The 72089-nt window shown below is 36.0% G+C and overlaps 4 protein-coding genes and 2 long non-coding RNA genes across 9 annotated transcripts in view; 4 read left to right on the top strand and 2 right to left on the bottom strand.

The window, feature by feature from the left end:
• The first annotated feature begins 6347 nt into the window (after positions 1-6347).
• Positions 6348-7959, top strand: LOC110916075. Its single transcript, XR_004884671.1, has 4 exons — positions 6348-6580; positions 6880-7017; positions 7317-7347; positions 7704-7959. It is a non-coding gene; the product is annotated as an uncharacterized LOC110916075 (long non-coding RNA).
• Positions 7960-36467: 28508 nt separating this feature from the next.
• Positions 36468-37984, bottom strand: LOC110916441. The gene is made up of 3 exons (XR_002579757.2): positions 37848-37984; positions 37127-37214; positions 36468-36654 (listed from the first exon to the last, which is right to left on the bottom strand). It is a non-coding gene; the product is annotated as an uncharacterized LOC110916441 (long non-coding RNA).
• A 2615-nt stretch (positions 37985-40599) lies between these two features.
• Positions 40600-44598, top strand: LOC110915589 (60S ribosomal protein L7-1). Its single transcript, XM_022160315.2, has 5 exons — positions 40600-40816; positions 40896-40993; positions 42314-42451; positions 43099-43201; positions 44187-44598. Exons 1-5 carry the CDS (start codon positions 40634-40636, stop codon positions 44400-44402), a joined length of 738 nt encoding a protein of 245 aa, XP_022016007.1. The 5' UTR covers positions 40600-40633; the 3' UTR covers positions 44403-44598.
• Positions 44599-46822: 2224 nt separating this feature from the next.
• LOC110915587 (probable CCR4-associated factor 1 homolog 6) lies at positions 46823-49510 on the bottom strand. Of its 2 annotated transcripts, none has more exons than XM_022160313.2 (3): positions 49392-49510; positions 49156-49287; positions 46823-47797 (listed from the first exon to the last, which is right to left on the bottom strand). In XM_022160313.2, exon 3 carries the CDS (start codon positions 47739-47741, stop codon positions 46932-46934), a length of 810 nt encoding a protein of 269 aa, XP_022016005.1. In that variant the 5' UTR covers positions 47742-47797; positions 49156-49287; positions 49392-49510; the 3' UTR covers positions 46823-46931. The 2 variants fall into 2 exon arrangements, with proteins under 2 accessions (XP_022016005.1, XP_022016006.1); XM_022160314.2 differs by having other exon boundaries at positions 49156-49316; positions 49392-49429.
• A 4987-nt stretch (positions 49511-54497) lies between these two features.
• LOC110915317 lies at positions 54498-63053 on the top strand. Of its 3 annotated transcripts, XM_035985989.1 has the most exons (14): positions 54498-54732; positions 56691-56894; positions 56992-57173; positions 57257-57383; positions 57825-57992; positions 59462-59860; positions 60351-60421; positions 60513-60564; positions 60666-60749; positions 61368-61417; positions 61517-61579; positions 61678-61710; positions 61994-62283; positions 62320-63053. In XM_035985989.1, exons 1-14 carry the CDS (start codon positions 54625-54627, stop codon positions 62814-62816), a joined length of 2328 nt encoding a protein of 775 aa, XP_035841882.1. In that variant the 5' UTR covers positions 54498-54624; the 3' UTR covers positions 62817-63053. The 3 variants fall into 3 exon arrangements, with proteins under 3 accessions (XP_035841882.1, XP_022015686.1, XP_022015685.1); XM_022159994.2 differs by having other exon boundaries at positions 61374-61417; positions 61994-63053; XM_022159993.2 differs by having other exon boundaries at positions 61994-63053.
• A 5718-nt stretch (positions 63054-68771) lies between these two features.
• Positions 68772-72089, top strand: part of LOC110918543 (cinnamoyl-CoA reductase 1) — a 4351-nt gene continuing 1033 nt past the window's right edge. Inside the window, exons 1-4 of the mRNA XM_022162849.2 lie at positions 68772-68987; positions 69218-69372; positions 69460-69645; positions 71764-72089. The exon at positions 71764-72089 is cut by the window's right edge and continues 27 nt beyond it. Of these exons, the coding sequence (XP_022018541.1) occupies positions 68867-68987; positions 69218-69372; positions 69460-69645; positions 71764-72089 (788 nt within the window). The 5' untranslated portion in view covers positions 68772-68866. The remainder of the gene's footprint in view (positions 68988-69217; positions 69373-69459; positions 69646-71763) is intronic.

Here is a 72089-nt window from a genome sequence, read left to right as displayed (position 1 = left end):
GCCATTGCTCACTTTTTTAGTGTTGACATCCATTGATATTGACCATCAACGGTTTTCCTAAAATTAAAATGAAATTACCATTTTACCTAATTGTTATATTGCAATGTGATAAGAGTTCCTCCAACATTATTTTCGTCATGAAATTTAATGTTAAATTAAAAAATAAAATAAAAACTTTTTGACTATATGAATGCAAATCTAATCAATAATTAATGGTAATTTCTTGAGCTTTGGACTTTTAAAATATGCAAAATATGAAAAGTCATCATGACAATTTCTTTCAAATCAGATCACTGATAATATCAGTAATTTTGAAAATTTTAAATAAAAAATATGTAATATGGTAATTTAAAATTGACGTTCTCTTTTTTTTTTCCTACTTTGCATATCAGTTCCCAAAAAACATCATCACAATTGCTTTCAAATCAAATCAGTAATTACTAATTAATATCAGTAATTTTTAAATTCAAATTTCAAACCATATATATTTTTATCCTATAAATAAGATACAATTATTTGATTTCACGTTCAAATCTCGCTCGCTCATATATGTGAGCGTATCTTTCTCTCTCAAATGCATCTTTCTTGTGATTTAGCAGCTAATTTCCCATTACACTTCTTTGTTCGAATGTTTGTTAATAATGTTTACATGTTATCGTTCCTGTATCATTGTTCCAACATCGTTGTTTCAATGTAAATTCGCATCCCACATCAACCTTTCGATATCGATGCTGCAGTATCATTGTTGCAACATCGTGAAAAGTTGCATGTGTTACCTTTTTTGATGGCAGAGATGCAACTTTAAAGTTACATGTGCCATTTTTTTATTTCCGTTAAATCCAAAGTCACCTTTTCTTGCGCCAGGAAGATTTTCTTTCTTTTAAAGAAAGTATAGATTTGTCCAATATCGTGAAAACTCAGATGTGCAATACAAATGAAAAAGAGACGTTTGCATTTTAGGTTGCTTTCTTATTCTTAGTTGTGTTGTCAGTAATATGGAATGGGGTGATAGACACGTGCAGTTTATGGCGATGCTGAAGGACATACATCAAGAGGTTCAGCAATCGATGTAGTGGAAACTAAAGTTTATTGATTCTTGTTGTATTATTAGATTTGAACTTTATTATTGTTCAGTATGTCATGTAATTATTGGACTTTTAATTTTAAGGTCCTGAATAAATTTAATTTTATGAATCTTTGTTGTGTTTTATTTTTATTTATTATTTATTGTTTCAGTAATATTTAGATTATGTTGATGTTGATTTGTGTCTGAAGATCTGTTTGGTAAGTTAACAGAGGATTAATAGTGTCAAGGATTTGTTTAATGGTCAACCTCTCAAAGTGTTATGGTTTGGTTATAACAGCTGATCATGCTAAGGACTGTTGTAATTAACTCCTGCTCCATATAAAGACTGATGGACTTATTGTCTCATGAGGCCTATGCACTGTTGAAGGCAAAGTCCTGTTAAAGACTAGCACTGTTGGTGTATTTATAACAGCTTGTACAGCGGATTCAACTTTAGTATTTATGTATCAATACTTCTTATGTAACAGTGTTTAGTGTAGCAGTGGTTCTCTATACTTTATTTCTCGAGACAAACCTATACAAACTCAAAGATGAACCATTGCCCAACAACAAAAGTGGTTCATCATCAACAGTAGATATTCTATCTTTGTTTTTGTTAACGGTATTTATATGTCCAAACTGTAGATATTATATCTCTGTTTATGTTAACAATATTTATTTTCAAACATCTGTTTATGTTCAAACAGATGTTTGAGGTCAAATATTTATTTAATTTCAAACATTTGTTTATGTCCAGATTAGATGTTTAACAGTATTTAATCTAAAACATTGTTTTAATGATAAAATTTAAAGTTAAATTACAAAATTAAAAAAAATCCTTGATGACTATTTGTTGCAAATTAAATCAATAATTAATGCTATTAGAAAACTCATCATGACAATAGCTTTCAAATCAGATCAGCAAACTACTGCCCATAACCAAGAAAGTATAACTTAGCAGATATTTCCTTTGGCAAACATATAGCATAGCAGTGGTTTTGAAATTGCCGGTAAATTCAAATTCAAAATGCCTTGGGATATATACTTTGCAATTAATGCACGTTAAGCAATCACTTCTGTCTTATGCTAAAGGCGTGTTATAGGTAAATGAATAGCTTAATTGTAATTATAATAACGTGTTTAATTTTATATTTTTCCCATGTAAATGCATTAAAAGCATAATGAGCGTCGCTTGATATTCTTTCGTCTGACGATGTATTTAGTCATAGCCTTCTTCATTGGGTATATAAAATACATTTGGCAGAGGTTTTGATCATTACCATTTTCATCTATCTACTAAATCATCTTCAAAAATTTTGTTGACGAGATTTTCACAAGGCTCTCTGCAGGATGGAAAAATTTGGGTTTCAAGTGATTGTTGATGAGGTTTTCTCAAGGCTCTCTGCAGAAGATATTTGCCGTTTCAAATCTCTTTCCAAGAATTTTTATACGGAATTGTCAAGTCATGCATTTCAGATGATGCATACTCTCCGAAGTGGAGATTCAGTAGAAAAGAAACTATTATCCTTTAAAGACACGTCAATTGTCATTGACGACGTAGTTGGTGGTAAGTTGGATGTTGTTAATAGTAAAACCTTAAGTTTTCATAACAATGTCCACTCTAGCTTCTTACGTGTTCTATCTTCATCTAATGGGTTGTTGTTAGTTTCCAATGAAGGGATTTGCTGTCAGTTGATTCTTTGGAATCCTACTATTAGGCAGTATAAGGTTTTGTGTGATGACTACTTTAATTACAATCATCATCGAAACTCTGATACCGGTGGAATTTATTTTGATCAGTTCAATGATCTGAAAGTGCTCAACATCAGATGTTACCGTAATGTAACTGCTTCTCGTGTTTACTCACGACGTCGTGAGTCATGGACAACAATAAATTCCGGTATTGTAAACAATTATAGTTCAAGTCGTTATTCATGGTCTACAGGAGTTTGTGCTGATAAAACCATATATTTTATGGTTTCAAATTATTGGTATCCACTAGGTGAGAGGAACATCGTTTGTTTTGATGTTGTTAGTGAGACTTTCAGAATGCTTCACTTTCCTGAGAGTATTGTAGTCAATCCTTGCCAAGGGCATTTTTTGACCATTGCAAAGAGGTTGCATTTGATTGTTATTGGAAAGTCTGCTGAGCTAACTGCTGATTTGCTCAGATATGAAGAAGAAGGCTGGAAGAAGATGTTTGTTTTCAATAATCCTCGTGTTGTTGATTATGTTGATGCACGCCGAAGTACTAATATAATTGAAGACAACAAGTGGCTCATAACAAGCATCTGGGGGGATATGATTGAAGTTGATCTGACCAATGAACTTCTGAAATACGTCCAACATGTTGACAACTACAATGGTCCGAAAGGAGCTTTACTTATCGAAACTACTGTTTCACCAATAGATTAGGAATTAGGATCCTGTATTTTATTGAATGCTATTATCTGCAATTGTATTTTTTTATATAATTAGTTGTGTTAAAATTATTAATAATGTTTGTTATTAAAATTAAGTAAATGAATATTGATGTTTGAGAGTGTAAATTCTTGTAATATTGGCAAAGCTCTGTTTAAATGATCAAAGCTCTGTTATTGAGAACAGATGTTTCAAAATTAAACAGTGGTTGATACATCTGTTGAATTGGGTCAACTGATGGATGAACTTTGTATGCTGTTTAACACTTGTACTTTTTATAAATATTTAGGTTTGATAGTGTAAAAGCTTGTAATATTGGCAAAGGTATGTTTAAATGATCAAAGCTCTGTTATTGGGAACAGATGTTTGAAAATAAAACAGTGGTTGATAAATCTGTTGACTTTGGTCAACAGATTGATGTCCACAGAGGTTTGGAACTACTGTTCAGAAAACTGTTGTTGAAACCGTTGTTTGGTTAAAATGGTGGTTTAAAACCACTGTTGGGTTAAAACTGTGGTTTTAAACCGGTGTTTGGTTAAAACGCTGATTTGAAGACAGTGTTTTTAAATAACTTTCCATGTTAGGTTCAACAGTGTTTTGAAGAGGAAAACTGTGTGAGAAGACAGTAGATCTTAACAAGTTAACTTTCCATGTTAGGTTAAACAGATGTTTTGCCTTAAACAGATGTTCTCCTTATATATCAGATATTTGGACTTAAACAGATGTTTGGCCATAAACAGATGTTTGGCCTTAAACCAAACATCTGTTTAAGCTAAACATTTGTTTGACTATTTGTGAATATCTTATTGACTTTTGGTCAACATCTGTTTTAAATTTGGTGAACATCTTATTTTGTAAAAGAGGTAAAAAACAAAGATTTTTTCAAAATTCCAAATCACCCTATCATGTAAGTGAATTGAAGTAAAAGTGGAAATGATATTATTCATATGGTCCTATTGTGCTTTTGTTTGTCCTCTAATATGAGTTCATGATCTAATCCGGTGATTTGAAAACATTGTTGTTTAATCGAATTAGATGGTTGATGTAATGTGATCGTATTACAAACAAATAGTAATTAATTAATCTAAATAACTTTCCTGAGCCCGGGAAGCAATCCCGAGTAAAAACCTAGTTATATATAAAGTTTATGCTTAAATACTTTAATTTTATTCAATATATACTATTTATGTTTTAAAAGACATTTAGACATTTTTGAACAAATTTTAATTTTACACCTTGTGAGACTTGAATATATGATTTCCCTAACTAAGGAGTTCCTAGAAGCTTTGCTTTATCCCAGGGCCGTTTTAACGTTTTTGAAGGCTCTAAGCGAACTATAAAGTCGGGGCCATATTAAATTGGTATAAAGAAAATTAGCAATTGAGATTAAGATTTGAGACATTTAATAACCACATCGACGATTTTTCCTAATGTCGGCCCTAATTTCGCCTAATTCGCTATCAATTTCACATTGGTTGCTAAAAAAGCCACAAGTAACGAGGGTTGATGTGTTGCGGCGCTGCTTTTGGATTCTGAAATGAAGCGTGCACGGACAATGTGTAAAATCCTAAAAAAAAAATTTTGAACGGCATAAAATCCTAAATCATGGGCCTAGAAATGTTGTTTAAATGGGCCAAAAAACAAGTATAACATTTGAAAAGAAAAAAATTTTGGATGCCTTTGTTTTTGGTAGCCCTATACCTTAGTCTAGGTTAATAAGCCTAACGGGCCGGCCCTGGCCCTGCTTTATCCATTGGGCTACCAACCCTATGATGTAAAAGATATTTCCATACTATCAATTAGCAACTTAATGTATTGTATCATATGCTTAGTGAGTTTTTCAAAAAAAATTGTTGTGAGTCCATAAACATTATATTTTATTGTTATGTTTATTTCTATTATTATTTATTTTATGATTTCTTTGTTTTAATTTTGTTACTTACTTAAATCATGTATGTATTTTTGTAATACACACTGGTTTATCTTTTTGAAATTTTATTCATTTCCATACACGGCGCAACGTGTGTATGTGGTTCAATGTTTTCCCGTTTAACAGGTTCGTCGCAACTCGCACGTACTATATCGACTTAGGGGCTGTTTGGCAACATCTGAATGGTCAAGTGCTGAATCAGTAAGAGGTCTGAACCATTAAGTGCTGAACCAGTAAGAGGTCTGAACCATTAAGAGCCAGTATAATGTTAACTGTTTAGAGGCAAATGTCTGACCAATTCAGATTAGAGGTCTTAACCATTTAGACTTTGTATAAATCTTAACCATTCAGAGGCAAATGTCTGAACCATTCAGACATCTGCTCATGAAAAAAACAGTCTGAATCATTAAGTGCTGAACCAGTAAGACGTCTGAACCATTAAGAGCCTCATTAAGAGGTAAACAAACAACCCCTTATTTATTCTTTTCTTTGTTTTACGTTTCGGTCTAATCTCTTCGCATGTGTGGTTTAATAATTTTACGTCTACGTTTCACCCGGTGTTACTTTTCATTTTTTATTTATTTTGTTTTACGATTTTTTCCGATGTTGGTGGTCGTTAGCAGGAGTATAGCATTGATGCAACTTGGCACAGTTTTATGTCCCCACTGCAACACGATGGTTAAATACTAGTTTAAACATTTTTATATAATTATATATTATAATTTTGCAACATGTTTGTGTATTAGGGAGTTGTGTTGTGTGCATTCAAGGTTTTCCTTGCTAGATGTGTTTGTACTCTTGGTTGTGATGGTTGTTATCTTCACCAATCTCTTCCACGTATCACTTTGTTTTAACCCTTGCTGCCACGTTTGTTTCACTTTACACAGCTTCATCATCTGAGTGAATGAGCAGATACAAGTGGGAGAATGACAGAGAGAGAGAGAGAGAGAAAGATGGAGCGCCGACTGCTTTCCGGTGAGCCCTCCGTCAAACCCAATTAGCCTCCGCGGCAGCAACACCACGACCACATGATGCTTCCTTCAAAAGAGATAAAGAGAGAAACATAGAGTGTGGTATAAGAGAGAGATAGAGACGGTGACTTTGACAGTTCGGCTTAGGGTTCCGACGAACTCCTTTTGATGGTAAATCTGTGCATATGTAAGGTAATCATGATCTCTTACCACATCTATACGTACGACTTTTGTGAATAATGTTTTGACATTGATAACTGTTTCCTTTTCCCACAAAATTTAGGTTTGAATGTCTAGAATTACTATTTAAGATTGATTTCTAGGAGTGAGACAGTTGATCAGTTATATGTATGCACGAATATTACTTGGTAATTCTAAAAACATTAGGGTAAATCACCAAATTCGTTGTATTTTGAAGCTAGCAAACACTATGTTTTGATCAATTAAAAAAAATAGACCTATAACCCTAGGTGAGTGTTTGTGCTTTTCAGCTGGAGAAGTTGGAGGGTGAATCCAGTGATGGCAGATTAGAAGAAGAGGAGAAGTCAGGAGCAACTTCTGCCTTCCATCAACAAAAAACGGAAATTGCCGTCCTGCACACCAGTTGTTTGACTTAATGCTCAGTTGAGGTACAAAACTTGTAACTAGAAAAGAGGAGATTTATATATATTGTTATAGAGCTTTCTGATCTAATCAAGTATGTTACAAGTTTGTATTACTTAGTGCTTTGAATTAATATCCTATTTTTATTTGGCTTACTATGATGTCAAATCTATCATTCTTTGCAATTTGTTACGTTTGAGCATATACACGCACACATCAATATTTGAATTTACTCATCCTTCTATGTTCATTGTATACTTAATCAATGGTATCAAAATCGTGTTTACAATGCTAACTTTGGTTTTATGCTAAATGGTCCATCCAGGTTGCTAAATCCAAGGCATTCTCAATAAAAGGTAAGTTATTCATTGTTTTTATACTTCTGATTAATATACACAACTTATCTATTCTATATAACATAACAATGAAGTTGCTTACAAATAATGGAAAGTATGTTGAAGGTACTAAAGAAGCTGTTATATGGTCAACAGATCCATTTGATGTATGCTTTTTGACTTTATTTTTTAGCTTGAATTGATCATATGAGTTAAGGGTGTTTTGAAAGTGATTATATGAGGTTGTATAATCCAGCCAGATAGTTATGGGTCATGGGACATAATGTTTGGGCGTTCAAATTTTTTGTATTTTATTCATCTCAACCAGTTGTATAAATATTTTTTTTAACAACAGATTTTGTTTCATATTTGTGAAGTTTGGTTCCTTGATTCGTGTGTCAAGATAACTCCAGCAAGAATCGAGCATATACAAATGCCCAGCCTGTACCAACAAGCGAGCGCGCCCTTGATTGAATTGTAAGACCGGTAAGCCAAGGAAGAATGTTTTTATGTCATTTCATTCAACTAATTGTAGTCGTCATGGGACAAAAAAAATCGTATTTCTAGGGTTTAAATGTGCATTCTTTGTTATAATGGAAGTTTGCATTCTATCAGTTTGTTAAATAACTTAAATTTGGTACCATTCGTGTTGATTTGTTTCATCAGTGTTGCTAGAATCGATCATAGACATTGATTTGCTTGAAGGGTGGCTGCAGTAGTGAAAGATGGTGTGCTGGCTCCAATTGCTGCTGTGAACCCTGAAGTGCATTTCGAACCAGGAGCCTTTTGTTTATGAGCTGGTTCTGGACATTATAACTATCTCACAAGGTTTTATTGAGTCATTCTTTCTTTTCTTTTTATTTTGTTTTTTTTTTTTTTTTTGCTGTTTTTCCTTTTTCGTTTCCAATGCCCGTTACGGTATGTTTTGATATCCGCATCAAGTACATGGGTGCTTTTTTATTAGATAAATAGAAAAATACAAAATTGTCGTGTTGAAGAGTTGAGCGCAAAAGCGAAACATGATGGGTGTGTTTGGGTTAAACTACATGGTGATCGTGGTGGAATCCGCAGCGCAACGCGCGCGGGGCTTAAATCTAGTATAATATTAATTTGTAACATATGTTGGCATGAAGGATTGTACCATAAGTTTGATGAGTTGTACTCATTTTTTGTTCTTTTATCTTTAATTTGTTTTACTTTAATCATAAATCACTTTTACGCACATACAAGTTAACATTTGTAGGAATAAGGGGTTGTACTCATATGTTTGGTGGGTTGTACTCACTTTTGATTTTTTTTTTCTTTCTTTTTTTACTCTTAACCCCATACATTTATATGTTTTACATTTTTACCAATCACTTTTAACCTCATGCAGATTTTTTGTATTACGTTTTCGTCAAATTTAATTTTGCGAGTTAACATGCTACAACGTGCGTGTATGATTCAATGTTTTATGCGTAGTTCTCCTGTTTAACACCCCGTCGCAACGCGCGGTTCTAGAACAACTTAGTTGTTGGTTTCTATGTTTTACATTTAGAGTTTGTGGTTCAACATTGTTTCATCGTCTACTTTTCGTTCGGTTTTATATTTCGTTTTTTATTTCTTTTTTAACACGAACCTTTTTGGTGTTGATGGTTGTTCACGGTGATATAATATTGGAGCTACTTAGCACGGTTTTACACCCCTACCCTAACATGGGGGTATATAATTTGCAACATATCTATGCATTATGATTTGTCACATAATGCTTAGTGGGTTGTATCCACTAAAGACAAATTTGTATTTCATTTAAATACTATAAATAATTTTGCGAGTTAACACGGCGCAACGTGCGTGTGTGGTTAAACGATTTTACGTCATCTATTTTTTCCGTTTGACAGGTTAATCGTAACGTTCGGGTCCTAGATCGACTTAGTTGTTTTTTTTATATGTTTTACGTTTCGGTTTAATTTCTTCGTATTAACACGCTGCAACTTCATTGTTGGTGGTCGCTGATAGTGGTGTGGCATTGGTGTTCGTTCCCGCCGCAACGCGGGGATTGTTAATACTAGTTACAAAATAATATAACCAAATGTGTATTTTATTATTTTAAATAAAAGTAAATTATTATGTGTAGTGGGAGAAGTGTGTTATTAATCATGGCAAGGTGGAGCTAAGTGGACATGATTAGTAAGAGAGTATGTTATCATAATCTGTGATTTAGTTTGATTTTATATCTTTTTTAAATGTAATTAAAAAATTAAAAAGTTGATTAACATGTCAGTTTTATTAATATGAGGTATATGTTAAGGAACGAAATTTCAGTTTTATAAAATTTAGGACTTCAAAAAATATATATTTAATTCTTAAAATTACCAAGAAAATAAATTTTCACTGTTATATTTGTTAAAACTTAAAGGTTTACTTTAGTGACCATACGATAAGTCAAAAATCAAGACGGCTAAAGAATTAAGGGGCCATTCAGTCCATGTAATCTAATGAAATTTGTGTTGAAACTGAAACTTTTTAGCGGATTTATGTTTGATTGGTTAGGCTATACGATATATCATTATCATGATATTATCCTTCACCTAAGTTTTACTTCAACCTTCTCTTCTTCTACCTTTCCCCTCTATTCCCGTCAAGGAAGATGGTGTTCCCCTTCATCTCCTTCCATTTTTACTAATTAAATTAAGAGGGGGGGGGGGGGGGGGGAGAAGAGAGAGAGCGTGTGTGATAGTATTTGAGGGAGATGAGAAATTCCGCATGATTGCACCGAAGGAGAAAGGAGAAGTGAGGGTGTTCCCCTTTCTCACCAATGTCACATCACCCTTCTCGACCCCCTTCTAATACCATAAATTTCAACCTTAATGGTGATATTGAAATTGCAATTATATTATATTATACTATACTAGTTTTGTTACATTTGAACAGTAGTTTTTCACATTGGCATAGGTTGGCGGTCAAATGAGGGCTTATCAAATTGCATCCACTTGGTTTTTTTAAAGTGTTGTACGATAAAATTATTTACTTCCGGAACAAAAACTTACTTGAGTAGAGTGTAGAGTACGTATGTTGCCAGGATACCCAAGTTTGAATCTCGACTCTGACCCTCAACCCATGGTATAGGGTAGAGATTCTAAAATAACCAAGTGGATTTTGAGAACTTTGAGAACCAATGTGGACCACTTATGCTTAGCTCTTAGAGATCTTTTTACTGATTTTTACGCCGGAGTCCAAACTCGGGAGGCCACCTCTCACATTAAGGTTAACAGTGTTCTTTGCATGTAGATTCCAATTAAGAAGCTATCTGCTAGAGTGGATCTTGGACCTTCCCACTGCCATACTCTTGTTGTTTTAACAATAGTAAAGTCTTATTTTTTATCTTTCCAATTAAAAGTTTAAATACATTATCTATCTCCTTTTTTTCTCAAGTTAAATAACTTCTACATATATGACATTATCAAACTCATATTCAAAACAAGAGTAAATTGCCTCCTGTGGTTTGCCATATTTCACATTTTGTTCCTAGCTTTCTAGAATTACATGTTTGTTTCTTGTGGTATTCTCACTTGTTACTTAAATAGTTACTGGATGACTGTTAGTTTGTCCACTTAAGTACGTGTGAAATGACTGAACTACCCTTACTATAAAAAAATAATTAAAAAATAATTTTATGGAATTACCAACATATTATGATGTTGGATCTTGATTCTATTTCTCTTTGATGAGCATCTGAACATGAAAGCTATTTGAAAATTGTAAACCAAGTGTTCTTCATTTGCACCACCGTCATTCATATGCACAGCATGAAAGATCAGTCTCGTCCAAATTCACACAATTCGACACCAAATTCGCCAGCCCAACATGTGTAAATAACCCAAACCTAGAAAGAACGATATGGATTTCCACTTGTTTATTTATTTATATTAAAAGAAAGGGTAGTTCAGTCATTTTACACATGTTTAACCAGATAAACTAACGGTCATCTAGTCATAGGACTATCCGAGTGGCAAGTAAGAATACCACAAGGAACAGACATGTAATTTTAGAAAGTTAGTGAGTAAAGTTAAAAAATGTAAACCACAAGGACCATCCGAGCAATTTACTCTCAAATCAATTACGTAAATTATCAAACAGTCCTCATAACAATAATTTTCTTCAATGTACATTTCAAAACAAATCAAAATTCTTTAATGTACATATATATACATTATCAAAAATTCCTTAACGTACATGTATGTACATTATCAAACAAATTTCAAAACTATAGTGATTTTTTTTTTCTTTTTGAATATGTATTTGATAATTTGTGTGTTATGAAGAATATAAACAAAACTATATTAAAATTATAATGTTATTATTTATTTAAGATAAAACTTATATGCATGTAATGTTGGGATTGCTATCGTCCAATAAGTTGAAAGTTGGGAATTGTATGGTACAAATTGAAAGTTGTGAGTGCTATCGACCACAATTGGTGAAGGTTGGGTTATTTAAATCCAATATCTCAATATCACTATAAATAAAAATTATCCAATAATTCTAATAGTAAAAGAGAAACGTATTTGAAAATCTCGATCACTATCTTTTAACAAATTAACGGGTATATCTAATACCCGACGGGTATTGGGTCAGATATGGGACACGATTTACAATCAGGTATGGGTATTGGATTACCAATACCCAGCCCATTGTCATCCCTACTTCGATTTAATCCAAAATCAATTCTTTTTTCAAATATTTAAACCTTGGTAATAGTACATAGTTCTGATGTAACTAATGAATAGAATCAAATTTCTTGTCACTTATTAAATAACTCTAACAATAATCAGAATTATGATCTTAACTCAGAAAATGTACAACATCAATGGGAAGGGTAAGTAGCTCATCAAATCAGGTTTTCATAAACCCATTTTACAATTAGGTCATGGGTTCGATTCCCACAAAGGGGGTTTTCCCAGATTTATTGGGTTTCCTCCTGAATTGGTGTATAAGCATTATTGCCTAGTGGAGATGGATATGATCGGGTGGTTCTGCTGGTGGCACGATGATACTCCAGTGGTCCGTTAGTGATCCAAATTTGCCGTTCAAAAAAAAAAAAAAAAACTCAGAAAATGTACAACATCAATGGGAAGGGTAAGTAGCTCATCAAATCAGGTTTTCATAAACCCATTTTACAATAGAAAATGGACTAAAGACTTTCTTGCAACCAATATAATTGGCAATCCTGAAAAAAAATTCAAACAAGACTAGCTTTTACACATGAATGCCTTTATGCAGGTTTTCTAAGCACGATAGAACCTAAAATTGTACAAGAGGCACTCAAATATTTAAATTGGGTAAAAGCAATCCAAGAAGAACTAGACTAGTTTGATAAGAGTAAAGTATGGACACTTGTTCCAAAACCTCAGAACAAATTTGTAATAAGTACAAAATGGGTTTTCAGGAACAAATCTGAAATCCCAAAAAAGGAGTTTAAATAAGACTAGCTTCTGCAATTGAATGCCTTTATGTAGGTTTTCTAATCATGATAGAACCTAAAATTGTACAAGAGGCACTCAAAGATTCAATTTAGGTACAAGCAATGCAATAAGAACTAGACCAGTTTGACAAGAGTAAAGCATGAACACTTGTTCCAAAACCTTATAACAAATTGGTAATAGGTATAAAATGGGTTTTCAGGAACATATCTAATGAACTAGGAATAATTACAAGAAATAAGGCTAGACTGGTAGTTAAAGGGTATAGTCATCAGGAGGGGATTGATTATGATGAAACATTTGCTCATGTGGCTAGACTAGAAGTAGTAAGAATATTTCTAGCCAGTGCAACATCTGTGAAATTCAAATTTATCAGATGGATGTCAAGTCGACATTTCTCAATAGCAAAATTGAATAAGATGTCTATATAAACCAACCAAAAGTCTTTATTAATCCTAAATTTTCGAAATATGTTTTGAAATTAGATAAAACTTTATATGGTCTAAAATAAGCACAAAAGCCTGGTAAAAAACCCTATTAAAATTCATAATTACGCCCGGTTTCACAAATGGCACAATTGATACAATATTATTTCTTCAAACTCACAACGGTCATACCCTTTTGGTCCAATTCTATGTAAATGACATCAATTGAGGCAACAAAACTTGAGTTTCACAAAATTGTTGGAAAGCTTATGACCAGTTATTTTGAAATGAGTATGATGAGGAATTCAACTTTTTCTTAGGACTTCAAGTAAAACAAATCTCTGATGGGATATTTTTAACCCAATATAAATAAATCAGAACAATTTAAAAAAACATATATATATATATATATTATTGGAAACTACTCAACATCAAGAACTCCAGTGGCAATAGGAACCAAACTTGATTCTGATCCTGATGGTAAGCCTGCGGATATTAGAACATAAAGAGGAATGATATGATCTCTATTATATCTGATTGCAAACAGACCAGATATAATGTTTGCAACATGTTCTCTAGCAATTAATCAATACAATCCTAAGGAGTCACATAAAAAAGTTGTCAAAAGAGTGTTTAAGTATCTAAAAGGAACACAAGATATTGATCTATGGTATCCAAGGAATATAAATTTTGATCTGATTGTATATACAAATGCAGAAAATGTAGGTTGCTAGCTTGATATTATAAACACATTTGGTGCATGTCAAATGTTGGGTGAAAAACTAGTGTGTTGGGCAAGCAAGAAACAAGATTGTGTTTCAACATCAACAACAGAGGTATAATATATATAGCAGCAGCAAGGTGTTGTTCATAAGCCTTGTGAATGCAAACTTAGCTGAGAGATTATAAGGTGATTTTAACAAAGACATTGATATTGTGTGATTCGAAGAGTGCAATAGTCATTACTTCAAATCCAGATCCAGTCCATAATTCAAGAACAAAACATATTGATGCCACGTATCACTTTTATAAAATGTTATGTTGAAATGTATTTTGTGCCAACTAGTAAATAATTTGATGATATTTCTACAAACCATTGGATGAAAAACGACATAATTTTCTAATAGCAAATTGGGAATGATAAACATGAGAAGTGATCATAGTTTGTCGAGTTTTTTTAAATATATGTTTACCTTTCATTGGAAAGTGTGTCGGGTTTTCAAAATATATGTATTATGTCTTTCATTGGTTAGTATGTCGGGTTTTCAAAGATATATGTATTATATCTTTCATTGGCAAGTATGCCGGGTTTTCAAAGATATGAGTATTATATCATTCATTGGAAAGTATGTCGGGCTCTCATAAATATGTGTATTATATCTTTCAACGACAAGTGTGTTGGGTTTTCAAAGGTAAATTTATATCGACAAGTATGCCAGGATTAAAAAAATATGTATATCTTTCAACGACAAGTATGTCGGGTTTTCAAAGGTATATTTATTCGACCAGAATGTCAAGATTTCAAAGATATGTTTATCTTCAACAACAAGTATGTCGGGTTTACAAATGTATATTTATATTAACAAGCATGTCAGGATTTCAAAGATATGTGTATCTTTCGACGACAAGTATGTTGAGTTTTCAATAGTATATTTATATTGATAAGTATGTCAGATTTTCAAAGATATATTTATTAAATACTAACATATAAACTTGTGTATCACACGGATTAAATATAAAAAACTTAGATTGAATAATATTTTAATTTATAAGTGTTACAAACCCATGTATTACACACGATAAATATAAAAAAAATATGTAAATTATACTTTTATATAATCCCGATCACATAGTTAAAAAGTGTAATAATAGTATAATATAATTATTGTGTTATTCTGATTAGTACTAAAATAAGGACGGTTTAGTAAAAAAGATCTAATTATTGTATTTTTATTTTACGATAATATTTAATAAAATACATTGTATTTATCTAATAATATTAATTAAATAGTGCATCCTAATCTGGCTATTAACATATTTAAATTAAATTTATTATATTAGTATGGTTAAGGATTAAAAAATATTTTAAAATAAAAATGTAAGTCTAAATTGTAAGGTTGAAGGAGAGAGTCACACATGACAATAATCCTATATTAAAAGTTAAATTAGATTTGATCTTTGGTTTGTAACTTTACCATTTTTTTTATCAATAATTAATATTTTAAATCAGTTGGTTTTAAAAATACAGATGGTTAATATTAATGAAGTGTTATATAAACAAATAAAGTTATCATAATAATTCATAAATAATTAAATTGGAGATAATAATAATAATAATAATATAATAGTTTTGTTATAGATAAAAATAAACTAATGATTAAAAAGGCTTTTGATTTTTAAAGGATATTCATATTAAACATAAACATATTAAAAAATATAATAATTCTTTATCGTATCTCATAGAGGCGAAGATAATCTTGATCTCTAATTTGTAAAATCGGTATATTCAAGAGGTAAAACATTTCTTATATTTTATCTCTTTATTGTCTACTATAATTTATCAACCCAATCATTATGGTATATCAATTTCTTTTGAGGGAGATAAGATTTATTTAGGTGTACAATGGTTCTTATTATTATTATTATTATTATTGTTATTATTATTATTATTAGCATAATAAATTGCCACATGACATTTTGATGACACTGTTGTTACTAAATGATGGAGAGAATGCCACGTGACATTAAATGGATTCTTTTATTAGTATTAGATTTCAAAAGACAAGTATGTCAGGTTCTAAAGACGTGTCTATTATGTCTTTTCATGACAACCATATCGGTACCTGTATGGAAAATTATTTCCATCTGGTAGAACAAACATGTGAACTCACCAAGTTTAAGTTAACGTTTTTAAGCATGTTTTTTCAGATATTATTTAACTGTAGCACGGTTGGAAATAGGCGAAACATTTGGTTTGGAACCCTAGAAGCCCAAGACCTTGTGACGTTCAAGATAGGCAAATTGGACAACTACCTAGAAGGCGCATAGATGCCTTGACGTTCAACATTCCCCAAGGGTCTGTTTGGTATGGGGTAATGGAATGGACGAAGGAATGGAATGAACGAGGTAATGGAATGGATGAGGGAATGCAATGGATCATTACCATTTCATGTCTTGTTTGGTTACCATGTGAATGGAATGAATTATTATTGTGTATTGTTCGGTAGGTAAGAAAAACGGAGTAATAAAATTAGCGGTGAGTGGTGGTGGTGGTCGGTGGTAGTGATTGTGGGTGGTTATAGGTGGCGGTGGTGGGTGTCGGCGGCGGCGATGGGTGGTGGTGGTGGCGGCGAGTGGCGGTGCGGCGGTAACGACGAGTGGTGGTGGCGACAAGGTAGCCGTTGGTGGTGGGTGGCAGCAAAGGTGGCGGTTGGTGGCGTCGGTGGCGCTTGGTGGTGGCAGTGGCGGTGGTGGTGGCGTCGACGATGGTGGTGGGCGGCGGCGGCGAGTGGCGTTGGCGGTTGGTCGCAGCTGTGGGTGATAACATTGGCGAGTGGGTGGCGGCGGCGGCGGCGGTGGCTGTCGGGGTGAGGTGGTGGCGGGTGGCGGTGATGGCGTCGGTGGTGGGTGGTGATGGTGGTGGGTTGTAGTGAAGGTCGTGGGTTATGGTATTGTTGATGAATGGTGCAAGAGGGGATGGAATGGAAAAAAAACATGGGGGTGGAAGGAATGATTTTGAGGGAATAGAATGCCTTTTGGAATGGGTGATTCCATTCCATTGACCAACCAAACACTCTTTTCTTCATTCCCTCGTAATCACACATTCCATTCCACCTCTCATTCCTGCATACCAAACACTACACAAGTCTTAGTTACATTTTCCGTTGCTTATGTTGATACCAATAGTTATTGCCCAATCCCATTTGTGCGAGTGTGACACGCGGGTGCCAAAAACTAGTTTTGTAATAATGGTTTAACTTTTAAAAAATGAGTAGGCTAATGTATTATATATATATATATATATATATATATATATATATAGGGGACCGCTAAAATGAGAACCACCTCCAGTTGTAAGAACTGAAGGAACCACTTTCTAGTCTTTAGATCAAGGAAATGGATGGATGAGATTTAAAGTAACTAAAATTAATATTAAATAGATTTTGTCTTATTATGTCTTTAATATTATAATCCAAAAGGGTAGTATAGTAAAATTACACTATTTTGTCTTTATATATATATTAGTATTTAATTGCCTTTTTGTCTTATTTATTAATTACTTTATATTAAAAAAACAGAATTTTATGTTAAACAATAATTTAAATTCAGATTTGTATAATAATTTTTTATTAAAAAGAATTTTTTTATTAAAATCTTTCTTTAAATTAAGATTTTTTTAACAAACCGTTTTTTTAATGCCGTTTTTTTTAACGCGCCGTTTTTTACGAGCGTTTTTTTACGAGCTTTTTTTTACGAAACGTAAAAAAGTTTTACGTTAACGTTTTTTACGTTTTACGCGCCGGTTTTTTACGTTTTACGCGACGATTTTTTTCATTTTACGCGCCGGTTTTTTACGTTTTACGCGCCGGTTTTTTTCATTTTACGCGCCGGCTTTTTACGTTTTACGCGCCGGTTTTTTTACGTTAACGTTTTTTTACCTTTTTTACGGAACGTAAAAAAGTTTTGCGTTAACGTTTTTACGTTTTACGCGCCGGTTTTTTACGTTTTACGCGCCGGTTTTTTACATTTTACGCGCCGGTTTTTTACGTAAAACTTTTTACGTTTTACTAAAAAAAATTACGTTTTACGTAAAGCTTTTTACGCTTCACGTTTTTACGTTTTACGTTAAAAAAGTTTACGGTTTGCGTTAAAAAATTTACGGTTTAATTTTTTACGTTAACGTTTTTTTACGTTTTACGCGCCGGTTTTTTTACGTTTTACGCACCGGTTTTTTTACGTTTTACACGCCGGTTTTTTTACGTTTAACACGCCGGTTTTTTTACGTTTTACGCAACGGTTTTTTACGTTTTACGCGCGGTTTTTTTTTACGTTTTACGCACCGGTTTTTTACGTCAACATTTTTTTACTTTTTATGTTTTTAAATTTTACATTTTATGTAAAACTTTTTACTATTTAAGTTTTACGTTAAACTTTTTACGTTTTACGTTTTTTAAGTTTTACGATAAACTTTTTACGTTATACGTAAAAGTTTACGGTTGAACTTTTTTTCCACAAAAACTTTTTTACACGAAAACTTGTTTACGCAAAGACGAAGGTACCCATAAATCGCAAAGTCGGTAGGTTTCTCGGATATATTTCTATCGTCATCGAAGAGGGAAAAGAATATAAAAACCAACAACACCAAAAAAACAAAAGTGTATCTCGAAAAAAAAGAAGGGTTTGGCTCAGATTAACGGATAATCAAAAGGCTGCAAAAGAGAGGTTGCAGGTTTAAAAAACCTACCCTCCGCCGTCCTTGCCGCGCCATCGTCCGTTTTTTCTTATCATCACCGCCGATTCAAAAAGGCACCAGATTCAACCCAGATTCAACCGATTTAAACAAATCCGAAAATGGCAGTAGCAACAAAAATGGCAGTAACAACATATTCAACATGAACATCATTCAAACCCAGATTCAATATGAACATCATTCAAACCCAGATTCAACATGAACATCATTAAAAAACAGAACATTATTCAAACCCAGATTCAACAGAATCAAAAAGTTCCCAAAAACATCATTCAAATTCAACATGAACATCATTCAAACCCAGATTCACCCATCGGAATCAAAGAAACCCCAAACCCAATCAACCCCAAACCCAATCAAACCCAAACAACATAAAGAAGCAGCACCCCCAAAAAACCCTCTGCCTTCACCCCCCAAAACCGGCACCACTTCTAGCCATCACTCAATCACCGGCACCACCTCTAGCCACCACTCAAACTCCGGCACCACCGACGTCGCTGGCACCACCGGCACCACCAACATCGATGGCACCACCGACATCAACATCGTCGTTAATCTCTCAGATGAAAAACAAGGCTCATGTGTGGGTTTCCACATCATCATCGCCATTAAAATCTCTCAGATGAAGAACAACCAGAAGAACAACAAAAAAAACACACATTATGACTACCTGGCTGGCGTCGGACGATGGCGGAGGAGACGGCGGCGGCGGCGACCAAGGCTTAATCTCCGATAAACGAGGGCAGTGACGTTGGCGGTGATGATGGCGGCGGTGGTCACTACCCCCAAATCGGAGCGGTGATGATGGCGGCGGTGGTCGCCGGAGTAGGAGTGGGATCGCCAGAGTATGAGGGTTCGTCGGAGGAGCCTGAGGGTTTCATCAGTGAAGATGATGAAGATTTCTTCATTAGTTTGGAGAGAGATGAAAATGGGTTTCAAAAATGAAGTCTGCTATTTGAATAAAGGATGAGAGAAGAGAGAGACAATAAAAAAGAAGACTAGACATCTCTGGTGAAAAATAAATGAAGAGAGAGAGAGTGTTAGAGATTAGACATTTGGGGTAAAAGACCAAAACACCCTTTTAGTTGGCATGCTCTGATTGGTTGAAAGTGGTTCTCGTGGTTCTTACAACTGGAGGTGGTTCCTATTTTAGCGGCTCCCTATATATATATATATATATATATATATATATATATATATATATATATAGTGGAAGGTTCAAATGAGAAGAAATTTTTTATAGGGTAAATTACACCTTTCGTCCTTTATGTTTGTAGCGGGTTACAATGGATGACCTTTAACTTCAATAATTACAGTCACAGTCCTTTATTTAGAAAACTCATTACACTCTACGTTCTTTGGCCCTAACCTGATTATAATTTTCAGTCACATAAGGGTAGGTTTGTAATTTTACCCATTTCAACCACAAAACCCAACCCATGGGCAGCCACCACTGAACCACCACCACTCTCATCTTATAAAGGCACCACTGCCGATCACCATCTCCGACCCACCACCACCATCTCCGACCCACCACCATCATCATCGTTAACCCTCCATTTCTGATTGAAGTCGAACCCCCACTCTACAGCTCCTCAACCATCTCTACACTACCGCCACTCCCACCCAATTCTAGTCTCATGATAATAGAAAGATACATAGATACACCTAATTTTAATAAATTTTGTTATGAAATGTAAAAACTGTAGTTTTGAATATCTGATGTTATTAAAGAAAAAAAAAACAAATTGAGATCAGAAAGAAACGAACTAGAATTCAAAGCAGATTAATTCTAATATCCTAAATAATTTGAAATGACAAAACCATGTGGAGAGCTATTTATTTCATACCATATTTTTCAAAAAACTTATGGAGCTAAAAGTTTTGTGCCAAACACCCAACCAGATATTCAAAACTACAGTGTGATAATAAAAAATATATCTTTTTCTAATTTTCCAAACACCAAGCCAGAAATCCAGCAATCGCTAGCCGGATCTGAATCGTTTCAGGGTGAAACCGGATCTAAATCCACTGGCCGGTCTGAATCCAGCAAGGTGAAACTGGATCTGAATCGCTTCAAGGCCGCAACCTCGCAGGTGGATTTGAAGCCGGATCTGAGTCGTTTGTGCCAGAGTATTGACGGAACCGAAAAATGGGTTGGGGGTTGTTCACCGGAGTTGATGACGGATGAAGATAGGCGTGATTATTTTTTTTCTTCAACTTCAAAATGAAATATATGAGGAACTCAAATTGATGATGACAAAGTTTGAGTAATTGCAGAACCAGAAAGTGTTGAGAGAGGAGATAGAGAGGAGAGAGTATATGTTATTTTATTGTTTTTTCATTTGTTTATAAAGATATTTATCAAATAAATAAGTACATTTACAAAATTACCCTTTTGTGATTAGAATTAACTGAAAAATTTAACCTGGTTAGTTCTAAAGGACGTAGAGTGTTATGATTTTTACAAATAAAGGACTGTGACTGTAATTATTGAAGTTAAAGGTCATCCATTGCAACTCGCTACAAACATAAAGGACGAAAAGTGTAATTTACCCTTTTTTGTAAGAAGAAAAAAGAATAAGTTTCAACCAATAAGAATGTCACACCCCGATTTCCACGTGTCTCACCGGTGGGCCCGGTGGGGGATTACCGTGACGATGTTGGCAACAATATAGTCAAACCACACAATTATATAATGCACAGCGGAAGCATAAGATAAATATATAAATTTCAACCTCTGGTGATAATATCAATGTATTACAGAAGTTGAATATCCACAGTGGATCGAAAATAAAGTTAAAGTATTGTTCCATTAGATACTGCAATCAAGCTTGCGAGGCTTATCCCGACGCTAGGGAGCTAATACCAGCCAATTACGTTTAGGTACCTGCACTTAATCTTTTTGGGGAAAATACGTCAGTTTACACTGGTAAATACATTCAACTGACACATTTGAAAATGTTTATTAAAAATTGATTTGAATGCACAAGGCACAAACTCTTTTATAACTTGGGAAAATTCATAATGAAATCTTGTGAACGTTTTACATGTTCTTTTATGCGTTCAGTAGCCCGGGTCGTGCCGGGTTAAAGATTTATAGACACACCACGTTCGCGTAAAACCGTAGTACAGAAACCAACGGCTACGTCTTTTAGTTTTAATGTCGACACTTTATACCGGGTGTACGCCTACACCGGGATGTCGATGGTCGTGGCCATTTCGTAAAATGATGCCGAGGATATCCGGGACAACGGTCATTAAACCCCCCAAAGGCTTATAAGCAACAAAACTGTTTAAATGAGCCGATCATATTATTTAGTTATCCACCTAAGCGATGGATGAATATAGTGCTCAATCAAGCGGTATTAATATACCGTAACCCAAGCCCATATAGGGGAAACAAGTCAAAAGTATTTACCTTTGCAAGTATTAATCCTTAATTTAGATCAAGTCACCGATAGCTTTTACTGGGGCTCCTAATCTGGAACGAAGGTTTTAATTAACCTCTTAGAATCCTAACGGTCCTTGTATTAGCCGTAGCTTAAACCGGTTGATTCCGATATATAGATATGGTTAATTCGCACGAAAAGGCGAAAACCGAGAATGGAGTATGATTTGGACCCAACAAGTTCAGAGACTTGTGTTATATGGGTTTATAGTTCATACTCTGGATTTAGGGGTTCAAATAGTGTAATTTGACCCATATCGGCTATTGCACGAAAACTAGTTCCGTGGGCCGTACCGTGTGCGCAAATAGGCGAAACGGTTAACTATAAGTGTCCTACGCTTATTTCCTAAGTCAATATGCCTTAAAAGTATTTTGGTATCAGTAGGATACCTTCCGTGACGCCCGTAACGAGTTTAAGTTTATATTATGCCCCGTAGGGGCTTTTCGGTCATTTTAAAGGCTTTAAAAGGGATTTTCGAGTTCTACAGGAAATCTGAGTTTCCCGAACAGCTTATAAAGCTTAAAATTCTTTATTTATTATTTAAAACCAGTGGCAACTGGAATCGGGTCAAAAGACCTTGTAGAACTCCTGTTTTGGCCAAAAAGGGCATATTCGGTATTTGCCGAACCGTAGCCATAACCGCAGGTTATGAGCAAGGTAAAAATTATTAAAAATCTTTAAAATTCCCAAAATATTATTTTACCACAGTGGGTAAAAGTTTTGGTGACGAAAAACTTGGGTTAGATGGGCGTTATGCTAATTGCGCCGTTAATTACTAAACTTTCTTAAAAGTGCGCCTTTTAGCATAACTCTCATTCTAGACCTCGGATTGACGTGAAACTTCAGGGACATGCTTATAATTTAACAAGCAAGGTTTTGGTCCGTTCACGTGTCCGAAATACTCGTTTTAATTTTAAAAGGCCGTTACGGTCAACTTTTAGGCGAATGACGGAAATGCGCTAAAGACTCGGATAACTCATGAACCGACCACAGAGGCTTATACCAACATGTGACCTGGTCCTAAGAGAGTCCTAAGGTATATTTATACCTCACTAAAACGGGTCAGAACTGAAGTCAAAGCAAAAGTCAAACTTTTGCGACATTCGGCTCCGAACCGGTTCTATACAGTAAATGATCGATTCAAACGAGCGCAAACATGTTTATATACTTATTATCATGTTTTATGATTGTCAAAACAGGTTCCATAATATATACATTACAGATTATGCTTAAATCGCTAAAATAGCTTTCTGTTGACTTTTTAACCGCACGTTTGACTCGATAATTGACATAGTTAGAGTGGTGATCAGGGGGAACCATTTTAGAGGTTTAATACCCACATAAATACCAACTCAAAACTACTTTTGGTTCGTCATAAGACTGAACCATCACTGAGTTATTTTAAAGTCAAACCGTAGTTACGACGGTTTGGTTCTTAGCCATTTACTAAGCATAAACTGAATCACAAAGGATCTAAACGACTTACAGTAGTTGGTTCTTGCTTAGGGAACTTCAGAGAAGTCTTGAGAGCTTGAGAGATGTTTAGTAGAAGTGTTTTTGAGTGTGTGAATGTTTTGAGCCAAAGAGGCCTATTTATAGTCACACAAGACCCTCAAGATCTTTACACAACATACTATAATTGATCATGGATCATGGGCAGGTGTCCCTAAGGGTAATGGGTCGTGTAGGGGTCACCCATGCTGCCATAATTGATCAAATGATCGTTCACAAGCTCCAAAAGCCAAGTAGTTACCATATTTCTGCATCTGGGCACTTTACGCGGCCCGCATGGACATTCCATGCTTCTTTTACGCGGGTCGCCTAATGTTCATAAAACAGACGCGTTTTTGAGGAGGCTCGCGGCCCGCCTCAACTTATGTTGAAACTTCACGCGGGTCGCCTAAGGTTATATTTTCTGAATTTTTAAATCTTTTTGTAATTATTACAGAATCTGGCCATTAATAACGAAATCTTTCGTAATGATTCGCCTGACCTTTCGGTTTTGAAGGGGTAACTTTGCGGTTTGGCCCTCGGTTATTTACCGATAGGGGCCTCGTGTTAATTACCCGCATTATTAAGTCCCCGGTTTATTTATTAATTATATTGGAAAGCCTTGACTTTCACTGTTGACGCTTTTAACCCTTCTTCTACGAATTCGATCGTAACTTTCTCGTTTCATATCGAAACTTCGCGAAATTCATATATATTATTTTAGTGAGGGTATAATACCGTTACAAAGTCTTTGGGACGTTAAAGGGTCACTCAGAGGTATTATTAAACATGTTGACACAGTTAACCCCTGTAGTTTGTAATCTCTCACTTTCTTCCGCGTTTTGTTTTTGTACGATCTATAATTTATTCGTTTGAAGGTTTAAGCATTATTTAGGGATACTATACAGTATATTTACCCTTGTTGACATTTATAACCCTCGAATTTATATACTTTCAAGGTTTGTCAAAATTAGTCCTTTATTTATTATAGATGCCACGTGTAAACAAATGACACGTGTTAACACATCATTGGACACAAAAATTCGAGGTGTTACATCCTCACCCCCTTAAAATAAATCTCGACCCGAGATTTACTCAAATAAATAGGGGTATTTTTCTTTCATTGTAGCTTCGACTTCCCACGTATATTCTGGACCTCTACGAGCATCCCATTTGACTTTTACAATCGGCACGTGTTTTCTGCGAAGCTTCTTTACCTGTCGATCTTCAATCGACAAGGGTTTTTCTATAAACTTTAAGCTCTCATCTATATGCACATCTGTGTGTGGAATCACCAACGATTCGTCGGCGAAGCACTTCTTGAGATTGCAGATGTGGAACACATTGTGAATTCCATTGAGCTCTTCAGGCAAGTTCAACTTATAGGCAACTGATCCGACCCGTTCAATGACCTCAAAAGGCCCTATGTATCTCGGACTCAGCTTGCCCCTCTTGCCGAAACGCATCACCCCCTTCCAGGGCGATACCTTAAGTAATACCTTTTCACCCACTTCGAAGTGAAAATCCTTACGCTTTGGATCAGCGTAGCTCTTCTGCCTATCGCGGGCAGCCTTGAGACGCTCCCGGATCTGGACAATCTTGTCAGTCGTCTGGAATACAATCTCTGGTCCTGATAATTGGACCTCTCCTACTTCCGCCCAACAAACAGGCGATCTGCATTTCCTACCATATAATGCCTCAAAAGGCGCAGCCTTTATGCTGGTGTGGTAGCTATTATTGTAGGAGAATTCGATCAGGGGTAGGTTTTTATCCCAGTTACCACCTAAATCGATCGCACATGCACGAAGCATGTCTTCTAGCGTTTGGATAGTACGCTCACTTTGACCGTCCGTCTGTGGATGGTAAGCCGTACTAAAGTTTAAACGCGTGCCCAAAGATTGCTGGAAACTTTTCCAGAAGTGAGATGTGTATCTAGTATCCCTGTCGGAGATAATAGACACAGGTATGCCGTGTAAGGCTACAATCTTATCAACATAAAGTTGGGCTAACATATCGGAGCTATACGTCTCCTTGATGGGTAGAAAGTGAGCTGATTTAGTCAGCCTATCGACTATGACCCATATTGTATCGTTTCCTTTCTTGGTTTTGGGTAACTTGGTTATGAAGTCCATAGTTACACATTCCCATTTCCACTCGGGAAGTTCAGGCTGTTGTAGCAAGCCAGACGGCTTTTGGTGCTCGGCTTTGACTTGAGCACAAGTCAAGCACTTTGCTACGTGGGCGGCTACAGACTTTTTCAAGCCTATCCACCAATAATTTGCCTTTAAGTCTTGGTACATTTTATCTGCACCCGGATGGACTGAGTATTTGGAACTATGGGCTTCCTGGAGAACAACATCTCGTAGTCCTCCATAAATCGGAACCCATATACGTCCGTTCAGTCTAAGAATTCCATCCTTGCTAAGAGTCAACTGCTCCTCAGTTACTCCCAGCTTTTCATTAGGATAATTAGCTTCCAACACAGCCTCACGCTGCGCAGCTAATATCCTTTCCATTAAATTATTTTTAACTTCAATGCTCTTGGCATTGATTCGAATGGGTTTTACCCTTTCTTTCCTGCTCAATGCATCGGCGACTACATTCGCCTTGCCGGGATGGTACCTGATTTCACAGTCATAATCATTCAGGGTTTCCATCCAACGGCGTTGTCTCATGTTCAACTCCTTCTGGTTGAACAGGTGCTGGAGGCTTTTGTGATCAGAATAAATCACAAATTTAATACCATAAAGGTAATGTCTCCACAACTTTAGTGCAAATACAACGGCACCCAACTCCAAGTCATGGGTGGTGTAATTCTTTTCATGCACCTTTAATTGCCTTGAAGCATAGGCAATCACCTTGCCCTTCTGCATAAGCACACACCCCATGCCTGTGTGTGATGCATCGCAGTAAACTACGAATTCATCTGTACCCTCAGGTAAGGTCAACACAGGTGCGTTGCTTAGCTTCTGCTTCAGTATTTCGAAGGACTCTTGCTGCTTCGGGCCCCAAATGTACTTTTCTTTCTTCTTGGTCAAGGAAGTCAAGGGCGCAGCAATCCTCGAAAAATTTTCAATAAATCTCCGGTAGTATCCTGCTAACCCCAGGAAGCTACGGATTTCGGTAGGCGTCTTTGGCTCTTGCCAGTTCATGACTGCCTCTACCTTAGCGGGATCCACTTGGATACCACGCTCACTCACAACGTGTCCTAGAAACTGAACTTCTCGTAGCCAGAATTCACATTTCGAGAATTTGGCGTAGAGTTTCTCACGTTGTAGTAATTCGAGAATGCAACGGAGGTGCTTCTCGTGGTCATCTTGATTCTTGGAATAGATAAGGATATCGTCGATGAAGACTATGACGAATTTATCTAGATACGGCTTGCAAACGCGATTCATGAGATCCATGAACGCAGCCGGTGCATTTGTGAGCCCAAAAGGCATCACTAGGAACTCGTAATGACCATAGCGAGTCCTGAATGCAGTCTTGTGTACATCTTCATCTCTGACCCTTAATTGATGATAACCTGACCTTAAGTCGATCTTTGAGAAGTAGCTTGCTCCTTGCAGCTGGTCGAATAGATCATCGATCCTTGGTAAAGGATATCTATTCTTTATGGTAACTTTATTCAGTTCTCTATAGTCGATGCACAACCGCATCGATCCGTCCTTCTTCTTTACAAATAGGACAGGAGCTCCCCAGGGAGATGAACTAGGTCTGATAAAACCTTTCGCCAGTAGTTCATCCAACTGGGTCCTCAGTTCTTTCATTTCCGTTGGCGCTAATCTGTAAGGTGCTCTTGCTATCGGAGCTGCTCCAGGAATGATGTCGATTCTGAACTCCACTTGTCTATCTGGTGGCAAACCAGGTAGTTCTTCAGGAAAAACCTCGGGGTATTCAGAAATGACAGGAAGACCCTCGATCTTCGGCTTTGGTTCTTCAATTATCACTTGAGCCATGTAAATTACACAGCCTCTGTTCAAACACCTTGAAGCTTTCAGCATAGATACGTCTTCGGGCAATCCGTAATGCGTATCCCCTCGAATGGTAAGAGATCCACCACTCGGAGTCTTTAAAACTATCTGTCTTTTGCCGCAAATGATTTGGGCCTGATTACGAGATAACCAGTCCATGCCTAGCACAACGTCAAAACCCGCCAGTTTGAAAGGAAGTAGAGATAAAGGAAAAGAATGGTTCCTAATGGATATTTCACATCCTTCTAGAACAGTGGAGACGGTTTCTATCGTGCCGTCTGCTAACTCTACTTCGTATTTCACGTCAAGGGTTTTGATTGGCACATTTAGTAGTTGGCAAAATTTCTGGTCTACAAAGGATTTATCAGCGCCAGAATCGAACAGTACTCTTGCAAATATATTATTTACGAGAAAAGTACCTGTAAGCACATTGTCGTCCTTGACCGCTTCCTTTGCATCCAAGCGAAAAACTCTCGCATTTGTCTTTTTAGTCTCTTCTGCCTTCTTGGCATACTTCGGGCAATTACTCTTTATGTGCCCCTTTTCATTACAATTATAGCAGGTTGCGTCCTTTATCTTTTTACACTCCACTGTCTTATGCTCCTTGGACTTGCATAGCCCACAGGGTGGAGTCCTTTGTTGCGACTGCGAACCAGACGCAAACCTACACTTCCCGGAGTGAGGTTTCTTGCAGACCTTGCAGTAAGGTCTCCCATCAGATTGCCCCTCCTTCTTTGCCTCTGACCCTCTCTTGCCCTCACCGTTTCCACGGTGCTTTTTACCGGACTTTCGTGAGGTATCATCCTCACGCTTTCGCTTTTCAGCCTCCTTGCTCCTCTGTGCCCTCAGACGGACAGCATCAAGTGTAAGAGACAAGGAGAGGTCAGTAACTGACCTGAAGGTCGTTGGCCTAGAGGCCTTTACGCTGGCCTTGATCGCCGGCTCTAAGCCCCCAATGAATCGGGCAATTCTTCTTGGTTCTGGTGTCACAAGATATGGCACCAGGCGTGACATAGTGTTAAAGCTTGTTAGATAAGCTTGACAATCCAGGTTTGTCATCACTAGTGAGACAAAATCAGCCTCAATCTTCTCAACCTCGTGCTGAGGGCAGTAGTTCTCTTTTATGAGGGTAATAAACTCCCCCCATGACATTTTGTACAAGGCAGACTTACCTGAAGCCTGCACCAGAGCTCTCCACCATGCCAGGGCCTCGCCCTTGAATGACTGGGACACAAACTTAACCACATCCCTCTCAGCGCACCCGCTGATGTCCACAATCGTGTCCATCTCATCCAGCCAGGTGATACAATCAACCGCACCCTTCTCCCCCGTAAATTCACGGGGCTTACATGATACAAAGTATTTGTAGGTGCAACCCTTAGCACTAGACGCATCCGTATATTCTCTCTCGCGATGAACGCTGTGCTCAGTAGACGAGTGTTTGTCGTCATCTTTCTTGGGTTCAGAGGGTGGTTTAGAGTGTGTCTTTGGTTTAGAGAGTGGTTTTGACACAGATCTGCCTTGAGACTCAGTATGTTGACGATCAATAGCTGCCTGGACAGCATTGTTGATCAGAGCCTTTAGCTGTGCGCCTGTCAAATGTACTGACGCGTTGTCATAGTCATCTTCGTTTGTGTGGCTGTTCTCTCCATCGGGATCCGCCATTTGTAACTTGAATCTGTTACAGAAGATAACAAAATTTTAATTTAGGAGATTATTATATGATTGTCTTTTATGACAATTTGTCAACCATGGTACAGAGACCATATTCGGTTAACTTTTTATTTCATTAAATATTAGGATTTGAATATATCCTATTTCAACTATATAAATAGTATTGGCGGCATAAAGCCTAATCATGATGATGTTTTATAATGTTAGCCGAGATTTCATAGCATCAAAGGCATAGAGAGTTGAACCGTAGTTCTTTTTATTTCTATCTGACAGAGAGTCATAGACTACCACTGCCTTTTGTCTTAATAAGACAATTATTATGGCCCATAGGCACTACACCTCTAATGGGTGTCTTAATATGGTTGGCCCGTAGGCACTACATCACTAATGGATGTTTTGATAATATTGGCCCGTAGGCACTACATCACTAATGGATGTTTTAATAATACTGGCCCGTAGGCACTGCATCACTAATGGATGTTTTAATAATACTGGCCCGTAGGCACTGCATCACTAATGGATGTTTTTATAGTACTGGCCCGTAGGCATTGCATCACTAAATGGATGTCTTTATAGTACTGGCCCGTAGGCATTGCATCGCTAAATGGATGTCTTTATAATACTGGCCCGTAGGCATTGCATCGCTAAATGGATGTCTTTATAATATTGCCCACCTTCATTGGTGATTTAACCCACGATCTATATATCCTTTAGTTGGGTTTTGAAATCCTCAAAGGATTATTGTATAAGAATGACGTGCGTGATTATAACGAATCACATCTGCCATGAATGTTAACATGCGTACAGAGGTTAACAGGGAATCAGAATCCTTTCAGCTAGGTCGTACCATCTTGACTGATCTTAAAAGACCCCAAGCTAGGTTTCACCCCCTTAAGATTCTTTACTAGGCAGATCAATATAAAAGGAATGGTTTTGATTTATTTATATATATATTAAAACAAAACTCACCACATACATTCCAAATCTCAAATATAAGTACATATTGCCCTAAACGGGTCCTTTAAATAATACATACCTCCATAGAGGTTTTAAAATAAGTGACAAGTCCTCGCAGGGACTAATATATGATAGGTGTCCATACAAGGACTAAATATAAGTCCACGTAGGGACTGAAATACGATAAGTTGTCCACGCAGGGACTTATTTCAAAGTAGAAGTTACAGTAGCACTTCTATTAAGGGCTAGTGGTCACGTTTCTTCTTTTTGCCCTTTAGTAGGTTCGCCAAGCCCTTGAGAAATCCTCGGTGGCTTTTCTTTTCTTCCTCGAACTCTCTCTCCACACGATCTAGTCGATGGAGTATTTCTTCCTGTTCAGGAGGAGAAAATCTTGGTTGTGGCGCTTGATGCGGAACTGGAGGTCTGGGAGGTATTGGATACCCATGAGCTGAGTAGTCCGGTGGTCCCATGCTCCCATGTGCTCCGTCAGGGTAGCGCGCATTATATCTTGCCGACACCACATATGGGTCGCGCTCATAGCCGTAGTTGTATTGGGGTTGTGATGGTTCAAACGGGTTGTAAGCCGTTGGACCTGTGTAAGCTGGTATGGGTTGGTCATACCCAAATGGTGGCGAATTTCGTGCAGTAGGTGCGGAGTTCGCCTCCTGTATAGGACTTGAAGGTCCTTCTTCTTGTAGCGGCGGATAGTGGCTGCTACTTGAATGTCGAGGAGTACTGAAATGCATACCCCCTCCTCCTCGGGTAGACATACGAGCATTTGTCCTCCTTCGCCTCGGCGGATCAGGTATAACTGGTTGTGCCGGTGGCGGAGGTGGTGGCGTAACTGCCTCAAAGCGTGAATCCTCAGAGGGATCCTGTGGATGTCTCGGTTGCGATGTCTGATGAGATGGTGTGTTGTACCACTCATGTCGGTCAAACAAGGCCATAAAGCTATCTGGACCTTGATATTGTGGACCATGATATGAAGATCCATCAGATACTTCTATCGGATGCGTGGGCGTACCACGAGCTGGTTCAGTTGGATCCTCATCTTCCTCCATGGGATCTTCAGAAAAGTGGTCTTGTGGACCTAGCGGAACAAATCCTGGAGGTTCCTGTATGTAGTCAGCCGGATTGAACTGAGCTACGTAGTATGGACTAGGGTCGTCGTAGTTTCGGTGCGATACCGAACGTTGCAGAGGTATGAAGGAAGGTTGTGGGTTGTTGGGATTATTTTCTGAATCTGGCCCAAAGGAGTGCCGGTAGGATGGCGTTGAGCTGTGCGAAGTGGAATGCCTCGCTGGTTCGTAAAGATCTCTTCGTCGTTGTGGCTCTTCGCTCCTTGTCATCGAAGGATGTCTTGTACCAGATGGTCCAGCTTCTTGATCGTGATGTGTCACGATTTCTCCTCGGCCTCTTCGTCCCCTTCCTCTTCCTCGGAATATAACAGGTGGCATTTTCCTGCTCCAAAACTTATTAAAAATCAAATCGAAAAGTAAAGACAAAAAGGAGTATTAATCCGAATTTGTCCTAAGTTCTTGTCTAGACTCAAGTATGTGCAATTGTGTCACTGAGATTAAACACAATGCCTAATGTGTTTAATTCACTCAATGTTGGCTCTGATACCAACCTGTCACACCCCGATTTCCACGTGTCTCACCGGTGGGCCCGGTGGGGGATTACCGTGACGATGTTGGCAACAATATAGTCAAACCACACAATTATATAATGCACAGCGGAAGCATAAGATAAATATATAAATTTCAACCTCTGGTGATAATATCAATGTATTACAGAAGTTGAATATCCACAGTGGATCGAAAATAAAGTTAAAGTATTGTTCCATTAGATACTGCAATCAAGCTTGCGAGGCTTATCCCGACGCTAGGGAGCTAATACCAGCCAATTACGTTTAGGTACCTGCACTTAATCTTTTTGGGGAAAATACGTCAGTTTACACTGGTAAATACATTCAACTGACACATTTGAAAATGTTTATTAAAAATTGATTTGAATGCACAAGGCACAAACTCTTTTATAACTTAGGAAAATTCATAATGAAATCTTGTGAACGTTTTACATGTTCTTTTATGCGTTCAGTAGCCCGGGTCGTGCCGGGTTAAAGATTTATAGACACACCACGTTCGCGTAAAACCGTAGTACAGAAACCAACGGCTACGTCTTTTAGTTTTAATGTCGACACTTTATACCGGGTGTACGCCTACACCGGGATGTCGATGGTCGTGGCCATTTCGTAAAATGATGCCGAGGATATCCGGGACAACGGTCATTAAACCCCCCAAAGGCTTATAAGCAACAAAACTGTTTAAATGAGCCGATCATATTATTTAGTTATCCACCTAAGCGATGGATGAATATAGTGCTCAATCAAGCGGTATTAATATACCGTAACCCAAGCCCATATAGGGGAAACAAGTCAAAAGTATTTACCTTTGCAAGTATTAATCCTTAATTTAGATCAAGTCACCGATAGCTTTTACTGGGGCTCCTAATCTGGAACGAAGGTTTTAATTAACCTCTTAGAATCCTAACGGTCCTTGTATTAGCTGTAGCTTAAACCGGTTGATTCCGATATATAGATATGGTTAATTCGCACGAAAAGGCGAAAACCGAGAATGGAGTATGATTTGGACCCAACAAGTTCAGAGACTTGTGTTATATGGGTTTATAGTTCATACTCTGGATTTAGGGGTTCAAATAGTGTAATTTGACCCATATCGGCTATTGCACGAAAACTAGTTCCGTGGGCCGTACCGTGTGCGCAAATAGGCGAAACGGTTAACCATAAGTGTCCTACGCTTATTTCCTAAGTCAATATGCCTTAAAAGTATTTTGGTATCAGTAGGATACCTTCCGTGACGCCCGTAACGAGTTTAAGTTTATATTATGCCCCGTAGGGGCTTTTCGGTCATTTTAAAGGCTTTAAAAGGGATTTTCGAGTTCTACAGGAAATCTGAGTTTCCCGAACAGCTTATAAAGCTTAAAATTCTTTATTTATTATTTAAAACCAGTGGCAACTGGAATCGGGTCAAAAGACCTTGTAGAACTCCTGTTTTGGCCAAAAAGGGCATATTCGGTATTTGCCGAACCGTAGCCATAACCGCAGGTTATGAGCAAGGTAAAAATTATTAAAAATCTTTAAAATTCCCAAAATATTATTTTACCACAGTGGGTAAAAGTTTTGGTGACGAAAAACTTGGGTTAGATGGGCGTTATGCTAATTGCGCCGTTAATTACTAAACTTTCTTAAAAGTGCGCCTTTTAGCATAACTCTCATTCTAGACCTCGGATTGACGTGAAACTTCAGGGACATGCTTATAATTTAACAAGCAAGGTTTTGGTCCGTTCACGTGTCCGAAATACTCGTTTTAATTTTAAAAGGCCGTTACGGTCAACTTTTAGGCGAATGACGGAAATGCGCTAAAGACTCGGATAACTCATGAACCGACCACAGAGGCTTATACCAACATGTGACCTGGTCCTAAGAGAGTCCTAAGGTATATTTATACCTCACTAAAACGGGTCAGAACTGAAGTCAAAGCAAAAGTCAAACTTTTGCGACATTCGGCTCCGAACCGGTTCTATACAGTAAATGATCGATTCAAACGAGCGCAAACATGTTTATATACTTATTATCATGTTTTATGATTGTCAAAACATGTTCCATAATATATACATTACAGATTATGCTTAAATCGCTAAAATAGCTTTCTGTTGACTTTTTAACCGCACGTTTGACTCGATAATTGACATAGTTAGAGTGGTGATCAGGGGGAACCATTTTAGAGGTTTAATACCCACATAAATACCAACTCAAAACTACTTTTGGTTCGTCATAAGACTGAACCATCACTGAGTTATTTTAAAGTCAAACCGTAGTTACGACGGTTTGGTTCTTAGCCATTTACTAAGCATAAACTGAATCACAAAGGATCTAAACGACTTACAGTAGTTGGTTCTTGCTTAGGGAACTTCAGAGAAGTCTTGAGAGCTTGAGAGATGTTTAGTAGAAGTGTTTTTGAGTGTGTGAATGTTATGAGCCAAAGAGGCCTATTTATAGTCACACAAGACCCTCAAGATCTTTACACAACATACTATAATTGATCATGGATCATGGGCAGGTGTCCCTAAGGGTAATGGGTCGTGTAGGGGTCACCCATGCTGCCATAATTGATCAAATGATCGTTCACAAGCTCCAAAAGCCAAGTAGTTACCATATTTCTGCATCTGGGCACTTTACGCGGCCCGCATGGACATTCCATGCTTCTTTTACGCGGGTCGCCTAATGTTCATAAAACAGACGCGTTTTTGAGGAGGCTCGCGGCCCGCCTCAACTTATGTTGAAACTTCACGCGGGTCGCCTAAGGTCATATTTTCTGAATTTTTAAATCTTTTTGTAATTATTACAGAATCTGGCCATTAATAACGAAATCTTTCGTAATGATTCGCCTGACCTTTCGGTTTTGAAGGGGTAACTTTGCGGTTTGGCCCTCGGTTATTTACCGATAGGGGCCTCGTGTTAATTACCCGCATTATTAAGTCCCCGGTTTATTTATTAATTATATTGGAAAGCCTTGACTTTCACTGTTGACGCTTTTAACCCTTCTTCTACGAATTCGATCGTAACTTTCTCGTTTCATATCGAAACTTCGCGAAATTCATATATATTATTTTAGTGAGGGTATAATACCATTACAAAGTCTTTGGGACGTTAAAGGGTCACTCAGAGGTATTATTAAACATGTTGACACAGTTAACCCCTGTAGTTTGTAATCTCTCACTTTCTTCCGCGTTTTGTTTTTGTACGATCTATAATTTATTCGTTTGAAGGTTTAAGCATTATTTAGGGATACTATACAGTATATTTACCCTTGTTGACATTTATAACCCTCGAATTTATATACTTTCAAGGTTTGTCAAAATTAGTCCTTTATTTATTATAGATGCCACGTGTAAACAAATGACACGTGTTAACACATCATTGGACACAAAAATTCGAGGTGTTACAAAGAATGTTTCATTTTACTTCATTTAATATTTGCATTTAATTTTAATGTAAGGGTATATTTGTAAACTTACACAAATCATTAATATCTACTCTTCCCTTTTAATAGTTAACTACATTAAATTTGTAACTTATTTTCAAAATATATATATTTCTCAAAAAAAAAAAATTTAGAGTGTAGGACAAATTACTAGGTGTATAGGATAAATTACGAGTTGTGTAGGATAAATTTAAGTATGTGTAGGATAATTTTCGAAATGTGTAGGATAATTTTTTATGTGTGTAGACAATGAAAATTAGTGTAGAGAATAATAGTCTTTATGAGTAATTAATTATTTAAAGATTGTAATAAATGAGATGAAAAAATAACTACTTAATATTTTACAATTGTACCTTTTGTTTTTTTTCTTCTCAATAAAATTTTCTTCTCAAATGAACCTCCCCATATATATATATATATATATTTGTTCTTATATCACTAAAGAAAAATCATACGCCTATAAAAATGTAGTTTGATTTTTAACTTCATATTTGAAACTTGATTATGCATTATGGTTTGTACTTCAAGCTTTATTGTTTTTTTCTTTTACTTTTAACCCTAATAGTTTTCATCTTTTACATTTAATCAATACATTTTTTTTTTCAATTTCAGTTTTGGTTCATATACTTTTAATCATTTATAATTTTTTATTAAAATGTTTCGCTCTGAATTTCCAAGTTAACACGCCGCAACATACGTATGTGATTCAACCTTTTTACCTCTATTTTCCCATATAACAACCTCGTCGTGTTTTACGTTTCGATATAATTTTTTCACATTAACACGCCGTAACAGGCGTGCATAGTTCAGTGTTTAGTGGTCGCTATCGTCAATGTGGTATTGATGATGCTTGACACGATTTTACACCCCTGCCACAACGCAAGAAGCTTGATACTAATAAATATTTAATTATTAACACTACATAATAATATGCATTCAGGGGATGGTTCAAATGAAAACCACTTTTATTGTGAAAACTCAAAAACTAACTAAAAAAGCCTAAAAAACACACCAATTTTTTTTTCAATTTTTTTATATAAAACGCAGGTTTTTATATATATAAAAAAACTTTTTTTCAAAAAAAAAAAAAAATTTGTAGTACACATGTGTAATAATACACATTGTAACGCCCTAAAACGCTTTAACCTAAGATTCGCAGCGGACACTACATAACTAGAAATTTCCTTCATGATATTCTTTCTTTCATTTAAATACATTAATCTCTTTTATAATTTAATGCAAAAACTAACATACATGACTCAATTAAGTGACTACGTATACACCCACATACAATCCGTGTCTTGACTCGATCTTCAACCGCGTACGCTTCTAGATGAAACATCCAAACATGTATAGCCTGCAGTCACCACATTCAAACACATTATTAGCAACCGGTGACATAATACAAAAAATCTTAGCACAAGCATAATAGCGCGTCAACATTTCATGCTTTTTCCTATACTAGCCCCTTCATCCATCCACTCGATTACTCGCATCAGATTGTGGAGTCAACCTTCACATCCTTTGTTACCATGCCTATACTACACATTAATTCTCAAGAGAAAAACGATTAGTACATTAGCTTCCATTTACATGATCATGTCCTCAAATATACATAACTCATCTTATTCATTCAAGCATAATTTCATTATGTAAGTTCCCTTTCTTACCCAAACCAAATCGAACCTTTTTCTTAACCACTTCTAACCCATTCCATTAAAACTTAACTTACTACTTGCATCAATCCCTATCTTCTTACATTGCATTCAACAATAATCACATATCATAAATACATTAACAACTAAAGAGTAAGTTCGGAGTGCACTTACCTTGCGCGTCCGTATTCTCGTTCGCTTACTTGATTGAGTCCTCTTAGCCCGTTAGCCTTCAAAGCTCCCATCCATCTTGACATGATTCCTATACACTCATGTCATTACATTCACATTCTTATTAGCATATATGCTCATACATATGAACAACCATATCAAATTCACATCTAACATACGACCCACTTGAAGCATACTCCACATCATTAATTCATTTAAACAAGCATAAGGTATACTCGACATCATCCCTAGATAATCTTCACATGAATTATATCTATTTACCCATTACTTGCATACAATTTCACTTGTTATTGTCTTTTAGACATTTCATCAAACACTTGGTGTGCGTACTACTTCCTAAGCATAATGTACAAGTATTTCATGTTCTTCTTCCTAGTTATCACTTCCATTCATCAATATAAGTAAACATCATACAATTATATACCATACTCAATCTATATGCATGTACACATCACATACTACACATTTTCACAATCAATTTCATACCCTTTCATGAATTAGACATAAACCCACTTAGCTAGGTGTAGTAAATCATCAAAATACTCAATTTATAGCAATTTACTCAAAATCTTCACTTAGGGTTCGTTCCTAAGCAAGCATACATTGTCAATTTGGCCATAACCTAAACAATTCATACATAAATCACTACTTGTGATGTTCATCAAGATTTCTCAACTTCATTAAACATCAAAATTCAACATACCTTATGATCCCCTAACTTGGGTGATCGTTAATTCATGTTCCTTCTTGAATTTGAGCCTCGATTCATGCTTCAATTGGTTGATATATGATGAACTAGAGTTTGGCTCTCTAGAGCCTTCCCTGATCACGTACAGAACACACACGAAAATGTGTGTGTGTGTGTGTGTTATTTTCATTTAACATAACAACTTTCAAGTTAGCCCACTTTGGTCCCTCATGTTTCGTTTAAATCAAATAAGGCTACAACTCTCCGCTTACTACTAACGAGACCAATACTCAACTAGGTTAATTATTCCTAGCTAATCCTCATTTTTCAGGTTAACTTTTCTCATTAACGGTACGTTACCCATTTCTTAATAGTAACCGGGTCTAAATTACCAAACCCGTTTTTTGGGGTGTTACACACATGTGTAGTACAGATACACATGTGCACTACAATTTTTTTTTTTTTGATTTTTTTTATATACATAAACTTGCGAAAATTGGTATGCAAAAAAAAAAAAAGAATTTGGTATATTTTTTTTGGCTTTTTTAATTAGTTTTTGAGTTTTCATAATAACTAGTGGTTTTTATTTGAACCGTCCTCTATTCATATATATATATATATAATTTTATTTTGGTGCTCCTAGTGGCTAGTCTAGTACATTATAGAAGGGTGTGGGCCAAATTCAATCAATAATCCTGGTTAAGACCCATTAAGGGTGAAGACCCAAATCCAACAACCAATAATGGGCCGATTTTTCAAAGATTGGCTTTATCAATCATACACATATTGGAAAACCTAAAACATTTTCCCTCTTGGTCTTCTTCTACCTCTCACACAGTCGGCTTCAACTTCTTCGTTTCTTACGGTACGTTTCACAAAAAGTTCTTTTTAGGTTAAATAAGCTTAGCCAAACATGCCCGAAATACATTGAAAATTTGGAATCTTTATCACCAAATAACAAATATTGATAGAATTGATAGTTATTTACATGTTGTTTGACATCCATGTGAACTAAATCTTTGATTCTTTTGCATTTTAAGTCAGAGCTACTCATGTTTTAGGTGTATGCAAAAGAGGGTTATGGGTCTTGAAGGATTTATAGGCAAATTTATGTGTTTATTGCTGTGTGTGAATTTGCGTATGTGAGGTATTGAGTATATGACCTTTACATCTAAACTAAAGTTTGAATTTTTCAAGATATTTTAAGCTTTGCAAGAGTTTTAAAATATGTATGTTTTTTTTTTTTTTTTTTTTTTTTTGAGTTTTACATCTAAACTAAAGTTTGATTTTTTAAAGATATTTTAGGCTTTGCAAGAGTTATAAAATTTGTATGATTTTTTGAGTTTTACATCCTTTAAACTAAAGTTTGAATTTTTTAAAGATATTTTAGGCTTTGCAAGAGTTATAAAATTTGTATGGTTTTTTGAGTTTTACATCTAAACTAAAGTTTGAATTTTTAAAGATATTTTAGGCTTTGCAAGAGTTTTAAAATTTCTGTACGGTTATACGAGTTTTACATTTAAACTAAAGTTTGATTTTTTTAAAGATATTTTAGACTTTCAGTTTTTATTTTTATCTTGAAGCTCACATTAGAATTAGTTTAATTGATGCTGCATCAAATCTGGCTAACTCAGTGAGATGTTTGCCGATTTATTTCGAGTCGTAGTAGTATGCAGAAAAAATGTGTTTCTAATAGTAGTAGTGGCTAACACGCGAATAAGTTGTTTGTGTGGTCGGCCCGTTTGAATATCTGTGTTGGTTATAGGTTCATTTAAAAATTTATGGGTATGTACGGGTTAGGAACTTAACCCGTATAACAACTCAGTTTTATCAATGAAAAGTATTTAGTGTTCAATGTAGTTAATATTGGTAGTATGATCAGGCTAGATATACACATTGACAAGTCAAATTTGTATGTTTATGAATCGTGCAAACGAGCCGAGCCCGAGCTCGGCCAGGCTCGAGCTCGAGCTCGATTAACTTATGAGAGCTCGGGCTCGAGCTCGGCTCGATTCAAGCTTTGTTTTCAAGGCTCGAGTTCGGCTCGTTTATTATCTATTAATTAGTATATTAAATAAAAATAATATAAATAATAGACTTTTTAGGCTTGCGAGCTCGATAAGTAATGCTCGGGCTCATTTACTAAATAAGCTTCTTTTTAGGTTCGAGGTCGGCTTGTAAACAAGTTTAAATAAGCTCGGCTCGACTCGGCTCGTTTACACTAAGGCTTGATAAGGCTCGACGAGCCTAACGAGCTTCACATGTGAGGCTCGAGCTCGATAAATAAACGAGCTTTGTTTTGAGGCTCAAGCTCGGCTCGTTTCAAGCTTTTTCTCGAGCCAATCTCGAGTAGTTCGCGAGCCGCTCGGCTCGTTTGCACCCTTATCATGAAGTAGAATCTACACGCGATGTTATGATAGCGAATAGCGTAGCGTAGCGTAGCGCTGGATCATCACTATCTAATGTTTATCGCTCAATAGCGACTATTAGGTTTTTTTTTAATCTTTTTTCTAATATTAAAAACCGAATTTTTAGGCATTTTAATCGACTAAACAGTCGTAATCTTCACTAATTGCATTAAAAAACCTTAAATTCGTGAATAAAACTCTATTTTTTTAATTTTTTTTAATATGTTATTGCTAAACATCAAATAGCGGTCATTATCTCATCGCTATTGTTACGTAGCGTATAGGTAGCTTGTCTCTATTTACTGCTATTCGCTATTAACAACTATGGTCATAATTAAAGTAACCAAATGTACTAATAATACATATATTTTTTCTTAGGTGATATCAACCATCATGGCCGATGAGGAACCGAAGCAGCTCGATTACGTATCCGAGATTGTGTTGAAGAAAAGAAAAAACAATGAGGACTGGGCCATTAGAAGGAGAGAGCAATTGGAGCAACGGGTCAAGAAATCCAAAAGTGATAATTTCGTTATCAAAAAGCCCGAACAGTTTATCAGAGAATACCGCGATAGAGTAATGGACCACCCCTCGCTGTTTGTGTTAACCAACTTATATTTGGTGCTTAACTGTTTTTTTTTTATCTTTTATTCAGGAGGCTGATCTAATCAAAATGAAACATCGGTCAAAACGACCAAGAAAAGCATCTGACTTATCTCAGGCGAAGCTTCTTTTCATCATACGTATACAAGGGTATGTCACGGGCATAGTTTTGAAAAACGGCTGAGGCGTGCGCCTCGAGGCGAAACGCCCAAAAAACGATTCTGAGACGCGCCTCAGGGGGGTTATGTTGTATGTGCGCCTCAAAGGGGCTGAGGCGCTAAAAAGGCTGCGCTTGTGCCTCAGGGGTTTTTGATACTTGTTTTTGATGTTTTTGAATTTTTGTGTCAATTTCAAGCAATTTATGTCTTTTTTATGTGTGTTTTTGATCATTTTGATGAATTTGATGATGAATTTAGTTAGTATTATTATTTTTATAAGATATACAATTTTATATTTATTTTTTAATTCCGCCCCGGGCTTACGCCTTGGTTTGCCTCGAAGCTTACGCCTCGTGCCTCAAAACTCGTTTCCGTTCTTTTAAACCTTGGTCACGGGTGATAGTTTTTATAGGGGTGTAATTGTGTAAACGAGCTGAGCCTGACTAGGCTCGAGCTCGAGCTCGGGTCGAAAATAAAACCCAAGAGCTCGAGTTCGGCTCGGCTCGGCTCGAGGTAACTTGAGAACAATTTTAAGCGAGCTAAAAGTTTGGCTCGAGCTCGCTTCAATAGCTTAAAGCAGCCAAAGCTCGGCTACAGTCCGGCTCGCCATTATTATTAGTTAAAGTTGAACCTGTTTAAATGGACAAAATTGCATACATAAAACAGATAAGAGTGAATTTCAAGAATTGTCCTTTATCTTTATACCCATTTTCAGGCGTTGTCCTTTATGTTCAAAATTGACGAGTTTTGTCCTTTATGTTTTCATATCATACACGTTTTGTCCTTTAGGCCTAACTCGGTTAGTTTTTTCAGTTAAATTTGGTCATGTGCTTTGCACATGAGGGTATTTTTGTCAATTCAAAGGTAAGTTCAACGGCAGATTTATAGCTCAAAGCTTCTGCAACCTTTGAATTGACAAAAATGCCCCAATGTGCAAAGCACATGACCAAATTTAACTGAAAAAACTAACTGAGTTAGGCCTAAAGGACAAAACATGTATGATATGAAAACATAAAGGACAAAACTCGTCAATTTTGAACATAAAGGACAGCGCCTGAAAATGAGTATAAAGATAAAGGACAATGAATCCTTGAAATTCAGTTAGTTTGCGAGCTTAAACGAGCTCTGTATATAAAATTCGAGCTTGATAACTAAAACGGGGCATATTTCAGGCACGGGCTCGTTAAGGCTCGGCTTGTTCTAGCTTTTTACCGATACAATCCCGAGTAGCTCTCGAGCCACTACGCCTTGTTTTTTCCGCTTTATTTTATATGTTTCTGCTCACCTTTATTTATTTATTTTTGTTTTTTAGTAAAAGTGACATGCACCCTCAGACACGGAAACTTTTATACTCTTTGAGACTAAGGAGGATGTTCACCGGTGTTTTTGTCAAGGCAAACGACAGAATATTGGATGTTCTACAAAAAGTTGAACCATATGTGACTTATGGGTGAGTCCATAATTCTTTTTAGAGTTAACTTACATTTTGCTCCCTGTGATTTGGTCATTTTAACGGTTTTACCCCAATAGTTTAAAAATAGCCATTTTCCTCCCTGATCTTTCTAACTTATCGTCATTTTGCTCCCCGCCTTTAACTCCATCCAAAAAATCCATTAACTAGAAGGGTATTTTGGTAATTTTATAGATAAAAGCAAGGGCATGTAAGTCTTTTCACCTAATTAAACTTGTAACTTATTTATTTACATGTATATAAGTAATTCTTTTCTGATCCCTCATCTTTCCAACCACTCTTTCTACCGGCCACCACCTGCAACTACCACCTGCCGACCACGAATACCGCGATTTTTAACTAAACGTTTTAATTGAGTTTGAGCCAGGGAGTAAACTACCGAAATACCCCTACCTTTAATCGAACGTTTTAACTGAGTTAGAGCCAGGGAGCAAACTAGCGACAAACTCGAAAGATCAGGGAGGAAAATGGCTATTTTTAAACTATTGGAGCAAAACCGTTAAAATGACCAAACCATAGGGAGCAAAACGAAAGTTAACTCTTCTTTTTAACATCGTGTTCATTTTTTATTTATTTTTAGTTTGGTTTCTTAAGGAAGTTTTGCTTATTCTTTTGACAATTTAAAGGTATCCTAACCTCAAGAGCGTGAACGAGCTTATATACAAGAAGGGTTTGGCGAAAATTAACAAGCAGTTATATCCTTTGACGGACAATAACATTATTGAACAGGTATATGATATATTCTTATTAGAGTTGACTTGAAACACATTTTGTTTAATTTTATACGTCTATAAATAACCTGTGACGTTTAGGGGTGTCAATCTTGTTGGGTTGGCCAGGCGTGGGCCCGGTTAAGACAACATAGTCTTGGTAATGAGTGGTGGCGGGCCTGCTTCTTGCGGGTGTGAATTAGCCGTCTGTTGTGAAGTTCACCTGTCAAAAAAAAAAAGAATCTTGTTGGGTTGGCGGGTAGAAATGTGCAACCGTTATCCGACCCATATTATTATTCATGTCAAAGCTTTCAACCCTGACCCACACACATAAATTCGGGTCAAACCGAACATGACCCTGTTTGACCCATTTTTTTACATGAGTCATACATGTTGACGAATTATAGGCGGATTATTAGTAACGTGTTATGTAGTATGAGTGTGACAAGAAGGTAATATGGTGTGTGATAAAACTAACATTATTATTATTACTAACCATCTAACATGAAAAATACAATTTTTTTTTTCTTTTCTAAATACTTTAATGGGTCAACCTGAACCCGGCCCGTTTTTAAACAGATTGTGTTACTCGACCCAAAACCTGTTTTTTTTTGTGTTGGGTTTGGGTCGTGTCAAATATTCTCGCCCCTAGTGCCGTTAACGATTTTAACATATTTGTTGTTCAATAATAATAATAAGAGTTAATTACTGTTTTCGTCCCTGTGGTTTGTCAAAAATCACTATTTCAGTTCATTAGTTTAAAATTTGCGATTTTAGTCCTTGTGGTTTCACTTTCGTAACCATTTCAATCCATTATTCTGTTAAGTACAGGGACTAAAATGGTTACGAGGTGAAACCACAGGGACTGAAATCGCAATTTTTAAACTAATGGACTGAAATAGTGATTTTTGACAAACCACAGGGACGAAAACAGTAATTAACTCTTGTTTTTTTTATATTTTTGAAGATTATTTAAATATACACTTTACTTGATGGTTTTTCAGGCGCTTGGGGAGCACAAAATCATATGCATAGAAGACATTGTTAACGAAATAGCGAACGTGGGCCCACATTTCAAGGACGTTTGCAACTTTTTGTGTCCGTTTAATCTAAACAAGCCCGAAAAGGCGTTGCAGGGTAAGAAAAAGCCTTTCAGAGACGGAGGTGATTCGGGAAACCGTGAAGATCAAATCAATGAGTTGATTAGCAAGATGAACTAACTATATACATCCCGATCTATATCTCTATCTTTTTGAAGTTGAGTTTAAGCGAGTGTGAACGTAGAGGTGTTTTGAACCTTTTATCGAACGGTAAAATTAGTGTTTTTTTGTTCTGGGCTTTATCTGTCTTGTTATTGTACCTTTGAATGGTAAAAGTCTTGTATTATCTCCACTCCTTGCAGTTTTTGGGATGCAATTAGGGTTGTTTAAAAAAGTTAAAACCGATTCCATCGTTCAAACCGAAACAAGTCAGAATTCGAATGGTTCGGTTTTCACAGGTTGGTGGGTTAACAGTTTGGTTCGGCTTGATACCTGGAATCGGCTGTATAAATAGACGGTTTTTTTTTTTTTTTTTTTTTTTTTTTTTTAAACCTGTTAAAGACGATCAGCCGGAAATTGTTGGCTTAAGTGGTGGTACATGATACCATTTGGAGATTTACGAAGAAGCTCCCTACAAGGTATCATTGTAAACTCGGATCCGGTATGGATTTTATATTCATTATGGGTCGCGGTCATGACGTCCACATCGTTTGAACCGATTACTCGTGTACGATTGTTTGAAATGCAGTTATAAATGTTATTGAAGTTGAAGATTTTGGTTCTCATTGTGGTCCATTTGCCCGGTTGCCCGGGAACGAATCGGGTGTAGGGTATTCACCGCAGTCCGTAGCGGTGAATTTTCTCTCGGATACACCTCCAAAGCATGACTTGGTCTTGGTCATTCCCTAGTAAAAAATATTATAAAATTTGTTGACAAAAAAAATATTATTCGACCAAAAATATTATACGCTGCTTTACAAAAAAAAAAAGTAATAATATATATAATAGTTGACAAAAAAAAAAAAAAAAACTTGGTTGAGAAAAAAAAATTACATATTGACAAAAAATATATAAATTTAGTTGAGAAAAAAAATATTACCAACAATCGGGACTTTCGAAATGTTGAGCCCCGCCCGTGACAAAGCTAGGTTTTCGGTGGGTGTCCACCTCTTGACTAACTCGGAGCACGTTCTTAATCCGGACCTTCTTACGGTGTCTACGACTTTTGGATGAAGTCGTTTGGGTTTCAGGTACGGAATGTGCCGATTGTGGCAGAAACGGGGATCATGGAGAATTTTGCACCAATTCTGGCATTTGAGTGGAATAGTAGATGAAACCAGGTATGGGTAGTGGTGATGACGGATGTGGGGATTGTGGAGATGACATGATCGGTTGGTACTCTACGTCACCCATTTGTGGGTTTATTTTATACGGGTTGTCAAGGTCCATCGGTTGACAATTTGCAAAAAAAAAAAAAAAAAAAAAAAAAAAAGATGATTTGGGCTAAAAGTGTGTATATTGTTGTTGTTGGGAAACTGTAGAGTGGATTAATTTTGTAGTATAAAGTGACAAGAAATGTGGTACAAAATTGTAGGTTTATATATTGTATATTTTAAAAAAAAAATATATATATTTTTTGAGTTCCTATCGTTTTCGAACGGTCAAATCATTAAAGGCCCCATCATACATATCGATATCGTTAGCTCTCATTATTGTTCTCGCAAGCCTCTCCATAACGCCCCCTATGACGGCATCCCCAAAACGGTGTTAGGAGAGCTATAGTGCATACGTGGCCAAGGACGCTAGCCCACACCATCCAATCTAAAGACAATTATGCATCAAAATTCACGACGTGAATTTTATTCATAAAACTACAAAAACTTGTATAATATACATTTTCAACATATCAATGTCGTATAGAATTTAACATAAGACTTCATTATGAACTATTGGTATTGTCGTTTTATTCTTTTATAGTCCTTCAAAATTTGATTTCGTCACCATTTGGATCTGGTTAGAACATTGTAAAGTGTAAACGAGCCAAAAAACAAGTTGGTTAGAAAAAAGATCGAAACAAGCTAGGCCTTAAACAAGTTCGAGCCCGAGCCAAAAAACAATCTCGTTTAGTAAACGAGCCCAAGTCCGAGCTTCCCTTATCAAGCTCAAACAGACTCGCAAGCCTAAACGAGCCTACTGTTTACACAAATTTAATTAATTTTATATATCAAATATATATTTAAATAGTAATAATTATGATTTATAAAATTATGAAAAAGTAACAAAATTATATAAAAAGTAATAATAATAATAATAATTATAATTAATTAATACAAACAATTAATTTATAAAATAATAACGAGACAAGCTAAGCTCAAGCTTGATAAACTACTTATGAGCCTAGCTCGATCTTTAGAAACAAAACTTGAATCGAGTATCGAGCCTATCTCGATCGTTAAAAACAAAGCTTGAATCGAGACGAGCTTGAGCCTAGTCGAACTCAGGCTCTTCATTACTGCAGCACCCCAGTTTGATTCCCTTTGGTTATGCAGAACAACACATTGTATATAACTTAAACACAGAAGTAACATTCTTTATGGAGATGAAGAACAGAAATAAAATATTTACCTTAATTTATCCTCAAGCTGTGGTGCCATTACAACACATTGTATAACTTAAACATAGAACTAACATTCTTTTCACAAATCTGTTTTAATTCTCAACACCCAAACCATACAACACACCAGCATACTTCTCCATCGAACCGCTAAAGAAATTCTCTTTCAACTTCCTAAACGTACACGACGTAAGCAAACTGTCCGAACCCGCTTGATGACAAATCCCTATTCTTTCCACTTCCAACAGTTCCGCAAGCTTGTTCAATCCTCCATGAAGACTGTTACAGAACTTCATCAAATGCTTTATGTCGTAAATGGTCGGAAAATATATGTTGATCAAGTTAAAGAATCCGGTTTGTGTATCGGGCAGATTCTTGCAAGTCAATACCTTCAACAGATAACCGAAATCGTACCCGCTGTGAAAAGTCACCCAATACACATTGTCATTCAACACAATCCCTGATGACATCAACAGCTCCCCGAACCTCCGTGCATCGATTCCTTTTTCGTTGTTTTTCTTAAAGTCTATACCGCTCTCTTTCAAAAGCTCTACCGAATCATTCGCGAAAACGTCGTCGTTTACGTTGAATTCTCGGAAATTGAATTGCCATATGCAGGGTTTATCTGTTCCGCATGTTGGTAAATTCCCCTGGTCATCGGAGAAAGTTAACCCTAATTGAATCAATTTCAACATATCGACGTTGTCTTTTAACGTCTGGTAATGATAATCGTTGTTGTTTTTAAAATTACCAACGGGGCGAAGAACAATCCCTGGAAACTCGGTGTCCATTGCTACGTACGGAAAATCATCAACGATACCTCGAATCAACGTGAATTCTTCTTCCAGATTGTCATTCCATACCTCGCGAATCTGAATAGAATCGCCTTTTGGCAAAAGCGACATTTCTCAATACGATTATTCAGATATATTGCAGAGATTCAACATAAACCGATCAAGATCTGGAAAATTACATGACGAATAATCAATAACTAATAATCAAACATCGAGTAATTAAACAAAAGCAACATTTCTAGATACAATTATTGAAATCTATTGCAGAATTCAACATAAACCGATCCAGATCTGAAAAATTACACGACGAACAATCAATAATCAACCTAGCGTAATTTAACAACAAAAACAACGTTTCTCGATACAATTATTGGAATCTATTGCAAAAAGTCAACATAAATGGATCCAGATCTTGAAAATTACACGAAGAACAATCAATAATCAACCTAGCGTAATTCAATTACAAAAACAAAAGCAACATTTCTCGATACAATTATTAAAACCTATTGCAAAAACTCAAAATACATCGATTAAGATCTGAAAAATTACACAATTAGTAATCAATAATCAACCTCACGTAATTCAACAACAACAACAAAAAAAATCGACATTTCTCGATTCAATTATCGAAATCTATTGCAGAAATTCAACATAAATCGATCCAGATCTGGAAAACTACACGACGAATATTCAATAATCAACATCAACATAAACGTCAACAAAAGCGAAATTTCTCAATACAATTATTCTGATCTATTGCATAAATTCAACATGAATCGATCCGGCTCTGGAAAATTATACTACGAATGATCAATAATCAACCTCTCATAATTCAACAAAAACAACATTCAAAAGCGAAATTTCTCAATACAATTATCGTGATCTATTGCAAAAATTCAACATAAATCAATCCGGATCTGGAAAATTATACTACGAATGATCAATAATCATCAATAATCTACCTCTCGTAATTCAACAACAAAAACAACATTTAACGATAAAATTATTAGAACCTATTGCAAAAACTCAACATAAATCGATCCGGATCTGAAAAATTACACGATTAGTAATCAATAATTAACCTAGCGTAATTCAACAACAGCAACAAAATCGACATTTCTCGATTCAATTATCGAAATCTATTGCAGAAATTTAACATAAATCGATCCAGATCTGGAAAATTACACGACGAATCATCAATATTCAATAATCAAATTCAACATCAACAAAAGCGAAATTTCTCAATACAATTAACGTGATCTATTGCAGAAATTCAGCATAAAATCGATACAGATCTGGAAAATTATACTACGAATGATCAATAATCATCAACAACAACAAAAACAACATTCATCGATACAATTATTCAGATCCATTGCACAAATTCAACATAAATCGATCCAAATCTATAAAATCACACGACGAACAATCAATAATCAATAATCAACAATCAACAATCAACCTCACCTAATCCAACAACAACAACAAAAACAGCAAAAAAACGATGTATACGATCAATTCTTACCGGAAATCGAACGTCGTTGTACAAATCAGCGAAGATGAATCGATAGGAGAGGCAATTGAGGATAAGAAGTTGAAAAAAGAGGAAATTAGGGTTGTTAGAACGCGGATGTCCACCTCCTTCACTGCAATCTATCTACAGAAAGAGAGAAAGAGGAAAGACAGCTACCATTAAAGAGTGATGAAAAGGAGAAATTGTTATAATAAAAATAATAATAAGAAGAAGAAGAGAGTGAGTACCAGCTGTGAATCGATATCGACTTGCAGAAATTTTGTGGCCAATGACTAAATATAAACATTGCACACCGCCTTTATCTTGTTTATTTTTGTGTTTTTTTTTTATTTGTAGATATTTTCTTGGGTTGGATCGTTTTGGTACCATAACTGCCATCTTGTTCCTATCCTACTATGCACAACTATTTTATTACTATTGTTTTTATTTTTATATAAATTTTGATTTTGATTTTGATTTGGGTATATAGTATTCGGGTTTTTACGAAAATTATAGAAGGGTAAACTATGGTTTTGAAGAGTAACAAGTTAAACCGGTGTTGTGCGAACAGGTCGTGCTGACTGGTTTTATGGGTTTGGTGATTTACTGATAAGAACTGATTTTTTTTATTGTTTTTGAATCAATAATTTATATACGGTTCATTATTATAATACATACATATATACACAATATATCAATAATTTATATTCGGTTCATTATTATAATACATACATATATACATAATATACTTCAAAAATAAAAAGATTAAAAAAGATTTAAACAAATGGTTCGGTTTACAGGGTCGATTGAAAATTCCAAGCTGGACCAAAGTATAAATTGACAAACGTCAAAACCGAACCATAAACTTAAGCGTCCGGATCTCAGAATTTATGAATTGCTTCGGTTTGTACAACTTGTCAGCTCCAGCGGTTTACGAACATCCCAAATATGCATGAAGGGCTACCATCTAGGCCGAACCTCAACTTCATTCGCAGCAAGTATCCAACCGAATGTTAAATCCTTAATGTTTGTTAAAGGGATGTTAAACGAGTCGTGTTTATGGGTTGAACTTGACAAAAACACAAAGATTTTACATGAATATCTACGGATTTACACCAAATACATAACACGTTTAATCTAGAAATTTTCATTTTTTTTTTCATTTTGTACTTCAAGATTATAAATTTACACCAAAAACAAGAGTAAACTTCCAAAATGCCCCTGCGGTTTAGTCATTTTTTGCCACTTTAGTCCAAAACTCAAATCTTTTGAATCTGGGTCTCTATGGTTTCAATTTTGTTGTCATTTTCATCCAAAAGCAAAATCTAATTAGATTTTTCAGTTAACATCCAGCCTTTTTCTTTGTCTTTTTCTTCTCTTTTAATGAAGAGCAAAATGGTCTTCTAAGTAAAATTATAAGGGAGGAAAAAAGACAAAAAAAAAAAGGATGTTAGCTGAAAATTTTTACCAGATTTTGCTTTTGGATGAAAACGACAACAAAATTGAAATCACAGAGATCCAGATTCAAAATGATTGAGTTGTGGACTAAAGTAACAAAAGTGACCAAACCTCAAGGACCATTTTGACAGTTTACTCCCAAAAACAACAAAAGAAGATCAAATATTTATAATTCCCATAAGCCACGTTATCCAATGCTATCTTTTGAAGTGTTAGAAGACTATGGGATATGGGGCTTGGGTTGGGGGAAAACGTCCAAACCACCACCCCAGGTGGCATTGGGTTGGGGCGTGGCTCTTGGGGCTTGGGTTTGAAGCCGGGAGTGGGGCGGGCTAGCGGTCCGATGTGGCGGTCTCCTATTCGCTTTGTTGGCCATGTCATAGCGGGGTGTTTGAGTTTGAATTTTAAATTGTAACCGTTTGGCCAAGCCAGGCGGTCACCCCAACCCCCAACAGTCAACATCCCCTATAAATACAACCCCAACCCCAACCCAAACCATCGTTGTCCAACCCCAACCCCACTTGATCCCACGAACCCGTTACCCCAACCCGAAGAAGATGGCCTCTTAGACCCACGAAGAAGATTTAGCTCTCGTCACAAGCGTCGTTGACGCTATGAAGGGGCGACAACCCGGCCAAACACGATATTGGCCGGAAGCCTTCGCAAGCTACCGACATAACGTCGTACACGACCGACACAACTTAAACGCGTGCCAACATAAATGGCGCGAGCTACGACCCAAGCTCGATCGTTTCAAGGCCTACTACGAAGTCGTTCCGAGCGGCGAGTTAAGCCACGAGTACCGGGTGGCGGTGGCGAACATTGAGTTTCGGGGCAAGGAGCGAAGGCCGTTCGACAAGCTCGCGCTTTTTGAAATTTACCTAACACTCTAGTTTTTTTTTTTATTTTGTAATCGTTTTTAAGTTTTTTTGTAATTTTTAGGGTTTTTTTTTTAATTTTGTAATCGTTTTTAGATTGTTTATTTTGTAATTAATAAAATTTTAGGTTTTTTTTAATGTTGTGTGTATTTTTTTAATTTTTTGTATTTTTTTAATAAACTGCCAAGCCATGCCCCCAACCCAAGCCCCGCCATACCCCACGGACACGTCACTCACCGGTGGGGGGGCTTCAACTCCACATGTCAATTCATGGCCCCCAACCCAAGCCCCACCATACCCCACGGTCTAAAAAAGGAATATTGGATTTTAATAATCTCAATTACTCGTCGTTGGCCGCCAACAACCCCAACTTAAAAAATAACCACTGACTGTCCCAACTATTAACATATTGGTCTCCAATGGATCCTGACTAACAGAACCCTAACACTGTTAGCCTCTGGTCGCCGGAAATACGTTTTTGGTCGGAAAAGTCAACCTTTTCGTAACTTAAATATTGGAGGTTAATACGACCGTGTCTTGGATATCCCGACTCATTTAATTGCAAATGGCCACGACCAAAGCGCGAGGTGTAGACATACACCTGACAGGCGCTAATGCTATGTTTATATGATATTGAAAAAGTGGTGTGTCGATGAATCGTACCGACGTTTAGTTTCCGGTTCCCATATGTATTGACAAGTATGTAAAACTGATAATAAGAGAAATTGTTTGTCCCAAGTTATTTAAAAATGATATGCCAAATGGTATCAAATACTTTTTGAAAAGATTTTCAAAAAGAGTTGCTTAATTGTATTGGGTTATTAGATTTTATCACCCCTAACTATTGTCCATTGGTCGTTGCCACCCCCGACTATCACTTTGACGCCCGCCACCCCCAACTTAACACTTAGTGTGTTCTGTCACCAAATCACTAACTTTTAATCATGCTACTATACTTTTGGGGGTGTCCTAAGATCCCTAAAACTTTCCCAAGATCCCTATGACACCCCAAAACGTGTAGTAACAAGATCAAAAGTTAGTGATCAGTTAACGACGTGGTGACATAATACACTAAGTGTTAAGTTGGGGGGTGACGGGCGTCAAAGTGATACTTAGGGGTGGCAACGGCCAATAGTCAATAGTTGAGGGTGATAAAATCTAATAACCCAATTGTATTTAACGGCGAAAACTGACGTATTTTCAAAAGACTAAGCGCAAGTTATATAGCAAATACGGAATAGGGCCGGCCGGAGCTGCTTGGTCTAGGCGATTAGGAATTTGCAACTCCACGAAAAACCCTATTAGTCTCAAGTCATATTTCATATATTCGACCCGCTTGTGGATTTTTAGTACGAACAAATTTGTATATTGTTTTTGAACTTTGGACTTTTATGTTTGTACTTTTGTAATATGAAATTTAAAAATCCCATATTCCGTTGTGCATCGTGATTACTGATATCAATCGTCACGCATATACCCAAGTCCGGGCCCACTGGGAAATCAGGGTGTGACAGAATATAATTGGGTCAGATCCAGTAACACGCTAATATCCTAAATGATTGTTATAGAAAAATCAGATTAATTTGCAACGAAAAATCGTTAATCAATTAGGGTTTTACTGTTTAACCGAAGAGCACAAAAGAGTATACAAACACATCATAATTGACTTGATAATCCGAATGATTGCAATGCAAGTTACATATTACAATTGAATAAAGACGATTTCTAAACTTGTTATCTAGCTCATGTTCTCTAAACTAATTTATATTCAAGCATCATCTTCTATAATACCTTAGATATGTAATCTCCATGATATTATGTTACATATTCTCTAACAACCTGTAACTTCCCCATCACAAGGAATATCTTTACTATTAGTAAGTTGCACCAATGATAGTTTGTCGGTAAGCGCAACTTAGAGGTAAGTTACTCAACAATAGCAACTTCTACTACTGTGGTAGTATGCTATCAAAATTAGTAACTCACCTTCTAGTAGCATGTTGCTATAAATAGCACCTTGTATCAACATCAACTTAATCTTAAAACATATTTGATGGTAACTTTCATCGACAACAACTTACGTGTCCTTTTAGCATCATCTTGTATAAGCAACAAGTTGCCCCGTCGATACTAACCATCTTCATCAATAACAGCTTGCCATCCATAGCAAATTGTTCAATCGACAATAATTCTTCTTGACAGTAACACATATATTGTCATCAACACTAACACTCTTATTACATAAATGTCATCATCAGCTTTCATTGTTATCACAATTACTTATGTTTGTAATCTATAAATTATAAGCTCATTCAACCCAACAAATGGGGATGTTATAAAAGAATATAAATTTACTCAATTTCTTGTTTTTTTATTATTTAATCATATTCTAAGACCACTCGGTTTGGGGCTCGACAAGGGACGTCATGGGGCGGCGCCAGGCCTCAACACCATTTCCAGCATAACACTGGCGTCGAGATCGGGCAGGGAGGAGACGACGAGGACGGACACAAAAAAACAAAAAACAAAATCCCTCTCACACATACATACAACACATATATATTTTAGCCCCCCCATTTCCTTAGATCCATCATCTTTGCCCCATCCTCACACCCATCCTACGTGGCGCTGACGTAGAGGCCCATCCTCCATCAACCATACCGAGTAGTCTAAGCGAATGTTTAGTTGTTTACTTATACCATTCATTAAGCATTTAAAGTTCATCACAAATTTAGATCAAGTGTTCTGGAACCACCACTAGGGCGTGGCCACCACCACCTAGGGATGAGTTTGGTATCGGCTCCGGTATCAAAATTCGCTAAATATAGGCACCGGTACAAAAAATATCCGACAGAAAAAAATATTCAGTACAATACCGGTATTTAAAAGCAAAATTCGACAAAACAAGTACCGAAAACACCAAAAAAAAAAAATGGCACCGATTCGGTAAAAAACCGGTACCGGTACTGGTATCTAGTTTCGACAAACAAAACCCCAAATCACTTGCATTTTTCGACTGTTATTTCATTCAGAAAATCCACTATTCTTCAACCTTTTCCGTACATTCTGAGTCCCAAAATTAGGTTTCCTAAACAATTCCGATAGTAAACTCCAATTAACATTTCTGGATCAAAAGGTGTCGAAAATGGATTACGTTTCTCCAGTTAACGAGTTGGAGCAACGCCTCAAAGAAGCCGGTGAACACCTTGCATTCCCTCCTTCTTCCACCAAGAACCTTCTAGACCTTCTTGATGTAAGTCATCTCTTATCAATATCGTTTATGTGTATCTGCTTCTTTGTTAATCGGATTATGTAGTGCATATTGTTTATGAATCATGTACGAATTTGTTAATTTGAGGATTTAGGTTTAGAATTAGATATTTGATCATTGTTTGTGTAAGTAAGCCCTAATTTATGTGTATGTATGGATGCTGCTGAAGCAGATAGCAATTAGCAAACTCTCATTAGGTTTTTTAGGGTTTTGAAGTTAAAATATGTGTTAAAACATGTTTAACTGGCTTTGTTCAAGGATAATTTAGATGGAGTAATGTTGTTAACTTGCTGATTATACCTGCTATCCAAAAAGGGATTGCAGCGCAGTTTGTTGCCCGTTTGTATTCTATTTCGATGTTTTAGATCTTGTTGACGTAAGTTATCGTTGACCTAACTTTTTTTTATCGTTTACGTGTATCTGCTACTTTGTTAACTAGATTAGGTACTATATATTGTTTATAGTTTGTGTACTAATTTGAGGTTTTAGGTGTAGATGTTTGTCTGTTCGATCACTGCTTGTAAATTGTGTATGTGTGTAATTGTGTATATCATAGTTATTAAAAGCGTTAAGCGCACTCAAGGCGCATAGGCCTCGCCTGGGGCCTAGGCGCAAGGCGTAAAAAAAGCACGGGCCTTAGGAAAAAAAAAAAAAACGTACAACAAAAAAACATAAAATATTTTTATATAATAGAAAATTAATAATATTCTTCAAATAAAATAAACTAAAGCTATTACATAACATTTAATATCGTCTATTTAGTACCAAAAGCTATAAAATGCTAGTTTATTAGTGTAGAAAAGTAGTTTCGTTAGATAAAAGTAGAAATCTAGCTAGAATCTTGCCAGAATTTAGAGAATTTGGCCGAAAGCTCTCAAGAATCTAGGAATCTCGCCGGAACCTGCGCATGAACCATCACTTGGAGAATTAAAGCGCAATTGCCTTGACTTAAGGCGCAATTGCCTCGCCTCGCTAGGAAATTGGGCCTAGGCGCAAGAGGCGATGGCTTTTAACAACTATGGTGTATATCATAGTTGTCTAAGCCGCAAGGCGCGAAACACACTTAAGGCGCGGAGGGTGAGCCCTTGGGCATCAGCAAGGAGCTTAAAAAACTAGGGTTTTTATAAGCGAGGTTCGTAGTACAAGAATACATTTTTTGGGGTTTTAGACATGTTTTAGGCTTGTTTCAGGGCTAGTATAGCTTGTTTTAGGTTGATTGCAGGTTTGTTTAGGGCTAGTTTAGGCTGTTTTACGTTGATTTCAGGTTTGTTTAGGACTAGTATAGGCTGTTTTAGGTTGATTTCAGGTTTGTTTAGGGCTAGTTTAGGTGGAATTCATGTCTTTTTAGGGTTAGTTTTAGGCTGTTTTAGGTTGAATTCACGTTTGTTTTTGAATTCACGCTTGTTTAGGGGTAGTTTAGGCTATTTTAGGTTGATTTCAGGTTTGTTTAGGGGTAGTTTAGGCTGTTTTATGTTGATTTCATGTTTGTTTAGGGGTAGTTTAGGCTGTTTTATGTTGATTTCATGTTTGTTTAGGGCTAGTGTAGGCTGTTTTATGTTGATTTCATGTTTGTTTAGGGCTAGTTTAGGCTGTTTTAGGTTAATTTATGTTTGTTTAGGTCTGGGATAATTGTTTCAGATGTTTTTTGGCCGGAATTTGGTCTGAAAAATGCGCCCGAGAGCCTGAAAGTGGGGCTTTTTGAAGCGAAGCGAGAAGGATGCATTGGGCCTGAAAAGTGCGCCTTAGTGAGCCTTGATAACAGAGGTGTATACTGAAGCAGATAGCAAACTTTCATTAGGTTTTTTAGGGTTTTGGAGTCAAAATCTCTGTTGAAAACTTGAAATATGTTTAATTTCTTTTTTTTTTCAATGATAGTTTAGATGGATTAATGTTCTTAACTTGCCAATTATACTTACAAAACTTGCCCTTTTTACTATAAGAAAACGGAGCACCTGTTAAGTTTTGTGGGTCAAGCACCGTCTCTCTCGATGCAAGGTGCACTTGTGCCCTCAATGGGAGCCCTAATTGCTGATGGACTACTAAAGCACTCAGAAATTGACGTTAAAATATTCGTGGCGTCTTGTCTTTGTGAAGTAGCGAGAATTACCGCACCCGAACCACCTTATAAGGATGAAATCATGAAGGTATTTCAAAACCTAAATTGTTTTCGCTAAAAACTCAGACTGGTTATGACTGTTATTTGATGTTTTATTACTTTATTATACCGTTTTTTTATCATAGGATATCTTCCAGCTAATTGTACTCGCTTTTGGGCAATTGTCGAACGTTAACGGTCAAAGCTATCATAAAGCCATTCATATTCTTGAGTCTGTTGCTAAAGTTAAATCGTGCTTATTGATATTGGATTTGGAGTGTGATGCATTGGTTCTCGAAATGTTCGAGCGATTTTTAAGCGAAATCAGGTTAGAGCCCTCGATGTGCTTAAATTTGAATTCGTTATTGCGAAAATTTTAAAGTTGATATTGTTTTTGTCGTTGAAATTTAGCGTAAAGCACCCTCACTCGGTATTCTCAGACATTGAAGCTATCATGACGGTTATTATTGAAGAAAGTGACGAAATTGCTACTGAGCTTTTATCCCTTCTAATTTCTCATGTTAAAAAAGAAAACCTGGTACTTAATTTTTCTCTATGACTATGCAGTTAATATCGCTGATATATCGGTTATATCGGTCCCTTAGTAAAATATCGGTGTCAAATATCGGTACCGATATTATCGGCGATATTGACCGATATTTGACCGATATAACCGATATAACACCGATATTTGACCGATATAACCGATATATCACCAATATTTGACCGATATAACCGATATATCACTGATATATCACTGAATTATTGGTGTTAAATTGTTATATATATAAATTCTGCATTATATTAAAATTACCGATATCCCACCGATATCTCACCGAGATAACCTATATTTCAAATATCGGTCCATGACCGATATCCGATATTTTACCGCATTAACTGCATAGCTCTATGAATGGTTTTATATACTTACAAAATGTATGATATTTTGTGAACGTTTTAATCGTTATTTGGCTTTCAGGGTGTTACAATTGCTTCTTGGAAAGTAGCAGAAAAGGTCCTGAGAAATTGTATCGATACACTGAAGCCGTACTCCGAAACAATAACGAAGCTTGTAAATTCAAATCTTGATGATTATGCTGAAGTGGTGACTGTCTTATGCCAGAATGCCCATGAAAACGGTCATATGGTGCGTTTATATTTATTCTAAAATTTTATTTTCTAGGGCTTTATATTATTTATAATACCTTAAAACAAAAGGTCGGTGGTAAAAGCCACCGATCCATTCTACCCCCAAAGTCTGATAAAATGTCAAAAGTAACCCTTTAATTTTATAAATGTCACTTTGACCCGTCTAAGTTTTCAAAGTTTCGTGTCTGCCCTAAAACTAATTTCTTATGTTTTTATATTTTATGTACGTGTCGGTATAAATTCGATTAGGGGTGAGCAGAATTTGGGGCGGACCGAAAATACCCGATAACCGACCCGAAAAATCACCCACACCGAACCGAACCGTATAAGGTAGGTACAAGGGTCGATTCTTAAGTTTCACCAGGAGTCGGGTTCGGGTCGGGTCGGTCCAAAAACCTGAAAAACCCGAGTATGCAAACCGGACCTAAATTAGTTGTAAGTCTGTAACATTCACTACATATCTTCTAAAGCATGCAAATCTGAGTTTGCTATCTGTATCATTCACTACACCCTCTGTGTTAGTCAAAGGTAACTTTCATAGTTCATAATCACAAATGCATTTCATCGACCGACCATCTGGTGTGCGTTTATTATAAACATTTGGGAGATGTCAATTTTTATTCAATTGATCCCCATAATCAAAAGTTGCATGTTACCTGAAACTTGAAAGTTGAAGTCTTGAACATCGGAATGACCTTTAATCGGAGTTGTTCAGCATAATAAAGAGTTTTGCTTCACATCTTTCCAATCGAGTAGATGATTCTAAGTAATCTTGAAGGAAATTACAATTATATGAATCGAATATGTCTTTTGATGACCGGGTCGGTTTTTTAAGTGAACACCGATGAACCAGAAATCATCTAGAACCGATACCCGATTTAATCTTTAGGTTCATTCTTCGGGTTTCTGGTCGGTTCGGGTAATCGTCGGGTCGGGTCGGTTATTGGACATTGCTCACCCCTAAATTCGAGTTCTTCTTACACTTTAATGTAATTTTTGTTTGGAAACGAGTCGGGTCAATTATATAATGTTCTATTTTTATGTACGTTTTGACATAATTTTGTTTGGTAACAAATCGGGTCAAATATAGTAATTTTTCATTCGACGATATAAATTTGAGTTACGATACGTTTTGATGTAAATTTAGTTTGGAAACGAGTCGGGCCGGGCCGATTGTAGTCTATACTTTATCACGCTGCGTATGACGCCAACACACATGTTTATTTTATGTATGTTTTGAGTTCTACGTTTGGACGAAAATTTTGTTTGAAAACAAGTCGGGTCAAATACAATACACTTTCATTCAACGGTATAAATTTGGATTACTCTACGTTTCAACGTAAATATAGTTCGGAAACGAGTCGGGTTGATTGTAGTCTATAATTTGTGACCTCGCGTACGGCGCCGTCGCAACGCGCAGCGGGTATAAAAACTAGTTAGTTCCAAAATTCAAAATCTTTTTTGCAGGTAACTAGATCTACGAGAACTAACAGTACTCACAAGAGGGATCGTAGTACGTTGGAGAACGGTGGATCCGTGAAGAAGCAAAAGTTTAACGATAAAAGTCCGTTAAAGGGAAAAGAAGTAGAAACTCCTAGAAGGGGCCGACCAAAGAAAAATAAAAACAGTTTAAATCAAGATAATAGCCCTAATTCTGTTCAAAACTCAAAAGAAGAGACGAGGAAAACTCGATTTCACGACAAAAGGCAATCAAGTTCTTTATATAACGTGGTTGTGAAGAAGGAGGATGTGATCATATCGGATCATGATGATGCAGAACCGTTAACGCAACAAACAAATATTAATAAAACACAAAGTAGAAGAAAGCTTTCTAACAAGCGTCTTGCTAATGGTTCTCATGGCAAGGTATGGCTTAAATGTGGTGTACCTATTTGCACACCCATTTGCCTATTGGCACACCAAAAAGGTGTTTTTTGTCTTATATGCACACCTTGCAGTGTCGAGCTGTGGCCAAAGCGTGGCGTTTTGGTCCGGTCAACCAGACAATGACTGACGGGTGTCTGACGGGTCTGTTGACCGGACCAAAACGCCGAGCTTTGGCCACGTTTTGGTCCTGTCAACCAGACACAGTCTTTTGTCTGGTTGACAGGACCAAAACGCGGCCAAAGCTCGGCGTTTTGGTCCGGTCAACAGACCCGTCAGACACCCGTCGGTCTTTGTCTGGTTGACCGGACCAAAACGCCGCGCTTTGGTCACAGCTCGACACTGCAGGGTATACACATAAGACAAAAACCACCTTTTTGGGTTGGCTATCTACACACTTGGTGTGTAGATAGTTTGAGCCTTTCCATTAACAATTTACGGACATTTTTATTAACTTTAATTTTCAATACAGGACACTTCAAAGAAATGGGGGCAAGATTTGGTGGGCCATAGAGTAAAGGTTTGGTGGCCATTGGATAAAATGTAAGTTCCGTTATATGGATTAACTAAATGGATAATGTTTTATTGTTTGTAATATTATTCGCTCGATATTTATATGTTATGTTTCGCGCAGGTATTATGAAGGTACTGTTTCTTCTTACAACCATGTAGATAACAAGCACAAGGTGAGTGTATGATAGTTTTTATATGATCTATGGAAATAAGTTTTTTTATGCTTTTTTTTTTTTTATAAAGTTTGTATTTCTGATTATTTTTTTTAATGCAGGTATCGTATGTCGATGGTGATGAAGAAGTGCTGGATCTATGTAGTGAAAAGTGGGAGATGCTTGATGACGTTTTGCCTGATCAAGTTACTTTCTTTTCATAATTCTGTATTTATACTTTTTTTCATAATTTTTTCTTAGGATTAATTTCATATATACCCTCACAAACTTTAAAAATTTCATATATACCCAACCAAAACTAAAAATATCATATACGCCCTTACAAAGTAGTTAAAATATCAAGTATACCCAATTTAATAAAAACAATCTAATAAATGATCATTTTATCCTTATTTTTTTAACTTCAAGTTTTCATATATGCTCATCTTTTTAACTTTATATTTTTATATAACACATTTTTTGCTTAAATTTATTTTTACCCGTTTTAATTTTTATTTTTACCCTTAAACAATAATATACTCCATATATAATATTTAAGCTAAATAAATTATGCTAGAAATGAGTATATATAATATTTGAACTTGAAGTTAAAGGTCATATATGAGATTTCAAAGTTTTAGAAAAATAAGGGTAAAATTGTCATTTATTAAATTGTTTTTAATGAATTGGGCATATATGATATTTCAACTACTTTGTAAGGGTATATATGTTATTTTGCAAGTTTGTAGGGGTATATATGAAATTGCCCCTTCTTTTTAATATTTATATACTTACTTTTTTATGTTACTGATTTATCATATTAGCAACAGGAACAAGTTGCTGATTTACCGAGCCCCGTTACCACATCTTCCGAGTAAGTGCTGATTGCTTTTTTAATCGTGGTTTCTGTTGTTTTTTCAAAATAAATAAAATGTTACGTAAAGCTGATACTTTGGTTAATCAACGTTTTCAGGCGGCCAGAGCAGAAGAGGAAAAGAAAGAGAAGGTTACCGAGCCCCGATACCACATCTGCCGAGTAAGTGCTGATTACTTTTTTAATCGTGGTTTCTATTGTTTTTTCAAAATAAAAAAATGCTACGTAAAGCTGATACTTTGGTTAATCAACGTTTTCAGGCAGCCAGAGCAGAAGAGGAAAAGAAAGCAAAGGTTAGTTAACATTTAACGTACATCAAAATATCATGTTAACTGATTCCTTTGTATTATTCGGTCAAATGATCTGTTGATAGACAGTCTATACAACATGATATGTATTAACCGAACCCGTTCCGACCCGAACCCGTTTCGACCTGAACCAAAACAACTCTTTTTTGTAATTGACCCGTTTTGACCCGAACCCGTTTTGACCCATGACCCGACCCGAACCGACCCGTTTGCCAGGTCTAGCAGTATAGTCATCTAAAATGTCAACTGTCTTAACTCTTAATTACAGCCGACCACGTGTGGTGATGGGCCTAAAAGCGTGGGGCTTACATGCGGGCTCATCAAAAACCGCTGATGTAATCTGCAATGCTGAAAATCAGAAGGACCATCCCGTCTCGACGCCTGCTGACTCATCAAAAACCGCTGATGTCATATGCAGTGCTGATGATCAGAAAAATACTCCCGTCTCGACTCCTGCTGACTCATCAAAAACCGATGATGTAATCTGCAATGTTGATATCCAGATGAATGATCCCGTCACGACACCTGATGACTCATCAAAAACCGCATATGTCATACGCAGTTCTGATAATCAGAAAAATACTCCCGTCTCAACTCCTGCTGACTCATCGAAAACCGAGGATCTAATCTGCAATGCTGATAATGAGAAAAACGATCCCCTTTCAACGCCTGCTGACTCATCAAAAACCGCAGATGTAATATGCAATGCTGACAATCTGAAGAATATTCCGGTCTCGACACCTGCTGACTCATCAAAAACCGAGGATGTAAACTGCAATGCTGATAATCAGAAGAATATTCCGGTCTCGACACCTGCTGACTCATCAAAAACCGAGGATGTAAACGGCAATGCTGACAATCTGAAGAATGGTCCCGTATCATCGCCTGCTGACTCATCGGATGTAATATGCAATGCTGATATCCAGAAGAATGATCCGGTCTCGGCACCTGCTGACTCATCAAAAACCGAGGATGTAATCTGCAATGCTGATAATGAGACGAATACTCCCGAGAAAAATGGCGATTTGCAGGAAAAGAAACCGTCTGAATCAAGCGAGACGACACAAAGATTGGACAATACCGACAGTTGAGTTTTGAACCCGAGGATAAAATATAAAATCGGCGAAAGAGATAGATGAAAGATTGTTTACTTATTTTTGAATTTTGATTGGGTGTTCTTGTAGATGAAGGCCCAAAAATTGAATCTTTAGTGGTCAAATATTTAGTGTAGATTTTGGTATTTTATGTAAGATGCTAAGATGTTGAAGTAGAGTATTTAACTAATTTTTAAGCATTATTATAATATGTAGTTCCCATTATCTTTTGAACTTTTGTGTGATTTCCTTGTGTCCAAAAATGGGCTTTATTTGACCAAAATTTTGGTCAATTGTAGCAACTCATATAGGGATAAAATACATGTCAATTATTAGTAGAGATATAAGTAGCACCATTGATTTATTATTGTTATTTACTAGAATTACCACCTGCCGTAATGCGGCGGGGGATTCATTAGTTATATATCATGTTAAATGAAAGGCAAATGTTTCTCACATGACCACGAGCCTATGTGTAAAACCGTGAAAAAAATAATTAATCCAACGTTGCGACAGACCTATCAAACGAGAAAAATAGACGCGCTGCGACGGACATGTCAAACAGGAAAAAAATAGATGAAAACGTTGAACCCCACGCGCACGTTGCGGCGTGTTAACCCGGAAATTTAGAACGACACGTTAAACGGATAACTTATGAAAGATGAAAAGTATATAAGAGACTAAAGTTGAAAGTAAAAAAAAAGTGTTGAGATTAAATTGCGAAAGATGAAAAGCTTTGGGTTGATAGTAAAAAAAATCAAAGGGGTTAAATTGTAAAAGATGAAAACTTTTGAATTAGAAGTGAAAAATCAAATTAAGCAAAGGGGTTAAAATACCAAAGATTGAAACTTTAGACTTAAATTGTTAAAGACTGAAACTTTAGAATTAAAAAAGAAATCAATTTCAGATTATGAAAACAAAAGAGATAAATAGATTTAGTTAAATTGATGTTTAATATTATTATTATTATTTACATTGGCGAAGCTTCCCCCCCCCCCCCCCCCAATTTTTCCGAAACCACGCGGGGGGGGGGGGGGGGCGGAAACGTATATACCTAAAAATTTTCTATAGGAAAGTACTATTCATAACACTACGCGCCGAAAAGTTTGGGGGGTCGGGCGTCCCCTCGGACTAAGCCTAAGCTGCGCCCCTGATTATTTAATAAAAGAGATAAATAAAAAATAAAAGTGAAAAATTACCAGAGAATGACACGTGTCCAAAAAGGATTTTTGTTTATTAGTATAGAAATATTTGAGTTTGGTAAATCTTACAAGAAATTGCAAATACAAGGACTTTTGAGATCTATTTTGAATTTTTAATGACTTATTCTTTATCTTGTACATGTCAACAAATTATTATAAATATAAAATATTAACAACTTTCGGATATCAAAATTATTATATTGAGAAAATAGTTTTTAATCATTATAATTTATAGGTATAATTTGTCCATTGACCCCACAACCAACATAATTTTCTATTAAATTTTGTTTTAAAAGGGTATACAATCTTATCATCTTTTTTAGTTTGACCTTCCAATTGTGTTCACTAGTGTATTTAAAAGATATTTTATTTTAACTTCCAATTAAAAGGTTCTAGGAAGAATCCTGAATTTTTTTCACAAGGTTGACTTTTTCAACGCTCGGAAATCTTTTAACTCAACGTCCACATTTTGGTTTGGTTCTAGGTCATGTATAGGGTTGTTAGTGAGCCGAATGTTCAATGAAGCGTTTGAAGGGAAGTTTGTTACGCTTGTTTGTTTAATAGATGAATGAACATTAACACGAAATTTTGTTCGATTAATTGTAGTCGTGAACTTTGGTAATATGTTCGATTACATTTGCTCATGGTCGTTGGTTTTGTTTAGTGTATGTTCAGTTATTAGGAACTTATATCTTTGAAACCTTATTTTTTGATTGTTTATGCTTATTGTGTCTAACTTGTACCTTTGTTTTGCGATAGTTACGTTTATAATTATTATATCAAGTGCTTAACAAGGTAATTATGCCTAATGTTTGGGATTGAGGATGTTGTACTTTTATTTTTTTAAAGTGGTATATGTTCGTTTGTGTTCGTGAACAAGTTCAAATTCTTAATGAACAAATACGAACAAGAATTTCCGTTTGATACGTGTTCTTGAACAAGTTCAATGCTAACGAACGGACATAAACAAGGCTCCGTTCAACTTGGTTACAACTTACAACCCTAGACTCACATAAATAATGATATAATGTCATTGTAACCGGTGAAACTAAGACATGCAATGAAGTTTTTGAGGTAGTCGTGACACACAAAGGTAATAAAGTGTTTAATAAGAGTTAATTACATAGTTGGTCACTGTGGTTTACACAAAGTAACATACTTATGTACTAATAATTTAAAATCACATTCTAGGGTATTAAGTTTCATTTTGTAACGTCTGGAGGTAGCAATGTTAATTGTTTGTTAAACTATTAGTACCTAAGTATGTTATTTGTGCAAACCATAGGGACTAAATATGTTAATATCCTAGAAGTTAATACCTCCAAACATTACAAAATGAAAAGTTAATACCCTAGAAGGTGATTTTAAACTATAAGTACCTAAGTATGTTATTTTGTGTAAACAACAGGGACTAACTATGTAATTAACTCGTTTAATAATAATTTAGAAAGAATACCTAAATTACTGAAGTAGATAATCAAATTGAATACTTAGTTTTTCGCTCATCACTTTGTTTTTGGGATTGCTTATTTAACTTCAAAAGTGTTTTTTTGTCAAAAGTGCTTATAGACTAATAACTTTTCTAAAAGAAGTTTTTAAAAAATTGATTGGATTAACTTTTGTTGTAGGAAAAGTAGAATGATCAAAAAGGATGCGGTAAATTTTCATGTTTAGTTGCTATTTTAAAGAGTAACGTTAGATTGGTAATTTTATGTTCAAAAAGCCAAAAACCTATTTAAAAAGCCATGTTTTTGTGGCTTTTAAAAAACAACTTTTTACTTATTTTCAAAAAACCAAAATTAAAAGCACTTTTATTAATGTCTAACATTTTTTTAACTCATTTTCAAACTCAATCCCAAACAAAAATGCAACATGTAAAGATTGATTTTTTTTTGTACACGTGATAAAAAACCGTAATACACGTTACATATACAACGCTATGGGTCGCCGCTTCCTATATGCTAGGTCCCACCCTATTGAGAAATAAATGTATGTTTTTAACACTTCAACTAATTAAGACTAAGAGGATAGGTTTGTAACCAGATTAAAGTTTATGTTTAAAGATCATTTTCAACCATAAAAACACGTCATGTTTTAATTTAATAAGGACCACATAAAATATTGAATGGTGGGTGAAGGGTGTTTGTGAAAGCCATTAAGTATATGAACTCGCCTGGAAACATGATCTAAGCATCCACTCTTCTATATACAATTTTTATTGGAAAAATGTTTTTAAATCAGAAAAGTTGAAATTTAATACACCCGAAAATAAAATTAAGGCAAATTTCATATCATGGCTACTTGTTATCCAGCCCTACGTCACATGATTGTTTATGCCCTACATCATATGATTATAGGGTTGGAAACGAATTGAATGAGCATGAATACTTAAACATGTTCGTATTCGTTTACATTCACTCAATAATATTATAAACAGACAATTCACAAACATAAATGAACGGGCACAAATGAATGTAAACACATACACATAACCAAACACCAATTAAAATTAAAAGTGCACATCCGAATTAAAAAAAAAAAAAAAATTCTAGCATTTCTGCTTCCAAATGTTTCAACGGTTTTGATATGAAAATCAAACTAATTTTAAAATGATATTAGTAATAAGTAATTTTCATGAACATATTAACACCGTAAACGAACAAACATCAATGAATGAAAATCATAAACATATTAACATCGTAAACGAACAAACATCAATGAATGAAAACAAACGGACGTAAATGATGAACATGAACAAACATTCACGAATGGGAGTATGGGACATGTGTTCATGTTCGTCCGTTTAAATAAATGAACACTAAATTGTGTTCATGTTCACCCATTTGAATAAATGAACACCAAATCGGGTTCATATTTTAACGGACATAAACGAACTGCCCACTAAATGGTTCATAAAAGTTTTGTTCGTTTACAGGCATATGTGATTATCCGGGCCTTGCTTATCAAAGTATAAAGTTTCTTAATTGACAAGTTTTCGTTTTGCGCTTTAAATTTCTTGTACTCGGTTCGGAAGCATTCACAATAGCATCTTCATTTCACTCTCCATCTCAAAATTACAGAGGAAAAATAGAGTTTTATTTCATTTAACATCTACATCAGGTTCTCTATTTTACTCTTGATCTAAAAAATATATAGTTGAGAGTAAATTTAATCTCTATATTTGATATGTTACTATTTATCTCTAAACTAAATGTTGTGAGTGTATAAAATTGAGAAAAAATAATAATAAAATAAGTGTTTGTGATCCAGTAAAATAGAAATAAATATGTAGAATGAGATGTGGAGAGTTTTTAGAAAATAAACAAAAGTTTAAGAAAAATATGATTTTTAGTTAAATTATAGAGGAGGGCTGTGGATGTGAATACTATTAGATTTATTTTATCTTTAGCTATGTATTTGTTTCCCATAAATACGAGAGTATAGGAAACTCTATGGTTTTTGCTAGAAATGGTGGTTTACGTGTGTTTTAAGAGATTGAATCTATGAGCCTCAATTGTTGAAATTATGTGATTTTGAGTAGGGATGAGCACGATATACGTTCGGTATTGAACCGGTGCCGGTACCGAAAAATGGGGAAAAGTGGTACCGGTACTGGTACCGAATACACCGGTTCGGTACCGGTATTTACCGGTGTTTTACCCGTAAATACCGGTACCGAAAAACGAAGAAAATGGGAACCGGTATCGGTACCGAATATACCCGGTACGGTTCGATACCGGTTCTATACTGGTACCCGGTACCAAATGCTCATCCCTAGTTTTGAGTGCAATACGTATTTTACTGTTTTGGATCTTTGATTTTGGGGGCTTGAAAAGAGGGCGTTGTGCGACATGTGGGCGCCACGTCAGTATGCCTCAAAATAGTAGCATGGTTCAACAAAAACGGGAGGAGTGGGACGGGGCGTGAAAGGGTGGCCCTTAATCGCACTAGCACGATGGATTTGGTGCATATTTTATTCCAATTTATAAAACATGTATATTCTTAGCTGTAGCTCGATTTGGGATTTGCTATTGGTTGTTTTAGACTCTAGTGCGTTTAGTAAGTGGAATTCAATGAAAATGAAATCTGAATTTCAATTGTTAACGTGTTTATTTCACAAAATTAGATGGAATTTAAATATGAATTTCATTCTTAACGTGTTTGGTTAACAACAAAACGGAATTAGAAATCGTTAACTAAAATTCCTTCATGTCCAAAAATTCTACATTACTTCCAAATTGTGAAGGAATTCCACTACGGAACTTTGTATTTCTGACCACCAACAGTCGCATCAACCACCCCAACCACAACCACCGCCACGGCCATCACTGACGCCTACACCACCACATGTAGGTGTCAGACATCGATGGCATGGCGGTGGCAACATCCGGTAAGTGATGGTAGTGGTGGTATGGTCGGGATGCTTATTGTAGCAATGGTGCACGGATGATGGCGGCAACCAACGACATCAATAAGTGGTGGCAACAATTAAAAGACACGCGCTATGTGAATCGCATATTATTTGTGAATATAGCGTATGGATCACCTAATATACGAAATGTTTAAGGTCTATTATCAGAATCTACACCTTAAACATTTCAACCTTTGGGTGATTCTAACCCAAGATTCCCAATATAGGTAATCCACATAAGGACACAATATCTAATTTTTTAATTATCATATTTGTCTCAAAAGAATATACTAGAATTGTTGACTTAGCACTAAAAGGTAGGCGAAAGCAGGAGTTGGTGAAATCTCCATTTATAAATAGTCACATTCCTCTCTTCAAACCTCAACAACTACAACAACCCCTCAACCAACTCTCACAAGTCACAAACCACAAACATGTCTCCATCCTCCAACCAAGTCATTTGCGTCACCGGCGCCGGCGGGTTCATCGCCTCATGGATGGTCAAATTGCTCCTCGAGAAAGGCTATATTGTCCGAGGAACCGTTAGAAATCCAGGTTGTTACAATTCCCAACCATTTCTAACTACTTTCCAGTTTCAGTTTATTTTTTAAAAGTTCTACTAAACGTACCCCTATGTATAGGGATATTATTTTTTAATGGTCACGCTTTCCCATATTTAGTGCAAGAGGGGTACGTTTAGCAGTTTAGCGGTATAGCAATACCCGTTTTTCCTTTTTTTTTTAATTTTAAACCGCTGACTCGTCTTTCATGTTTATTAATTTTAGACGATCAGAAAAACAATCATCTTCGAGAGCTCGAAGGAGCGAAAGAGCGATTAACTCTATACAAAGCCGATCTTCTGGATTTCGAAAGCTTGCGCGAAGCCATAAACGGTTGTGATGGTGTATTCCACACTGCTTCTCCTGTCACTGATGATCCTGTATGTTTCCAATTTCACTTGTAACAAATAATAACAATTAGAGTCTCATCTATGTGAGTCATTAACCATGTGTTCATAATATTTTAGGAACAAATGGTCGAACCCGCGGTCATAGGAACAAGAAATGTTATTGTAGCCGCGGCTGAAGCTGAAGTTCGACGAGTGGTTTTTACTTCATCGATAGGAGCGGTTTACATGGACCCGAACCGGAGTCCTGATGATGTTGTTGATGAGAGTTGCTGGAGTGATCTTGAGTTCTGTAAGAACACTAAGGTATGTTTGTATTCTCAATTGATACATATTCTGAATTTTGTTGCCCGTCTATCTTCTGTTTTGATGTAACTTGACATTAATAAATTGACATTAATAAATGAAAGAAAGATGTTTGGCTCATGAAGTTGGTCATTATTGAACCAACAAAAAAAAAAATAATAATGAAACAGTTTTCTTAAACTGGAGACTTAATTTTTGGGCGAATGTGACATGTTTTTTTTTTTTTTTTTTTTTTTTTTTTTTTTTTTTTTTATATGTATAACAATTAACAAAATGTTTGGTATGACTTGTTCATTACTCCATAATGTCAGCATGTTTTAGTTATTCATTATAGTATTAGATTTATTAGATTTCCATCTTGACAAAACATTGTGTTTAAACTTTAGAGTTAAATTCCATTTTTAGTCCTTGTGATTTGGGTTATTTTGTCAGTTTAGTCCAAAGGTTTTATTTTTCGCCTATGGGTCTAAAAAGGTTTCACCGTTGCCATTTTAGTTCACTGGGTTAACTTCATCCATTTTTTTTGTTAACGAGAAGGGCAATTCGGTCATTTTATATGGCCGAATTTCCCTTCCAGTTAACGGAATTACATATAAAATGACCAAATTGCCCTTCTCGTTAACATAAAAAATGGATGAAGTTTATTATGACTTGTGGGAAAAATGAAACCTTTGAACTAAATTGGAAAAATGACCTAAACCACAGGGACTAAAATGGCATTTAACTCTAAACTTTATTATGACTTGTTGCCTTGCGTTTACACAGAGGTGACTTGTTTTTTTTAGAATATTTTTTTGTTTTTTAAATTAATTTTTTATTATTCAACGGTCAAACTAGTATTCAAACCCTATTTGAGCAATCTTCAGAACTGTATATACACTTATATCTATCGCTTTAATTGTAAGAAACTATCAAAACCTCATGTCTTTCTTTTGCTCTTCCACTATACGTTTAAAACAATAAATACAAATTCATATATATGTATTAATCCATAACATGTATGAGGAATAGTGTCTATTTTGTCTTTTATGGGTTTTTTTTTTGTGAACTTCAATGTTTTTTATTATAAAACTTTAGATTTTTATAACTTTTTCACAAAATTTAAAAGGAGTTAAGTTTTTTTATTAGTTTTTCTTTAAGTTTTTTCTCGGATATTATCGTCAATCGGTGGCTACTTAGTACGGTGTTTAGTGGTCACATTTGATCCGTCAGGTTTTTTTATCGCCTCGATTTTCTAATATGTGTCGTATAAATTCTACTTCGTCTATGTGTCACGTTACGTGAGTCACTTAGTGTTATAATTCTTATTTTTATATTATTTTGATCGTCATTCTATTGCTATTTACAATTGTTTTACGGTGCCTCTCTGCAATTATTTTACACCACATCCCGCAACGCGGGGGCTATTGACTAGTTATTACATTATTACATGACTCTCCGCTTCTTTATTTAAAATTGGTTGTGTAATGAATACACCCGGATACATTATACGTATACCTAAAAAATATATATTTAATTGATTTTTGATGTGGGTCATGCAATAATAATAATAATCATGGTTGTAAAAGTCCCGCCTAGGCTCCGAGTACTCCCCGAGTACTCGCTACAAGGTAGGCTACCGAGGCACGAGTACTGTTCTCCCAGGCCAATTACTCCCCGAGTACTCTCCGCCTAAGACGAGTACTTCCCGAGTACTCCCGAATCCGACTAGGGAGCGTCTAGCGACTTTTGCAACCATGATAATAATATATCTTTATGATAACGTTTATAAAAGATGATATAATGGTCTAAACATGCATATATTATCTATAGAAACAAAACATGGGAATATGGAGTACCGGTTGGTAAGACAATGACCATTCTTGGCATCAAATCATGACATTATTCTTTTACAATAATTTTTTATTCATTTGGCTTTGTTCTTATCTTGGAGCATGTTTGAAAACCATTTTTAAAGTACTATGCAACACATTTTTTAATAATAACTCATATTATAATTGAAAATGAACATAATTAAATTTAGTGCATATACATGTCTCAAAACATTATATAAATATTTAGGTATGCAAATTTATATAACTAATTATATTAACTTGTGTCTTGTTATGGGTATCACAGAACTGGTATTGCTATGGAAAAGCAGTAGCGGAACAGGCTGCATGGGACGAGGCAAAGGCAAGAGGCGTTGACCTGGTTGTAGTGAACCCAGTGTTGGTAATGGGACCACTTTTGCAACCAACGGTTAATGCGAGCATTATTCATATCTTAAAGTATCTAACAGGATCAGCAAAAACCTACGCTAATTCGGTCCAAGCGTACGTTGATGTACGAGATGTGGCATTGGCACACATTTTACTCTTTGAGACTCCTTCAGCTTCTGGTCGATATCTCTGTGCTGAGAGTGTGCTTCATCGCGGAGAAGTGGTCGAGATTCTGGTTAAATA

The sequence above is a fragment of the Helianthus annuus genome, chromosome 16, assembly GCF_002127325.2.
Source record: "Helianthus annuus cultivar XRQ/B chromosome 16, HanXRQr2.0-SUNRISE, whole genome shotgun sequence".
NCBI lineage: Eukaryota > Viridiplantae > Streptophyta > Magnoliopsida > Asterales > Asteraceae > Helianthus > Helianthus annuus.
The sequence above is the reverse complement of the archived record's forward strand: the minus strand, read 5'-3'. Positions and strand labels throughout refer to the sequence as shown.

Excerpts from the sequence above, each read along its gene's own strand:
- LOC110915589 (XM_022160315.2), top strand. The coding sequence starts at position 40,634 with ATGGCCGATGAGGAACCGAAGCAGCTCGATTACGTATCCGAGATTGTG. Across the intron at positions 40,817-40,895 it reads TCAGAGAATACCGCGATAGA|GAGGCTGATCTAATCAAAAT; the intron begins GTAATGGACCAC and ends TCTTTTATTCAG. Across the intron at positions 40,994-42,313 it reads TTCATCATACGTATACAAGG|TAAAAGTGACATGCACCCTC; the intron begins GTATGTCACGGG and ends TTTGTTTTTTAG.
- LOC110915587 (XM_022160313.2), bottom strand. The coding sequence starts at position 47,741 with ATGTCGCTTTTGCCAAAAGGCGATTCTATTCAGATTCGCGAGGTATGG.
- LOC110915317 (XM_022159993.2), top strand. The coding sequence starts at position 54,625 with ATGGATTACGTTTCTCCAGTTAACGAGTTGGAGCAACGCCTCAAAGAA. Across the intron at positions 54,733-56,690 it reads ACCTTCTAGACCTTCTTGAT|AAAACGGAGCACCTGTTAAG; the intron begins GTAAGTCATCTC and ends TTTTACTATAAG. Across the intron at positions 57,384-57,824 it reads ATGTTAAAAAAGAAAACCTG|GGTGTTACAATTGCTTCTTG; the intron begins GTACTTAATTTT and ends TTTGGCTTTCAG.